The sequence below is a fragment of the Arachis ipaensis genome, chromosome B3 (assembly GCF_059453495.1).
Source record: "Arachis ipaensis isolate K30076 ecotype BB chromosome B3, ASM5945349v1, whole genome shotgun sequence".
In the NCBI taxonomy this organism is placed as follows: Eukaryota; Viridiplantae; Streptophyta; class Magnoliopsida; order Fabales; family Fabaceae; genus Arachis; species Arachis ipaensis.
In genome coordinates, this window is record NC_142438.1 from 61940835 (window position 1) to 62012923 (window position 72089).

The 72089-nt window shown below is 38.7% G+C and overlaps 3 non-coding genes across 3 annotated transcripts; all 3 read right to left on the bottom strand.

Annotated features, from left to right (window-relative positions):
• Window positions 1-19843: 19843 nt before the first annotated feature.
• On the bottom strand, window positions 19844-19951 carry LOC148570848 (small nucleolar RNA R71). The gene has a single exon (XR_015908492.1). It is a non-coding gene; the product is annotated as a small nucleolar RNA R71 (small nucleolar RNA).
• A 25472-nt stretch (window positions 19952-45423) lies between these two features.
• Window positions 45424-45531, bottom strand: LOC148570849 (small nucleolar RNA R71). Its single transcript, XR_015908621.1, has one exon. It is a non-coding gene; the product is annotated as a small nucleolar RNA R71 (small nucleolar RNA).
• A 9258-nt stretch (window positions 45532-54789) lies between these two features.
• LOC148570850 (small nucleolar RNA R71) lies at window positions 54790-54897 on the bottom strand. The gene has a single exon (XR_015908262.1). It is a non-coding gene; the product is annotated as a small nucleolar RNA R71 (small nucleolar RNA).
• Between the last annotated feature and the right edge of the window lie 17192 nt (window positions 54898-72089).

Here is a 72089-nt window from a genome sequence, read left to right on the forward strand (position 1 = left end):
GATATAGATACAGAAGAAAGAGTAATCAGAAAAAATTAAATAGATACAAAGAGAAAAGAGTAATATGATAAAGAGAAATGGTTTGAGCCAAGCTTTTGTAAAAGTGAAAGATGTAAAGTTTGTATAGTATGATTGAACAGAGAAAGAAAGAGGTACCGCATAAGAATGTGAAAGTGATGATGAATAATGAGAATAATAATGAATGATGGTAATGAGACTGATTATGTAATGATCTGCTGCGTGAAGGCAGTCAGATAGATAGTGGTACGACCACAGAGCGTTTTCCAGTGCTACACAGCTATTGAGAGCTATACCTGCAATTGATAACCTGGGATCACTTGCAGAGGATATTAATTCATACACGGCTAGAATGCCGCACCTGTAAGGCAAGGATTGCTTACAGAGAATATAATTTCATACACGGTTGGAATGCCGTCACCTGTAAGGCAGAGTCTGCTTACAGAGGATATGACGCATACGTCAGTTAGTGCGAACTGTACCTATGCTGACTGGAAAACCATACCCGTTTCAGCTGCTTCGGGTTACGTCGGGAGCGGGTAGAAACCGACAAATGAGCTCATTACCTACATTAAGGCTAGACATGCATCATACTTGGTTGTGCATTTCTTCCATTATGTTTGTTGTATGAATGTATGTTTTCTTTGTGTGTGTATTCTATTTTTTGTGTTTGTGTTATTTTCCTGTATTCTTCTATTTGTGTTCTGCTATCTGTTTTCTCTATCTTCTCTATTTATCTGTGTTTTCTAGTTACTGCTTCTCTGTATTCTGCTATTAGTCTGCTAAACAACATAGAATTAATGAACTTAACTAATAACCCCGGCCCTACTAAGAACTCCCCAGTTCTTACCCCTTCTCTCTCCTTTCCCCCTTCAGATGGAAGTAAGAGTACCTTACCGTAGTTCTTTGATGATGGTTCTGCAAAGAGGATTCCGCTCTAGATAGTCTTCTGAGTCTAGGGTGAATATCGTTCTCTGTTTATATGTATATACTGTGAGACCAGCCAATGTTTACACCTCGTTTGTACTTGAACTTTAACTTAAATCCTGGGTATGAGACTCTTGCTGTGTGGCTACTTCATGAGGTACCAGAGAGACGTCCTGTGGAAAAGTCTGATCGTGCAGAGGAGTAGCAGATGATGTTCTACCTTTTGATGACGTTCCACCTGACTTGAGTTTTAAAGACTTAGAACATATTTTCCCTCGCTTTAGAAGTTTAGAGGGACTAGGTGAGTATAGAGTCTAGGCTAGCCTAGGTGCCAGCTTAGGGACCTCTTGAACAGGTTAGGACCTGGGATGTTGTATGTATGTATATGTATATAGTTATTATCTAGCTATATCTAGGGGTGTTCTAACTAAAAGTCTATACTCTAATAAAGGCTGGATCACTGAATGTTGCTAGCTTTTTGTGATGTATTTATGTGTGGTTATTTATAACTGTTTTATCTGTTGTCAGTTGTGAGTTGATTATGAATGATTCCATCTATTAATCCAAACATTTTAAAAAAAAATATACCTCGCAAATTAACCATGCTTTTAACAACGAATCAGGCTCATATGATAAATAATAGACAATAATTAGGAAGACAAATTGGTAGCACTCGATTTCTGGTATGATCTAGACATATTGAAAATTGGGTCGTTACAGACATTCTCTCCGAGCCAGACATGCCATCAGAGCCATCTGAGGAGGAGGCGGATGACCAGGAGTAGGATGTACAGGGAGAAGCTAAGCAGGCAGGACTCGAGCAGGCTGCGTCACATCATGAGGAGCACCAGTAGATACAGCCAGCCGATCCACAGGTCCCTTTACAGACAGAGCCTCCGCTTCAGTAGGCAGATCCTCAGGCATCCACACAGACTGCAGCACCTCAGGCCACCACAGAGACACCAGCAGCATACCCTTCTGGAGATGACGCATCGGGGACGATGCTATTGTATAAGTGTGGGGAGGTCGCCATCTCTAGCAAACTTTATTTTGGTGAACTACTTTCAGACTCTTTATCCTATTTTATTTCCTTTTCTCTATTTTTATTTTATTTTATTTTATTTTATCTTATTTTTCCTTTCAGTACTTGCACATTTTCTTTTGCTGTATTTCTACTTTATTTCTATATTTTGCACTTTGGGCTGTATATATATATATCTTAGATATTTAGCTTAATTTGCACTTTTAGCTTATTAGTTGTGATATAGAAAATATGGATTATTTAGTTTAGTTTACCCTTTTAGCATATGAGAATTTGGTTTAATTGAAAATAAAGAGTAAACTAGAAATTTTAGTTTTTCAGAATCACAACAATCCACCCACTATATATATATATATATATATATATATATATATATATATATATATATATATATATAGTAATAAATGTTGGTAAATTGACAACATTTTTCATGGAATATACTTATTTTGATATGAGCCATTCAAAGATTCACATTGAGTTGAATGGAAACTCTTAATTCCTACTTGCATGATATACATAACTGATATATGGTTTTGAGCCAAAGAACACACAACCCATGAGTTTTTGAGCTTAATTGCATGGTTACATTATTTAACCATAGTTTTCATTCCTGTGTGTTTCTCCCTTCTTCACTATAATTGCAGACTTTACTTTGTTTCATTCTATATGTCCAATATTCAATGTATTTACATTCTTGCATATGATTGAGGGCATTACTTGTTTTTGCTCACTTATCCCAAATAAGCCTACCCTTTTATGTCACCCTTGTTAAGCCACTTTGAGCCTTTTAATCCCCTTCCGTTCTATAACCACATCACTAACCTTAAGCGGAAAAACAAATTAAATATCCCAAATTGAATCTTTGGTTAGCTTAAGAAAGAGATTGTGTATCCACTAAGTGTGGAGAAACTATGGGAACTTGGGTTGGTAGGAAGATATTAAATTGATAAATTATTTGAAATATTGGGTGCATGCTCATGTGAGACTTAAATAATTAAAATACCATGTGCATTGATATAAAAAAAATCCCTTTAAATAAGTAAATAAATAAGGGGACAAAATTACCCCAGTATTAAGTTTAGTAGAAAAATCAATGCACATGTAATAAAAAAATCAAAAATAATTTGGTGCATGAGTATGTGATACAAAAGTGGAAAAATTGGATAAGTAGGCATAATTTTAAAGTTGTATAAAGTATGTATATGTTAGGTGTGATTTTAGACTAATCAAGGATTCAATTTATAGCTCACTTAGCCTTATATATATGCCCTCACCTTTACCTTAGCTCCATTACAACCTTGAAAAGACCTCATAATGTTTGCATGTGTACATTAAATATTTGTTGATTGCTTAGATGAAGAACAAAGTTTTAGAAAGCATGACTAGAGAAGAATAGAGTGATTAACCCCAAACACTGAGTGACTAGAGTGTATATACAAATCCAGTGAGGGTTCAATAGCTCAATTACATATATCCATGTTTGATCACTGATTGTCTTGCAAGTTTGTGAAATCTTTTGATTAACTCAACTCAATTGTGAATGTGTTTTAACATGATTTAGCCTTGGCTATGCATATATGTTTCCTTGAAGAATTTGACTCAATTTAATCACATGTAAGCTTTATATATATAAGTGGATAGTAATTAGAATTGCATGATTCATTTAGGTAGCTTGCATTTAGAATAGATTGCATTGCATAAGATTCCACCATTCTACCTTCACTCTTTTTCCGTTTCTCTTGAATTTAGCATGAGGACATGCTATTGTTTAAGTGTGGGGAGGTTGATAAACCACTATTTTATGATTTATCTTGTGCTCAATTGAGTGGTTTTTATCAATTCTTCACCCACTTATTTATACAATTTGCATGGTTTTACAATTCCTTCCTTATTTTATGATATATGTGAAAACATGTTTGCTATGCCTTAAAAATATTTATTTTAATTATCCTTTATTACCATTCGATGCCGTGATCTGTGTGTTAAGTAATTTCAGGCTTCATAGGGTAGGAATGGCTTAGAGGACAGAAAGGAAACACGCAAAAATGGAAGGAACGCACAAAATGAAGTTTTGAAGAAAATGGCAGCGATGCGCACGCATGGACGACGCGGACGCATGCCTAGCGAAAAACACAAGCAACGCGTACGCGTGATTAACACGTACGCGTGACAAGGAAAATCTCCAAATGACGCGCACGCGTGACCCTCGCGCATGCGTGACGGACGCTACGTGCCGAAAATTGCAGAAGTCGCCCCCCAGCAATTTCTGGGCCCTTTTTCGTCCCAAATCCAAGCCCAGAAACATAGAATAGAGGATGGAGAATGAGGGAATCAAATCATCCATCAATCATTCATTCAATAGAGAGAATTTTTAGGTTTTACATGTAATTCTCTAGAGAGAGAGGCTCTCTCCTCTCTCTTTGGTTTTAGAATTAGGATTTCTCTTAGTTTATGGTTATATTCTTCATTCCAGGTTCAATGTTCCTTAAATTTAATTTCTCTTCTACTTTTATTTACTTTATCACTTGGTTTATTTACTTTCCCAATTTGATTTATTAACTTTCCCATGTTAGAATTAATATCTTTATTTAATATAATTTGAGGTATTTCAGATTTGTGATTGCTTTCTTTAATTTATGTTATTGATGCTTCCAATTAATCTTCTCCTGGTCAAGGCATTTTTATTCGCGTATATTTTCTTCCCTTTTGGCTTTGGTTGAGTAATTGGTGACACTTGAGTTGTCAAACTCAGCGGTTGATTGAAAATTGGAAATTGCTAATTGATTTGGATCCCTCTAAAGCTAGTCTTTCCATAGGAGTTGACTAGGACTTGAGGAATCAAGTTGATTAGTCCACTTGACTTTCCTTTATTTAGTAAGGGTTAACTAAGTGGGAGCACTAAATAATTCTCATCACACCTGATAAGGATAACTAGGATGGGATTTCCAGTTCTCATACCTTGCCAAGAGTTTTTCTAATTATTAATTTATTTTTCTTGCCATTTAAATTACTTGTTCCCTATTTCAAAAAACTCAAAAATATACCTTTTTCCATAATCAATAATAAACACACCTCCCTACAATTCCTTTAGAGATGACCCGAGGTTTAAATACTTCGGTTATAAATTTTATTGGGTTTTGTTACTTGTGACAACCAAACTTTTGTACGAAAGGATTCTCTGTTGGTTTAGAAACTATACCTACAACGTGATTATTTTTGTGAATTTATTTACTGGCAAGAATCCGTTCGTCAGTGAACTCAAAGCATCAAGGTGAAGAACAGGAGTTAAAGGAAGAAGTGCAACAAGAGGAGGAGGTAGCGATTATTGAACAAACGGAAGTGGTTGAAGATTTAGGAGATGTTGGATGCAAGGAGGAATCTCAAGTTAAAGAGCCCTCTTCCATGGAACTTGATAGTGATTTCAAGGAGGATAGTGCAAAACCTCCGAGGCATATTGAAACTGAAGAATTGGATGAAATGGGGCAAGCACCAAGTTCCCCTATTTATGATGATTCCGCATCAACATATGATCCTTTTGAGTTTGAGGAATCCTTCCCCATTGGCTTTGGAATTGATGATGAGGTAGATTTCACTAAACCTCCTATTTATAACTTGAGTGATGGGGAAGAGCTAGAGGATATTGGTGAAGAAGAATTTGAGCTTGAAGAACCTTGCCAAGTGGTGGAAGCCTCTAAAAGAGGATGGACGGGAGTGGAACATGCTTTATCAAGACCGTTGGGAACTCCTCCACCTAGGTTTCCATTTAATCCTTCATTTGAGTGGGTAAAACTTCTAACTCTTAGCTTTATTATCCCACTTGAATATGGTATTCTTGATACGGATGGCCAACTTGGGGCGCTTTGTGGAATTAAGCATAAGAGGAGAATGTTTAGTGATTGGCGTTGTAAATCTAGGCTCATTATGGTTGGAAGCTTAGAATTGAGGAGCGTGGATTGGTGTAGTGCTCAATTGGATGGGTCTAGGAGGGTAGTTTGGTGCCCTCATGAGAATTCGGCTTGCTTACCACCCGGAGGGAATTACCATGATCAATTTGAAGACGGGTGTCAAAACAAAGTGTGAGATCCCGGATTACTAGAGGAGGATCAATTTTGGGAGCCCATGGTTTGTGAAGAACTCCATCAAAGCTTGGAGATATTGACTTTGAATGAGGGAGATTATTGGAAGTCCAAGCATTGGTGGATGTTCAAGGATGGATTCAAGCACAAGCCACCTTGATGAGAGCTTACCGTAAGTCCAACTTAAGGACAATAAACAAAAGTGCTAGGTGGGAGACACCCCACCATGGTAACATCTTTTCCTTTTCTTTTTTTGTAAATATTAGTAAAAATTAGTTTAATTTCATGTTTTGTTTAGTTAGTTGAGTTTATTTAGGAGTCTAGTATGTTAAATAAGGTTTTATGGTGTTTTGGTAGCTATGTGGAGATTCGGAATGCTTGGTTTGGTGCAAGAACTTGGAAATTTTGAAAAACAGAGCACCATGCCACGCGTATGCATCACCCACGCGTACGCGTGACCCCAACCTTTTCACACATCCACGCGTACACATCGCCCACACATACGCGTGGATCCAAAATTTTCACCTCCCATACAAATTCCAGAGAGTTGTGCGAGTTTTGGGCTGGGATTGTGCATTTAGCACAAAATCCACCACGCGTACGAGTGACCCACGTGTACACGTCGCCTCTCTGAATAACCCATCATGCGTACACGTGACCCACGCGTACGCGTCGAACCCATTTCACCAATCCACGCTTACGCGTTACTCCACGCGTGCGCGTGGGTTGCCCTGCATCACCCATCTTCTTTTCTTCTCTTCTTTCCATTTCTTTCTTTCTTATCTCTTCTCATCTCTTCTTTCCACCCTTCAATCATCATCCAACACTACCAATCACCATCTATTACCATTTATTTTAGTTAGTTTTTTAGTTAGTTGATTTTTGTTTAATTTTTATTTTTCCTTATGAGTGTTGGAATTATTAATCTTGTTTACTGTTTATTGCTGCTGATTACTGATAAGATGTTATTTTAACATCATTGTTGAAACTATTCATTGTTGGATTCTTTGTTGAGGTCACAATTTGTACTTGGTTTTGAATTTTTCATGCTTGACCTTTGCATACCAAGTACCCACACATTGCCTTCAGGCTTTCTATTTCTTTTGAATTGCATGTTTTGGCCACCATGCATTTGTCATCCATTGTTTATTGCAAGATTTGCCATTGCCGCCATGAACTCGGCATGGTTATCGGCCGGTTGCTCATTCTTACTCTCTCCTCATGAACGTGTAAAACCTCATCCGCGAGTGGCCATTAGGGTTCCTGTCTACACCAATCAACTGATATCAAGGTGTTCAGTCTCAATATCAAAAGCCTAGTGTTTCAATTACCCCTAAACGGCACTCATAAATAAGCATGCTATGCATATATCAAACAGATAACCTAAATAGCATGAAAGAAAAGACACAGAGTATGCAATGAAGCACAATGGTCCATCCTTTAGGCTCACGAGGACGAACTGCTCTGATACCTCTAAATGTAACACCCTAATTACCCTAAGCCTTACCTCATGCCGTAAAGCAAAGGATAATCAAAGGTTACGACAAATCTATGACTTATATATATATATATATATATATATATATATATATATATATATATATAAGGAGTAATAATTCTAGAAGCCCGATGAAGAAAATAAGCTCAAATATGGAATTACAAAGCGCAAACGTTCACACGAAGCTACAAGCGTAAAAGACAAGATCCAATATATGAGATAGCAAGATATATGTAGTTATATAATAGTATAATACTCATAAGATACTAGTCTAAGCTTGCAGAGTTTAGGCCGACTAATTAAATACAGACATACAGAGTTTTAAAAGTAAAACTGCTTATACAGTATCTTTCTCTCAAAGTAAGCCTCTAAGGCAAAATAAATACAAAAGTGTGAGTACTAATGAAAATAAATCAAAGGACTCCAAAAACATGATAAAGATCCTCTGCTCTGTCACCGTCAAGCAACTCACGGAGGTGGGTTGCGACCTACATCTGAAAAATAACAACAGAATATAGTATGAAAATTGTAGGTTCTCATTATGGTAACAGTGCACAATAATTTAAGATATAAGGTTCCGGGATGCCGAAGGCAATCCTAGAACTTCACGTCGATACAGAATATCCAAGCCTCAACAAAATAAATAACTTAAACCATAAACTGTGAACAGGGTTATCTAAACTTAGGAAGTTTCTAACTAATACTAATCACACCGCTGTATCCCACAATCTTTGGCAACCTAATCTCCGTGCGATCCCATCGCTACTGCCTACCTAACCTCCTCAGCACCAGACAATCACAGATAATGGAAGCAAGTGAAACACAGGTAGTAATCATATATGATAAGTAATTCAAGAAGCAAGTAGGAATATTACAAAATTAGGCAAGCTCAAGTAATCAAAACAAACAAGCACATAAGAGATGCATATGATGAATGAATGTCCTATTGGCTCGTGATATCACTTGTCGGTCTATAAATGCCAATCTGACACATCCTTTCAGATGTAGCTTTTCTGCCACGCCCACGGATATAGTGTCGGACACACTCTATTCACCCACGGATATAGTGCCGGCACACTCGCATCCACAACCCAAGGGTATAGTGCCTGACACACTCTTGCAGTAGAAAAGATTATCAATCAAAATTCAATCCCAGGGACATAATACCCTGCACACTATCATACTTAACCCAAGGATATAGTGCATGGCACACTCTCAACATTCATCAAGATCATCATTCCTCTTTGAGTTACCACCACACTTAACCCAAGGATATAGTGCCTGGCACACTCTCAACATGCAACAAGTCCATCAACCTCAAATCATTGCCAGTTCTCATCTCAATCAACTTTTAATTGTCATTTTTCAACATTCCAAGGATATAGTGCCTGGCACACTTTCCACATCCAACACCCATCAGGCTCATAATAACCATCATCAGTTTCTCAATTCATTGTCAGTAATCACCAAGTTCTCTACTCTTCCTTCTCTCTCAACCAAACTCATCCCTAATACACCAGAAAGCTAAACCTCCGTTTTCTAGATTTTCAATATAGTACCCAATTAAATCTCCTAGGACATTTTCCCATGTTTTGATACCAAAAAAAAAAGTCAAAGAGTCTTAAATAGGTGTCACAGAAGGTTACAAGCTTGTTGGGAAGGTGAAATAGTTAAAAACAAAATTTTAATTGGAATATAGGGAATGTGCGTACGCACAAGGGTGTGCGTGCGCACGCCCAGGAAAGTTTTCAAATGTGTGCGTACGGATAGAGGTGTACGTACGCACAGGTAGTAAAATTTTCAACTCTTTTCATCCGCACAAGACGTGTGAACGCCCTCAACAGAGTGCACATTCCAAAGTGTGTGCGCACAGGGTTGTGCATGCGCATAGCTTGCAGAACTTCGTTGGTTATGTGTGTGCACATGGCGTGCTAGCGCTCCCATCAGTAAGCCTTCCCCTGTGTGTGCGTACACACAAGGCTGTGTGTGCGCACAGGTTCAAAAACTCACAGGGGTGTGCGTGCGCACAAGGCATCAAAATTTTAGTTTTACCAAAAGTTCCCAAATTCTCAATTTTACCAAAACTCCCAATCCAAAACCAAACCAATCACAACCCAAGCAATACCAAATAAACATAAAATTCCATACCATTCTTCTCCCAACTCAACCATCCACAATATCCTAATTACACCATCCAACACCATCAAAATCCTTAGTCATCAACATCCAAAACCATCATAAACACTCATAATCATCATCAACCAACAACAACATCAACAACCACTACAAATCCTCACCAATTTCAATAATCATCACCAAAAAATATCTAACATTACCCAAATTAATAAAAGTGTTTACTCCTCACATTATTCTCATAAAACTCACCTCCTTCACCAATTATCATCAACATTAATATTCATACTCCTTCTCAACTAATCTCAACATTAGTAACCATTATCAACATTCACTTTTCCACAATCCTCATAAACAATAATAAATCACAACATTCATCATCAATCTTCATAATCATTAATTATCAACAATCAACATCAAAATTCATATATTTCACATCCCAAAACTCTATATCCATGAACTAGCATACAACTTATCTTCGAATCACCAAAATCACATACAATTAAACATACACCCAAGCATCCAATGCTATCTTAAGGTCAACTAGCCTAAGGTTCACGAAACATTACATATTACATAAAGGAAATCGAAATTATACCTTGGCCGATTATCCTCCACGCACGAAACCACCAAAAAGCCAAGACAACTCTAAAAACTACCAAAGCTCAAACTAACAACCCATATATCACCAAAATCAAAACCTAGAAACCACAACATACAACACTACAAGGGTTTACAAGCAACTTTACCTTATCCAAAAAGGATTGGAGCCATTCCCAACAATTACCCGTGACTAGAGATCACCTAAACAACCAAAACCACAAAATCTCCTTAAATCTTATCTAAAATTCAAATTAAATCTTAATAACATTTCAAATCTAATCTAGAATTAAATCCTAATAACCAAATCTTTATCTTTTTAGAAGAAATTAATGCTAACTAATCTCTTGAAACTTGAATCTTCAGATGGAATTAATGCTTCTCATTATTGCATTTTGAAATTAAGCCTTGGCAAGTGTTGTATCCTGGGAGTTGGCCTGTTTGTGCCTCCAGGGCCAAGGAACACCGGGGGTTAGTGAGGGGCCGCTGGGCACCGGTGTTTAGGAGCCGGGTGGCAGTGATTGGACGTTGGGCACCCGTTGTGATGTTTTGGGCACCCAGTTTTGATATTTTGGGCCTGGTTGGGTCTCTATTGGACTGTATTTGTGTGTTCTTGCTAAAAAAGCTTTAATTCTTGATTATTTTGAGAACAAGAACTTCTGAAAATACAATAATACTAAAACAACTCCAAAAGACTTGATTAGTTTTGAAAAACATTGAAAAAGATATTGAAAAAGATCTAAGAAAAATGTTGAAAAAGAAACCTGAAAACTACTAAAGATGCCTAGACATCATAATACCAAACTTAAAACTTTACTTGTCCTTAAGCAAAAAAAAAAATGTAAACAGAGTTTATCTTGGTGAAAAGAATAAGAGTTTATAATTTCAAGTTCAAAAATAGAAGTGAGATTTATAAAAATCTTTGTGATTACATTCGGGCTTCTTTTATCTTTAATGAATCTTGCATAATTAGAATTTTAGAATTTTCAAAAACTTATATTCGAATTTTGTTATGAGAATTCTCTTGGACTTGTATGACTTGAAGGTAGTTTACTAATGACTTGCATCATTTACCCTTTTTTCTTGCCTAAAAAGGACCATAAAAGAGCATAATCTCATTTGATCATTGCAATTCATGAACTAATTGATGAATATTATGGTACATTGCTTTGAAATGGGTTTATGCTGAATTTCAGGTGAAAAGAGCATCAAAAAGGGGGAGAAAACAACAAAACAAAGCTGGGCATGTGAAACTGGCGTGCCACTTAGAATGAACGCCATGAAAGTGTGTGGGTGTGGCACGCCAGGAGCTGGGCGTGGACGCCAGTAATGATTTCCAGAGAAGCATGATTGAGTCTTTTACATGGACGTGGCACGTTAGGAGCTGGGCATGGCACACCAGTATAGTTTTCCAGAGAGCAATGCTGAAGGCCACAAAAGGGGCGTGGCATGCTAAGATGGGCGTGGCACGCCAAGTCCATCACACACTATGGGCGTGCCACTTGAACCATTGGGCGTGGCATGCCAGTTCATCAATCCAGAATGGACAACCACTTGGGCGTGCCACTTGGTATCGAAGGCGTAGCAAGCCAGCTCCAAACCATAACTTGGGTGTGCCCCCTTGAAGACCCAGGCGTGGCACGCTAGTACAAATTTCCAGAGAAGAGGTTGAAGGTCCAAGCACTTGGGTGTGCCACTTGGTGTCGAAGGCGTGGCACGCCAGCTCTCATCGTCACTTGGGCGTGCCACTTGAAGACCCAGGTGTGGCATGCCAACACAAGAGAAGGCCAAAGCAAAGCTAGGCATGCCACTTGGTGTTGAAGGCGTGGCACGCCAGCTCTCATCCTCATTTGGGCATGCCACTTGAAGACCCATGCATGGTAGGCCAACACTAGAGAGGGCCAAGCAAAGCTGGGCGTGCCACTTGTGGTCGAAGGCGTGGCACGCCAACTCTCATTATTCACCTAGGCGTGCCACTTGAATGCTAGGCATGGCACGCCAGTTCTATTTTCTAGAGAAGTAAAGAAGGTTCTCAATGGGCATGGCATGCCACACACTGGTCATGGCACGCCACTTCTATTTTCCAAAGAAGAGAGTGAAATATACAAGGGGCGTGGCACGCCAGACCCTGGGCATGCCATGCTAGTTCAACTTTCTAGAGAGGAGAAGAAGAAGGAAAAGGCCTGGGCGTGCCACTTGGGCTCGAAGGCATGGCACGCCAGGCCATCTAAAGCTTAAGAAGACCCTGGGCGTGCCACTTGGGTTCGAAGGCGTGGCACGCCAGGGACACCAATACATGGGGCGTGCTACTTGAAGAGCTGGGTGTGGCACGCCACTTAAACGCTAATCGCACGCCAAGTTGGAAGGTCCCATTTATTGAGTTTTCTTTTCCCTCCAAATGTAATTTTCTTTTCTCTTTTTTATTTTCTTTATTCTAGTGCTAGGAGTAGTATAAATAACCCCTGAAAGTACTGAGAAGGGGTTGTTGAGTAGTAGTTTTTGTTGAAGTATAGTTAGATTTACTTTTCATATCATCTCTTCTATCTCTTGGTACTTTTCTCTAAGCTATGAGTAGCTAAATTCCCTCTCATTGAGAGAGGGAGCTCTGTTGTACTTAATGGATTAATGATAGTGAATTTCTTCTTCTCTTCATCTTCTCTTTGATTTGCTAGAAGGAATTTTGTTTTAATGCTAGTGTTCAATCATCTTGGGAAAGAGGTTGAATGCAAAATGGGTTTCATGGGAACCTTGGAAAAGGAAACATGAAACCATGCTTGAAATCCCTTTTCACATGTGAGTAGATCTGGGTTTTGGTGATTGGATATGGTGACATATAATCCACCTTCTATTCTGGATCTACAAGGATGTGTGGTATAATCAGGGACCAAGCATATCTCTCTTCATGAGCAATTGGACCAAGGAATTGGCTGATTATCAAGATTTGAGAGATTGAGCCACCAAGGGATTGGGGCTCAATCAATCATGACTGCCAAGAGGTCAATGAGTTGCATGATTGAAGAGGAGATGAGCTGGATTTAATCCAAAGAGAACAACATCTCCTGATCTCAATGAATTCCCTCTATTCTTATCTTCCACATTCTTTATAGCTTTCTTTACATTCTATCAATCCCATTCCCATTTACAATTAAGTCATTTATGTTTCTGAACTTTACATTCTTGCCATTTCCTCTTCTGTACTTTACTGCTTCTCTTTACTTTTGAATCATTTACATTCCTGCTTATTTATAATTCTGCAATCACACTCTATATTGCTCAGCTTGACTAATTCACCCATTGATTAAAATTACTCAAATCTACCAATCTCTGTGGATACGATCCCAATCCACTGTGGGTTATTACTTGACGACAATTTTGGTGCGCTTGCCAAAAGAAAAAATTTATGATTTTATATGGGGAGTGAATTCCGGTTATCAAGTTTTATGGCGCCGTTACCGGGGATTGGTTTGAGTTTGACAATGACTAAATTGATGGGGAGCTAGATTAAGCATTTTAATTACCTTATTATTTCTTTTTTTTAGTTCTTTAATTTTTTATTTTCTATTTTGTTTTATTTTTACTTTGATAATTTTAGTTATTCATTATTCATGTTTCCATTCTTCTTACTGTTCTATTAACTGTTTGATCAATTGTATCAACCAAGCTAACTACTAATCTTAACAAGAGTGCTTCCTTTACTCGTCTCTGCTTGCTGTTGTTGAATGTATGACAGGTAGAAGGGAAAAAACTTCATCCTCTTTCGATAGTGAACCTGAAAGGACCTTCCTTAGATTAAGGAGGGAAGCAAGAGGCTAAGGCATAGTTCGAGAGGAAGTAGTGGAGGAAGATTTGAGAACCACTATGGAGGAAGAGGTGCATAACCATGTTGGAGAGGATGCTGGCAATCATGTTGGGCAAGAGAGGAGAGTCTTAGGCTCCTACATCAACCCAAATCTAGGAAACTGTGGCAGTAGTATCCTGAAGCTAACAATTCATGCTAACAACTTTGAGTTAAAACCTCAACTCATCACACTTATCCAGAATAATTGTTCATATGGAGGGGGTTGATGAGTCCATATTTGATGGTATATTTTGACTCAATTTGGATGGATTCTAGCACATGAACTCACACTTAAGCACCAAAATAGCATACTTTTGTGTTTGATCCCTAATGTGAACCTAAATGTGAAAACATGCAATTTTGTACTTTAATAGAGAAATTTAATTCCACTTTTATGTCATTCGATGTCATGATGTGGGTTGTGAGTGATTTTAGGCCTTGGAGGCAAGAATGGATGGGAAAAAGTTGAAGAAAGCATGTACAAGGGATAAGACATGAAGAAAACAAGGAAAAGCACACACAGCGAAGTGTGTGTGCACACAGCCCTGCGTGCGCGCGCACAGACAAGAATTTCCATGTGTGCGTACGCACGGACCTGTGCGTACGCACAGGTCCATTTTCAGCCGTGTGTGCGGACACACGCGTCTGTGCGTCCGCACAGGTCCCTGCATGTGAATTCATTAATGAAGCACGTGCTGCACGAATTTGGAGGCCCTTGGCTCATTTTTGGAAGGCTGAATTGCTATTTTGGAGTGCTATATAAAGGAGACTTCAACACTTATCAAAGGGGTGAAGCATTGGAGCATTTTGGAGTGCTATATAGGATTCCTTAGATCCTCATTCCCAAGTCAAGGCCCTTTATTGCATTTTCACTAGTTTTGATCTCATTCCTTTTTTTTTTACTTGCATGAATTAACAATTTCGCTCATTCCTTAGTTATTTCATTTCTTAGTTCTTTTAATCTTTGGTTCTTTAATTCAAAACCCTCTTTTCCTCACAACCGAAAGAGAAAACACTTCGTTTGCATTCCTAGGGAGAACGACCTGAGATTTAAATACTCTCGGTTTATGTTTTGTATTGAATTTATTATTTGATCTTGAGAGTTCATGATTGGTTTGGACTATACTACTAACGCATTGATTCTTAATTATGAACCAAGCAAAACTCTCTCTGTCAAATTTGGCGCCGTTGCCGAGGATGCAATTGAGTGCTATCTTTTGGTTGTTGTGAATATGTTAATAGTGTAAATATCTTACTTTTTGGTTATTTGGTTGTTTTTGTTAATATTTAGGTGTTTGCTTTTCTTGTTTACTTATGTCTTTTGCTTTTAGTCCTTACTTTCTCTATGAGCTATCACCCTTGTTGCTTGGAGCTTGGTTGAGATTGTTTTGTAGGGTACGATGAATTCAAGTTGGGATTACTTCATGGAGTGGGAGAATCAACTGAGGGAGGAACCAATTGTGTATGAGTGATGAGCGGATAATTTATACCCTTTTTGGCATTGTTTTTACATAGTTTTTAGTATGTTTTAGCTACTTTTTATTATATTTTTATTAGTTTTTATTCAAAAATCATATTTCTGGACTTTACTATGAGTTTTTGTGTTTTTCTATGATTTTAGGTATTTTTTGGCTGAAATTGAGGGACCTGAGCAAAAATTTGATTCAGAGGCTGAAAAAAGACTGCAGATGCTGTTGGATTTCAACCCTCCTGCACTCGAAGTGGATTTGCTGGAGCTACAGAAGCCCAATTGGAGCGCTCTCAATTGATTTGAAAATTAGACATCTTGGACTTTCCAGCAATATATAATAGTCCATACTTTGTCTGAGATTTGATGGCCCAAACTGGCGTTCAAAGCCAGCCAACAACTTTCTGGCGTAAAACGCCCAAACTGGCACTAGAACTGGAGTTAAACGCCCAAACTGGCATCCAAGCGGGCGTTTAACTCCAAGAACAGCATATGCACGTGAAAGCTTCGATGCTCAGCCCAAGAACACACCAAGTGGGCCCCGGGAGTGGATTTCTGCACCATCAGCACTTAGTTACTCATTTTCTGTAAAACTAGGTTACTAATTTAGTATAAAAACTACTTTTAGAGATTTATTTTATATCTTTTGATCATCTTATGTAACTTTTACATCTTGGAACCTTCTTTGGAGGCTGGCCTCATGGCCATGCCTAGACTATTTTCACTTATGTATTTTCTACGGTGGAGTTTCTACACCTCATAGATTAAGGTGTGGAGCTCTGCTGTTCTTCATGAATTAATGCAAGTACTATTGTTTTTCCTTCAATTCACGCCTACTTCTTCTCCAAGATATACTCTTGTACTTAATTCAGTTAAGTCAGAATGAAGGGGTGACCCGTGACAATCACCCACTATCTTCGTTACTCGCTTAGCGAAGATCCGCGTGCCTAACAACCACAAGCGGTCTACATGATGTTTAACGTAGTCATTGGACGACAATCGGAGTATATTCTCTTGGGTTTCTAATCAATGATTCACATCGTCTCTCCTGACAACAGAGCATCTGAATCTGAGATTAGAACCTTCGTGGTATAGGCTAGAACCATTGGCAGCATTCCTGAGATCCGGAAAGTCTAAACCTTGTCTGTGGTATTCCGAGTAGGATCTAGGAAGGGATGACTATGACGAGCTTTAAACCTGCGAATGTTGGGCACAGTGACAGTGTGCAAAAGGATAGAGAGATCTTATTCCGACGCTAGCAGGAACCGACAGATGATTAGCTGTGCAGTAGCTGTACATGGTATTTTTCATCCGAGACGAGAAATCTGACAGTTGATTAGCCGTACAGAGATTGTACCTGGTATTTTTCATCCAAGAGGATGATACAGCCTGCCATGGAAGGGATCACGCATGATTGGAAGAAGGCAATAGGAAAGCAGAGGTTCAGAAGCAACAAAACATCTCCAAACGCTTATCTGAAAGTCCCACCAATGAATTACATAAGTATCTTTATCTTATATTATGTTTTATTTATCTTTTAATTATCAAAACCTCATAACCAATTTAATCCACCTGACTAAGATTTACAAGATGACCATAGCTTGCTTCAGGCCGACAATCTCCGTGGGATCGACCCTTACTCACGTAAGGTATTACTTGGATATCCCAGTGCACTTGCTGGTTAGTTGTGCGGAGTTGTGAAAAGTGTGAATCACAATTTCGTCCACCAAGTTTTTGGCGCCGTTGCCGGGGATTGTTCGAGTTTGGACAACTGACGGTTCATCTTGTTGCTTAGATTAGGTAATTTTAATTTATGTTTATACTTTTTATTTTTAATTTCGAAAAATTCAAAAAAAAAAAATTAGTTTTCGAAAAAAAATAAAATACAAAAAAAAATTTCGTTCTTCAGAATTTTTAAGAATGAATTCTTGAGCTTCATGAGATATGTTGAAACCTGGTTGTAAGCCATGTCTAATCTTTTGGATCGAGATTTCCACTTTTTATTGCAAAAAGGACATGCTTGTATGTGTTATGTTAAAGCTTGGCTAGCCATTTGGCCTTGTCTAATTCTTTTGGACCGGATCTTTAGAGTAATATTGCATGAGTCTTTGGATTCTCATTTATAATTCTAAGCTGAAGCTTGGCTGGCCGTTAGCCATGTCTAATCTTTTGGACCGAAGCTTTAGACTAACATTACAAGAATCCTGGAATTCTCATTAAAAAATGTTGAATTTCTTTATTTTCTTTTTCAAAATAATTTCGAAAAATATACAAAAAAAATTAATAAAACCATAAAAACAAAAAAAAATTTGTTTCTTGTTTGAGTTTTGTGTCAAATTTCAAGTTTGGTGTCAATTGCATTCTTTTAATTTTCTTAAAAATTTTTGAAAACTCATGCATTATGTTTTTCATGATCTTCAAGTTGTTCTTGATGATTTTCCTTATTTGATCTGTGCATTTTCTTGTTTTGTGTCTTTTGTTATTTTTCATATGCATTTTCGAATCATTAGTGTCTAAAGTTTAAAAATTTTTAAGTTTGGTGTCTTGCATGTTTTCCTTTTCTTAAAAATTTTCAAAAACATGTGCTTGATGTTCATCATAATCTTCAAAGTGTTCTTGGTGTTCATCTTGACATTCAAAGTGTTCTTGCATGTATTATTTGTTTTGATCTTAAATTTTTATGTCATGTGTCATTTTGTTATTTTTCTCTCTCCTTATTAAAAATTCAAAAATAAAAAATAATATCTTTCCCTTATTTTACTCATAAATTTGAAATTTTGGGTTGATTTAGTCAAAAGTTTTAAATTTTAGTTGTTTCTTGTTAGTCAAGTCAAAATTTCAATTTAAAAATTCTATCTTTTCAAATCTTTTTCAAAATCAAATCTTTTTCATTTCTCTTTCATGTTTTTCGAAAATTCTCCAAAATTAATTTTCAAAATCTTTTTCTTATTTTTATTTCATATTTTCGAATTTATTGCTCACATTTAATATTTTGAGTCAAATATTTCAAGTTGTTACTTGCCTATTAAGAAAGGTTCAATCTTAAAATTCTAGAATTATATATTTTAGTTTCTTGTTAGTCAAGTCATCAACTTTAATTTCAAAAATCAAATCTTTTTAATTTCCTTTTCAATCCTTTTCAAAATAAATTTCAATCATATTTTTTTCAAAATTCAATTTCAAAATCTTTTCTAACTTCTTATCTTTTCAAAAATTGATTTTCAAATCTTTTTCAATTAACTACTTTACTTGTTTGTTTTAATGTTAAAAAGTTTACTATTTCTTATCTTTTCCAAAACCACCTAACTACTTTTCTCTCTCATCATTTTTGAAAATCACTAAGCTCTTTTTCAAAATTCTTTTTTAATTAACTAATTGTTTTAAATTCTAATTTTATTTTATTTCTTTTCTTAAATTTCAAATTCTAACTTATAATTAAAATAAAAACAAAAATATTTTTCTTTTCTTATAATTAATATTCGAATTCTCTCCCTCTTTCATCTCTTTTTATTTATTTTATTTAATTACTAACACTTCTCTTCTTCTTAAAATTCAAACCCCCTCCCTCTCTCTGTGTTCGAATTCTTCTCATTCTCTCTCTACCTCATTTTTCTATTCTTCCACTCTTCTACTCACATAAAGGAATCTCTATATTGTGACATAGAGGATTTCTCTTCTTTTCTGTTCTCTTCTTTTTCATATGAGCAGGAACAATGATAAGGACATTCTTGTTGAAGCTAATCCTAAACCTGAAAGGACTCTGAAAAGGAAGCTAAGAGAAGCTAAAGCACAACACTCTGGAGAGGACCTTACAGAAATTTTCGAAAAAGAAGAAGACATGGCAACCGAAAACAACAACAATGGTGGAGATGCAAGGAAGATGCTTGGTGACTTTACTGCACCAACTTCTGACTTCTATGGAAGAAGCATCTTAATTCCTGTAATTGGAGCAAACAATTTTGAGCTTAAGCCTCAATTAGTTTCTCTAATACAACAGAATTGCAAGTTTCATGGACTTCCATTGGAAGATCCTCATCAGTTTTTAGCTGAATTCTTGCAAATCTATGACATTGTTAAGACCAATGGGGTTAATCCTGAGGTCTACAGACTTATGCTTTTCCCTTTTGCTGTAAGAGACAGAGCTAGGACATGGTTGGACTCACAACCTAAAGAAATCCTGAACTCTTGGGGAAAGTTGGTCAATGCTTTCTTGGCCAAGTTCTTTCCACCTCAAAAGTTGAGCAAGCTTAGAGTGGAAGTCCAAACCTTCAGACAGAAGGAAGGTGAATCCCTCTATGAAGCTTGGGAAAGATACAAGCAATTGATCAGAAGGTGTCCTTCTGACATGCTTTCAGAATGGAGCATCTTATGTATATTCTATGATGGTCTGTCTGAATTGTCCAAGATGTCATTTGTCCACTCTGCTGGTGGATCTCTTCATCTAAAGAAAATGCCTACAGAAGCCCAGGAACTCATTAAGATGGTTGCAAATAACCAGTTCATGTATACTTCTGAAAGAAATCCTCTGAATAATGGGATGACTCAGAAGAAAGGAGTTCTTGAGATTGATACTCTGAAAACCATATTGGCTCAAAATAAAATATTGACTCAGCAAGTCAACATGATTTCTTAGAATCTGATTGGAATGCAAGCTGCATCCGGCAGTACTAAAGAAGCTTCATCCGAAGGAGAAGCTTATGACCCTGAGAATCCTGGAATGGAAGAGGTGAATTACATGGGAGAATCCTATGGAAACACCTATAACCCTTCATGGAGAAATCATCCAAATTTCTCATGGAAGGATCAGTAGAAGCCTAATCAAGGCTTCAATAATAATAATGGTGGGAGAAATAGGTTTGGCAATAGCAAGCCTTTTCTATCATCTTCTCAGCAACAGATAGAGAATTCTAAGCAGAGTCTCTCAGACTTAGCAACCATAGTCTTTGATCTATCTAAGACCACTCTCAGTTTCATGACTGAAACAAGGTCCTCCATTAGAAATTTGGAGGCACAAGTGGGTCAGCTGAGTAAAAGAGTTACTGAACTCCCTCCTAGTACTCTCCCAAGCAATACCGAAGAGAATCCAAAGAGAGAGTGCAAGGCCATCAATATACCCAACATGGCCGAACCTGTAGAGGAGGGAAAGGCAGTGATTTCCAGTGAGGAAGACCTCAATGGACGTCCACTGACCACTAAGGAGTTTCCTAATGAGGAACCAAAGGAATCTGAGGCTCATACAGAGACCATAGAGATTCCACTGAACTTATTGTGGCCATTCATGAGCTCTGATGAGTATTCTTCCTCTGAAGAGGATGATGATATTGTTGAAGGGCAAGTTGCTCAGTATCTAGGAGTAATCATGAAGCTGAATGCCAAGTTATTTGGTAATGAGACTTGGAAGGATGAACCTCCACTGCTCATCAATGAACTGAATGCTTTGGTTCAACTAAAATTACCTCAGAAGAAACCAGATCCCGGAAAGTTCTTAATACCTTGTACCATAGGCACCACGACCTTTGAAAAGGCTCTATGTGACCTGGGGTCAGGAATAAACCTCATGCCACTCTCGGTAATGGAAAAACTAGGGATCTTTGTGGTACAAGCTGTAAGAATCTCACTAGATATGGCAGACAGATCAATGAAACAGGCTTATGGACTTGTAGAGGATGTCTTAGTGAAGGTTGAAGGCCTGTACATCCCTGCTGATTTCATAATCCTAGACACTGAGAAGGATGAGGATGAATCTATTATCCTTGGAAGACTCTTCCTAGCCATAGCAAAAGTTGTGATTGATGTGGATAGAGGAGAGTTGGTCCTTCAAGTGAATAAGGACTACCTTGTGTTTAAGGCTCAAGGATCTTCTTCTGTAACCATGGAGAGGAAGCATGAAAAGCTTCTCTCAATACAGAGTCAAACAGAGCTCCCTCACTCAACCTCTAAGTTTAGTGTTGGGAGGCCACCATTAAGCTCTGAGTCTCTGTGAAGCTCTCTAAGAGCTCACTGTCAAGCTATTGACATTAAAGAAGCGCTTATTGGGAGGCAACCTAATGTTATTTAATTATATTTATTTTGTTCTCCATTGTCATGTTATGTTTTCTTTACGTAGATGATCATGTGAAGACATAAAAATAGCTGCAGAATTAAAGCAGAATAAAAAATAGCATCAAAAACAGCACACCCTGGAGGACAAGCTTACTGGCGTTTAAACGCTAGCAAGGAAAGCAGAATGGGCATTTAACGCCCAGTCTTGCAGCATTCTGGGTGTTAAACACTAGAATTGGCAGCCAGACTGGCGTTAAACGCCAGAAAAAGGTGTCTGGTGTCTGGCTGGCGTTAAATGCCAGAATTGGCAGACAGACTGGCGTTTAACACCAGAAAAGGGTGTCTGATGGGCGTTAAATGCCAGAAAGGGGGCATCAGCCCGTCGTTTTACACCAGAAAAGGTAGCAGAGCTAGCGTTAAATGCCAGAATTGGCACACAAAGGGTGTTTAAATGCCATAATGGTACAGGGACTCGAATTTCTTGACACCTCAGGATTTGTGGACCCCACAGGATCCCCACCTATCCCACCTCTTCTTCTCTCCTCTTCACATCTTTCCATAACACTCTTCTCCAAACACCATTCACCTATCAAATCCTACCCTCCTCCCCATAATCTCTTCACCACTCACATCCATCCATCATAAAACCCCACCTACCTCACCATTCAAATTCAAACCATTTCCCTCCCAAACCCAACCCCTCATACACGAATTCCCTCTCTCTCTTACCCTATAAATACCCCTCCTTACCACCTTTATTTTCACACATCTTACACACTTAAACCCCCTTGGCCGAATCCACTCCTCCCCCTATCTCCTCCATTTCTTCCTCTTCTCCTTATTTCTCTCTTCTTTTGCTCGAGGATGAGCAAAACTTTTAAGTTTGGTGTGGAAAAAGCTCTGCTTTTTTTTCCACAACCATTAATGGCACCTAAGGCCAGAGAAACCTCTAGAAAGAGGAAAGGGAAGGCAATTACTTCCACCTCTGAGTCATGGGAGATGGAGAGATTCATCTCAAAAGTGCATCAAGACCACTTTTATGAAGTTGTGCCCAAGAAAAAGGTGATCCCCGAGGTCCCCTTCATGCTCAAAAAGAGTGAATATCCAGAGATCCGACGTGGGATTCGAAGAAGAGGTTGGAAACTCTCACCAACCCCATCCAACAAGTCAGAATCTTAATGGTTCAAGAGTTCTATGCTAATGCATGGATCACTAAGAACCATGATCACAGTGTGAACCCGAACCCAAAGAATTGGCTCACAATGGTTCGGGGAAAATACCTGGATTTCAGTCCAGAAACTGTAAGGTTGGCATTCAACTTGCCAATAATGAGAGAAGATCCTCATCCTTTCACTAGAAGAGTCAACTTTGATCAAAGGTTAGACCAAGTTCTAATAGACATCTGTGTGGAAGGAGCTCAATAGAAGAGAGACTCAAGAGGCAAGCCGGTTCAATTGAGAAGGCCTGACCTCAAACCCGTGGCTAGGGGATAGCTGGAGTTCATAAAATGCTCTATCATTCCTACTAGCAACCGGTCTGAAGTTACTGTAGACCGGGCTATCATGATCCATAGTATCATGATTGGAGAGAAAGTAGAAGTTCATGAGATCATATCTCTAGAACTATACAAGGTGGCTAACAAGCCTTCCACTTTGGCAAGGTTAGCCTTTCCTCATCTCATCTGTCACCTATGCAATTTAGCTGGAGTTGTCATAGAGGAAGACATCCTTATTGAAGAGGACTAGCCCATTACTAAAAAGAGGATGGAGCAAACAAGAGAGCTCACTTATGGACGTCAACAAGAGCATGAAGAAATTTCTCATCATGAATTCCCTGAAATGCCTCAAGGGATGCACTTTCCTCCACATAACTATTGGGAGCAACTCAACACCTCTTTAGGAGAATTGAGTTCTAACATGGAGCAACTAAGAGTGGAGCACCAAGAGCACTCCATCATCCTTCATGAAATAAGAGAGGACCAAAAGTCCATGAGAGAGGAGCAACAAAGGCAAGGAAGAGACATAGAGGAGCTCAAGCACTCCATAGGATCTTCAAGAAGAAGAACTAGCCGCCCTCACTAAGGTGGACCCGTTCTTTAATTTCCTTGTTCTTATTTTTCTTTTTTCGATTTCTATGCTTTATGTTTTATCTATGTTTGTGTCTTTATTACATGATCATTAGTGTCTAGTGTCTATGTCTTAAAGTTATGAATGTCCTATGAATCCTTCACCTTTCTTAAATGAAAAATGTTTTCTGAAAATGAAAAAGAAGTACATGAATTTTGAATTATATCTTGAAAATAATCTAATTATTTTGATGTGGTGGCAATACTTTTTGTTTTCTGAATGAATGCTTGAACAGTGCATATTTTTTATATTGTTGTTTATGAATGTTAAAATTGTTGGCTCTTGAAAGAATAATGAAAAACGAGAAATGTTATTGATGATCTGAAAAATCAAAAACGGATTCTTGAAGCAAGAAAAAGCAGTGAAAAACACAAAGCTTGCGAAAAAAATGGCGAAAAAAAATAAAATAAAGTAAAAGAAAGAAAAAAGAAAAAGCAAGCAGAAAAAGCTAATAGCCCTTTAAACCAAAAGGCAAGGGTAAAAAGGATCCAAGGCTTTGAGCATTAATGGATAGGATGGCCCAAAGGAATAAAATCATGGCCTAAGCGGCTAAATCAAGCTGTCCCTAACCATGTGCTTGTGGCGTGAAGGTGTGGTGCACAAATTGTGAATCACACTTTTCACAACTCGTACCACTAACCAGCAAGTGCACTGGGTCGTCCAAGTAATACCTTACGTGAGTAAGGGTCGAATCCCACGGAGATTGTTGGTTTGAAGCAATCTATGGTTATCCTGTAAATCTTAGTTAGGAAGTCAATTATGTTTATCAGTTGAATTACAAATAAACAAGAGAGCATGGATTAAAGGTTACTTGTTTGTAGTAATGGAGAATATGTTGGAGTTTTGGAGATGCTTTGTCTTCTGAATCTCTGCTTTCCTCTGTCTTCTTGTTCACGCACGCACGTCCTCCTATGGCAAGCTGTGTGTTGGTGGATCACCGTTGTCAATGGCTACCTTCCATCCTTCCAGTGAAAACTACGCTCACGCGCTCTGTCAAAGCACGGCTAATCACCGGTTGGTTCTCGATCCGGTTGGAATAGGATTTACTATCCTTTTGCGTCTGTCACCAACGCCCAGCCTTCAGGAGTTTGAAGCTCATCACAGTCATTCAATCCTTGAATCCTACTCGGAATACCACAGACAAGGTTTAGACTTTCCGGATTCTCATGAATGCCGCCATCAGTTCTAGCTTATACCACGGAGATTCTGATTAAGGAATCTAAGAGATACTCATTCAATCGGATATAGAACGGAGGTGGTTGTCAGGCACATGTTCATGGTTTGAGGAAGGTGATGAATGTCACGGATCATCACCTTCATCACAGTTAAGCGCGAATGAACATCTTAGATAGGAACAAGCGTGTTTGAATGGAAAACAGAAATACTTGCATTAATTCATCGAGACACAGCAGAGCTCCTCACCCCCAACAATGGGGTTTAGAGACTCATGCCGTCAGAGAATACAAAGTTTTGATCTAAAATGTCATGAGGTCCAAAATAAGTCTCTAAAAGTTGTTTAAATACTAAACTAGTAGCCTAGGTTTACAAAAAATGAGTAAACTATGATGGATGATGCAGAGATCCACTTCTGGGGCCCACTTGGTGTGTTGGGCTGAGACTTAAGTAATTCACGTGCAGAGGCCATTTGTGGAGTTGAACGCCAGTTTTTATGCCATTTTGGGCGTTCAACTCCAGCTTTTGATCCTTTTCTGGCGCTGGACGCCAGAATTGGGCAGAGGACCGGCGTTGAACGCCAGTTTACGTTGTCTATTCTTGTGCAAAGTATGGACTATTATATATTTCTGGAAAGCCGTGGATGTCGACTTTCCAACGCAATTGGAAGCATGCCATTTCGAGTTCTGTAGCTCCAGAAAATCCACTTTGAGTGCAGGGAGGTCAGAATCCAACAGCATCAGCAGTCCTTTTTCAGCCTGAATCAGATTTTTGCTCAGCTCCTTCAATTTCAGTCAGAAAAATACCTGAAATTACAGAAAAACACACAACTCATAGTAAAGTCCAGAAATATGAATTTTTCCTAAAAACTAATGAAAATAGACTAAAAACTAACTAGAACATACTCAAAACTATATGAAATTAACCCCAAAAAGCGTATAAAATATCCGCTCATCACAACACCAAACTTAAACTGTTGCTTGTCCTCAAGCAACTAGACAAATAAAATAGAAGACTAATAGGTTGAGAAGCAATAATATCTCAGAGTTTTTGATTGAAGCTCAGATTCTAATTAGATGAGCGGGACTAGTAGCTTTTTGCTTCTGAACAGTTTTGGCATCTCACTTTATCCATTGAAGCTCAGAGTGATTGGCATCTATAGGAACTCAGAATTCAGATAGTGTTATTGATTCTCTTAGTTCAGCGTGATGATTCTTGAACACAGCTTCTTTATGAGTCTTGGCCGTGGCCCTAAGCACTTTGTTTTCCAGTATTACCACCGGATACATAAATGCCACAGACACATAATTGGGTGAACCTTTTCAGATTGTGACTCAGCTTTGCTCAAGTCCCCAGTTAGAGGTGTCCAGGGTTCTTAAGCACACTCTTCTTTTTGCTGGGACCTTGACTTTAACCGCTCAGTCTCAAGTTTTCACTTGACACCTTCACGCCACAAGCACATGGTTAGGGACAGCTTGGTTTAGCCGCTTAGGCCAGGATTTTATTCCTTCGTGGCCCTCCTATCCACTGATGCTCAAAGCCTTGGGATCCTTTTCATTACCCTTGCCTTTTGGTTTTAAGGGCTATTGGCTCTTTCTGCTTGCTTTTTCTTTTTCTTTCTATATTTTTTTCGCTTTTTTTTTTCTGCAAGCTTTGTTCTTTGCTGCTTTTTCTTGCTTCAAGAATCATTTTTATGATTTTTCAGATTATCAATAACATGTCTCATGTTCATCATTCTTTCAAGAGCCAACATATTTAACAGTCTTAAGCAACAAATTCAAAAGACATATGCACTGTTCAAGCATTCATTCAGAAGACAGAAAGCATTGCCACCACATTTAACTAATTAGAATTTCTCTTATTAAAACTCAAAATTTTATTGCCTCTTATTCAAAAGATCTACTACTTTATTCATGTTTGCTGATGATGAGAAAAATAAACTATAGCTTAATTGGAGATAAAATCAAATAGATACTAATTACTACTATGTGACTCCTAAGGTAAACTTCTATAAGGACACTGTCACAGAGTTAAGGCGGAAATTGGAAATTAACAACCTTTATTCTGAGGGAACGGGGGTTCCTCTGATCATTGGGGTGCTTGGTCCTACAAGAGAAGACTTTTGGCGCTTCAATTCCCTTAAGTCACGCCCTTGCTCCTCTTGTTCTTTAAACATATAGGTCAGCATTTGACTGTGTTTCTTCTGTTCTTTTATTATTTGCTCCATAGCTTTCCGTATCTTGGTAACGGACATCTCAAGATACTCCCAGTATTCAGCTTGAGGGATCTCTGGGAGGAATTCCTGTGCTCTCTTCTTGATGGGATCCTCATGTGCTTGTTGTTTTTCCATTGATGCTTTGGTGATTGGCTTTTCAATTAGGATATACTCAGTTATTCCCATCCTTACTCCAGCGTCCTTGCAGAGTAGAGAAATCACGTTTGGATAAGCCAACCTGGCCTCTTTTGAATTTTTGTTAGCAATCTTGTAGAGTTCAGTTGAAATCAACTGATGAACCTCCACTTCCTTTCCCATCATGATGCAATGGATCATCACTGCTCTTTTAACTGTGACTTCAGAACGGTTGCTAGTAGGCAACAGAGAACGCCCAATGAAGTCCAGCCATCCTCTGGCGACTGGTTTGAGATCCTCTCTCTTGAGTTGATTTGGGACACCCTTTGTGTTGGTGGTCCACCTGGCTCCAGGGATACATATGTCCTCTAGAATCTTATCCAAGTCAATGTCTGCTCTCATCATCTTCCTGTTGAAGGAGTCTGGATCATCCTTTAGCTGAGGTAGCTTTAAGATCTCTCTGATCTTGTCAGGGGTGGTATGAACAATCTTCCCTCTGACCATGGTCCGAAATTCATAGAAGGCAGTTCCAGATAGTTTTTGCTTGTCAGTCTGCCACATATTAGCATAGAACTCCTGGACCATGTTCCGTCCCACTTTCATTTCAGGATTAGCTAGGACTTCCCAGTTCCTGATTCGAATTTGCTCCTGGATCTCCAGATATTCATCTTCTTTCAGATCGAATCTAACTTCCGGGATCACTGATCTCAGACCCATTACTTTAAGATAATGGTCTGAATGTTCTTTAGATAAGAACTTCCCTTGATTCCAAAGTGGTTTTGGAACGCTCTCTTTCTTGCCTCTTGGAGTGGGTTGTTTTCCTTTAGGAGCCATGATCTTAGTGATCTCGGATAAACACACCAAACTTAAACTGTTGCTTGTCCTCAAGCAAAAGAAAAGAAAGGAGAGGGATAGAAGGAGAGCTAGGTGCAATTGTTGATGAAGGAGGGGGGAGGCCGAACCCAAATTTAAAGGGATGGGGGGTGGGTTTTTTTGAGAATTTGGAAAAGATAAGATAAGAAGATTAAGTTGAAAAAGATAAGATAGAAGATATAGTTTAATTTTGAAAAGATATGATAGATTTTTGAAAAAGATAAATCTGAATTTTGAAAAAGATAATATGGAGATTTGAAAAAGATATGGATTAGTTGAAAAGATTTTTGAGTGAAAAAGATAGATTTGTTTTCAGAAAAGTTTTGAAAAGAGTTTGGATTGAATTTGGAAAGAGGGATTTTTAGAAATTAAGGATTTTAGAAATCAGGGTTCTTAACATGTTCATGTAAAAATCATGCATTGAAACATAAAATTTGAAATTAAAATGGAAATACGTGTGGAAAAATGAATTTGGCTCCTCCCTGCTGTCCTGGCGTTTGAACGCCCAAACACTGCCTGTTTTGGGCGTTCAGCACCCAAATGCTGCTCTCCTGGGCGTTCAACGCCCAGCTGCTGCCATTACTGGCGCTCAACGCCCAGTGGGTGCCCCTTTCTGGTGTTGAACGCCCAGCTGCTACCATCACTGGCGTTCAGCGCCCAGTGGATGCCCATTTTGGGCGTTGAACGCCCAAAATGCACTTTTACTGGCGTTTTCTTGCTAGTGAGATCTTTTTCTCTGTTTTGTGTGCCGAGGTCTTCTGTAAATGATTATTTACCTTGCTATCAATGAACTCTATATAAACAAATAAAAAATAAAAATAGAAATAGGGCAAAAATGCTTAGAGGATTGTTGCCCCATGGCTGGGTTGCCTCCCAACAACCGCTTCTTTATTGTCTTTAGCTGGACCTTGCTGAGCTTTTAATCTAGCTTCAGCCTTGAGCATTCTTGCTCAATGTTGCCTTCAAGATAATGCTTGATTCTCTGTCCATTGACAATGAACTTCTTATCAGAATCAATATCTTAAAGCTCCACATAACCATATGGTGACACACTTGAAATCACGTATGGTCCCCTCCATCAGGATTTCAGTTTCCCGGGGAATAGCCTGAGTCTAGAGTTAAACAACAGGACCTTCTGTCCTGGTTCAAAGATTCTAGATGACAGCTTTCTGTCATGCCACTTTTTTTATTTTTCTTTATAAAACTTGGCATTTTCGAAAGCTGTGAATCTGAATTCCTCTAGCTCATTTAGCTGGAGCAATCGTTTTTCTCCTGCTAATTTGGCATCAAAGTTTAGGAATCTGGTTGCCCAGTAGGCCTTATGTTCCAGTTCCACGGGCAGGTGACATGCCTTACCATACACGAGTTGGTATGGAAATATCCCTATGGGGGTCTTGAATGCTGTCCTGTAAGCCCACAGAGCATCATCCAGGCTCCGTGCCCAATCCTTTCTACGGGTATTTACTGTCCGTTCCAGGATTCTCTTTAATTCTCTGTTAGAGATTTCAGCTTGCCCATTGGTTTGTGGTTGATATGGAGTGGCCACCTTGTGGCGAATTCCATACAAAACCATGGCAGAGTAAAGCTGTTTATTGCAGAAGTGAGTGCCCCCATCACTGATTAGTACTCTAGGGACACCAAACCTGCTAAAGATATGTTTCTGGAGGAACTTCAGCACTGTTTTAGTATCATTGGTGGGTGTGGCAATAGCCTCAACCCATTTTGATACATAGTCAACTGCCACCAGAATATAAGTGTTTGAGTATGATGGTGGGAAAGGTCCCATGAAGTCAATTCCCCATACATCAAACAACTCAATTTCCAAGATTCCTTGTTGAGGCATGGCGTAACCATGAGGCAGGTTACCAGCTCTTTGGCAACTGTCACAATTACGTACAAACTCTCGGAAATCTTTATAGAGTGTGGGCCAATAGAAGCCACATTGGAGGACCTTGGTGGCTGTTTGCTCACCTCCGAAATGGCCTCCATATTGAGATCCGTGGTAATGCCACAGGATCCTCTGTGCTTCTTCTCTAGGCACACACCTACGGATAATTCCGTCTGTACATCTCTTAAAGAGATAAGGTTCATCCCACAAGTAGTACTTTGCATTAGTAATTAATTTCTTCTTTTGTATCCTGTTGTACTCCTTGGGTATGAACCTTGCAGCTTTATAGTTTGCAATATCGGCAAACCATGGTGCTTCCTGAATGGCGAATAAATGCTCATCAGGAAACGTCTCAGAGATCTCAAGAGAAGGGAGGGACGTCCCTTCCACTGGCTCTATCCGGGACAGATGATCAGCCACTTGGTTCTCTGTCCCTTTTCTGTCTCTTATTTCTATATCAAACTCTTGCAGAAGCAATACCCATCTGATGAGCCTGGGTTTTGAATCCTGCTTTGTGAGTAGATATTTAAGAGCAGCAAGGTCAGTATACACAATCACTTTTGATCCTACTAAGTATGATCTGAACTTGTCAATGGCGTAAACCACTGCAAGTAGTTCTTTTTCTGTGGTTGTGTAATTTTTCTGGGCATCATTTAGAACGCGACTGGCATAATAAATGACATGCAGAAGCTTGTCATGCCTCTGTCCCAATACTGCACCAATGGCATGATCACTGGCATCACACATTAGCTCAAATGGTAATGTCCAGTCTGGTGCAAAAATGACTGGTGCTGTGACCAGCTTAGCTTTCAGCATTTCAAACGCCTGCAGGCACTTTGTGTCAAACACAAATGGCGTGTCAGCAGCTAGCAGATTGCTTAGAGGTTTTGCGATTTTTGAAAAATCCTTTATAAACCTCCTATAGAATCCTGCATGCCCCAGAAAGCTTCTGATTGCCTTAACATTGGCAGGTGGTGGTAATTTTTCAATTACCTCTATTTTTGCTTGATCCACCTCTATTCCCTTGTTTGAGATTTTATGCCCAAGAACAATTCCTTCAGTCACCATGAAGTGACACTTTTCCCAGTTTAAAACTAGGTTGGTTTATTGGCATCTTTTCAGAACAAGTTTCAGGTGCTCAAGACAGGAGCTGAATGAGTCTCCATATACTGAGAAGTCATCCATGAAGACTTCCATAAAATTTTCCACCATGTCAGAGAAAATAGAGAGCATGCATCTCTGGAAGGTTGCAGGCGTATTACATAGCCCAAATGGCATCCTTCTATAAGCAAACACTCCGGATGGACATGTGAATGCTGTTTTCTCTTGATCCTGGGGATCTACTACAATCTGGTTATAACCTGAGTAGCCATCCAAAAAGCAGTAATAATCATGACCTGCTAGTCTTTCTAGCATCTGGTCTATGAATGGTAAAGGAAAATGATCCTTTCTGGTGGCTGTATTGAGCCTTCTGTAGTCAATACACATGCGCCACCCCGTAACTGTTCTTGTAGGAACCAGTTCATTTTTTTCATTATGAATCACTGTCATGCCTCCCTTTTTTGGGACGACTTGAACAGGGCTCACCCAGGGGCTATCAGAAATAGGATAAATAATCCCAGCCTTTAGTAACTTGGTGACCTCTTTCTGCACCACTTCCTTCATGGCTGGATTTAGCCGCCTCTGTGGTTGAACCACTGGTTTGGCATTATCCTCCAAGAGAATTTTGTGCATGCATCTAGCTGGGCTTATGCCCTTAAGGTCACCTATGGACCACCCAAGAGCTGTCTTGTGTGTCCTTAGCACTTGAATAAGTGCTTCCTCTTCCTGTGAATTTAAAGCAGAGCTTATGATCACTGGAAGAGTGTCACCTTCTCCCAGAAATGCATATTTCAAGGATGGTGGTAGTGGCTTGAGCTCGGGTTTAGGAGGTTTTTCCTCTTTCAGAAGAAAGTTCAGAGGCTCTTTCATGTCCCCTGAATCCTCCAAATCAGGCTGAACATCTTTAAAGATGTCTTCCAACTCTGATTCGAGACTCTCAGCCATGTTGATCTCTTCTACCAAAGAGTCAATAAGATCAACTTTCATGCAGTCTGTTGATGTGTCTGGATGCTGCATGGCTTTGACAGCGTTCAACTTGAACTCATCATCGTTGACTCTCAGGGTTATTTCCCCCTGTTGGACGTCAATGAGGGATCATCCAGTTGCTAGGAAGGGTCTTCCTAGAATGAGAGTAGCACTCTTGTGCTCCTCCATTTCCAGCACAACAAAGTCAGTGGGAAAGGCGAATGGCCCAACTCTGACAATCATGTCCTCAATCATGCCTGATGGGTATTTAGTGGAACCATCAGCAAGTTGGAGACATATCCGGGTTGGTTTAACTTCTTCAGTTAGGCCAAGCTTCCTGATAGTGGATGCAGGTATTAGGTTGATGCTTGCCCCAAGATCGCATAAAGCTGTCTTGGTGCAATTATCTTCTAATATGCATGGTATCAGAAAGCTCCCAGGGTCTTTAAGCTTTTCAGGAAAGCTCTTCAGAATGACTGCACTGCATTCTTCAGTGAGGAGAATTCTTTCTGTTTCTCTCCAATCCTTCTTATGACTCAAGATCTCTTTCATGAACTTGGCATAAGAAGGTATTTGCTCAAGTGCTTCTGCAAATGGAATCTTTATTTCAAGAGTCCTGAGGTAATCTGCAAAGCGAGAAAATTGCTTATCCTGCTCCTCTTTTCGGAGTTTTTGAGGATAAGGTATCTTGGCTTTATATTCTTCAACCTTAGTTGCTGCAGGTTTATTGCCTACAGAAGTGGTTGAAGAAGCCTTTTTAGAGGGGTTGTTATCAGCATTTGTGTGTGTCTGATCCCTCACTGGGCACTTGAGTGCATGAGTTAGAAGCTGGAGTGAAACTGGACGCCAGCTCCTTGTCTGCTCCTGGCGTCTGAACGCCAGAACTGTGCTCTTTCTGGGCGTTCAGCGCCAGATCCTGCCCATTTTGGGCGTTCAACGCCAGATCCTTGCCCATTTCTGGTGTTGAACGCCAGTCCTGCTGTATTTCTGGCGTTGAACGCCAGTTTTGGCCATGGTCTGGGCGTTCAGCGCCAGCCTTCCACCAATTTTCTGGCGTTTTAGCGCCAAAATTATTTTTCCCTAGGGTCTTACTGTCCTCAGGTGAATTTTGGGTGGTTTGCTCATTTCTTAGCTTTTTGCTGCCTTGAGGTGGGGTATTTAATGTTTTCCCACTTCTTAGTTGAACTGCTTGGCATTCCTCTGCTATTTGCTTTGACAGCTGCTGCTTTGTTTGCTTGAACTGTTCGTCCATATGTATATTAGCCATCCTTGTCTCTTGTAACCTATCTTTAAATTCGGCTAGCTGCTTTGTTAGAAAGTCCAATTGGTGATTGAATTCAGCAGCTTGTTTTACAAGACTGAGTTCAGCAGTTACTGTTTTAACCTCTTCATTCATGGAAGGGTTGCTGCTTAGGTACAGATGCTGATTCCTGGCAACTGTATCAATGAGCTCTTGAGCCTCTTCAATTGTCTTTCTCATTTGGATAGATCCACCAGCCGAGTAATCAAGAGACATCTGAGCTCCTTCTGCAAGCCCATAATAGAAGATGTCTAACTGAACCCACTCTGAAAACATTTCAGAGGGGCATTTTCGTAGCATCTCTCTGTATCTCTCCCAGGCATCATAAAGAGATTTATTATCTCCTTGTTTAAAGCCTTGGATGTCCATCCTTAGCTGTGTCATCCGTTTTGGGGGAAAGTACTGATTCAGGAATTTTTCTGTCAACTGTTTCCATGTATTTAACCACCTCTTAGCTTGATCTTTTACAGCAAATGGAAACAGTAATAGTCCGTAGACATTCTGATCTATTTCTTTATCATGTACTGTGTCAGCAATTTGTAAAAATTGTGCCAGAAACTCTGTAGGTTCTTCCTGTGGAAGACTGGAATACTGGCAGCTTTGCTGCACCATGATAATGAGCTGAGGATTCAACTCAAACCTACTGACTCCAATAGAGGGTATGCAGATACTACTCCCATATGAAGCAGTAGAGGGGTTTGAATATGACCCCAGAGTCCTCCTGGACTGTTCATTTCCACTTAGATCCATGATGGAGAAAGGGAGATGATGTAAAATAGGAAAAATATTTTTATTTATTTATTTATATATTTATTTCGAAAATGAAATAAATTAAAATAGAATAAATAAAAATTGAGTGAAGATTTTCGAAAAACTGAGGAAAGAGAAAGTGGTTAGGAAGTTTTGAAAAGGATATGATGATTTTGAAAAAAAAAAGTTTTAAATTTTGAAATAAAAAATCTGAATTTTAGAAATATATTTCGAAAATTTGTTTTTAAAAAAAAGAGAGAAAAGATATTTTTGATTTTTAAGAGGAAAGAGAAAAACAATAAGATAGCACAAGATTTAAAATTTTTAGATCTAATGCTCCCTATTTTCGAAAATTTTGGAGGGAAAACACCAAGGAACACCAAACTTAAAAATTTTAAGATCAAGTCACAAGGAAAACTCAAGAACACGAAGAAAGAACACCAAACTTAAAGTTTGGCACAGGATCTAATAGAGAAATTATTTTTGAAAACTATTTTTAAAAAGAAAATAAGGATTCTAAAATTTTAACACGACAATAATAAGAGACTCTAAACAAAAAAAAAAGAAATTTTTCCTAATCTAAGCAACAAAATAATCCGTCAGTTGTTCAAACACGAACAATCCCCGGCAACGGCGCCAAAAACTTGGTGCACAAATTGTGAATCACACTTTTCACAACTCGTACCACTAACCAGCAAGTGCACTGGGTCGTCCAAGTAATACCTTACGTGAGTAAGGGTCGAATCCCACGGAGATTGTTGGTTTGAAGCAATCTATGGTTATCCTGTAAATCTTAGTTAGGAAGTCAATTATGTTTATCAGTTGAATTACAAATAAACAAGAGAGCATGGATTAAAGGTTACTTGTTTGCAGTAATGGAGAATATGTTGGAGTTTTGGAGATGCTTTGTCTTCTGAATCTCTGCTTTCCTCTGTCTTGTTGTTCACGCACGCACGTCCTCCTATGGCAAGCTGTGTGTTGGTGGATCACCGTTGTCAATGGCTACCTTCCATCCTTCCAGTGAAAACTACGCTCACGCGCTCTGTCACAGCACGGCTAATCACCGGTTGGTTCTCGATCCGGTTGGAATAGGATTTACTATCTTTTTGCGTCTGTCACCAACGCCCAGCCTTCAGGAGTTTGAAGCTCATCACAGTCATTCAATCCTTGAATCCTACTCGGAATACCACAGACAAGGTTTAGACTTTCCGGATTCTCATGAATGCCGCCATCAGTTCTAGCTTATACCACGGAGATTCTGATTAAAGAATCTAAGAGATACTCATTCAATCGGATATAGAACGGAGGTGGTTGTCAGGCTCATGTTCATGGTTTGAGGAAGGTGATGAATGTCACGGATCATCACCTTCATCACAGTTAAGCGCGAATGAACATCTTAGATAGGAACAAGCGTGTTTGAATGGAAAACAGAAATACTTGCATTAATTCATCGAGACACAGCAGAGCTCCTCACCCCCAACAATGGGGTTTAGAAACTCATGCCGTCAGAGAATACAAAGTTTTGATCTAAAATGTCATGAGGTCCAAAATAAGTCTCTAAAAGTTGTTTAAATACTAAACTAGTAGCCTAGGTTTACAAAAAATGAGTAAACTATGATGGATGATGCAGAGATCCACTTCTGGGGCCCACTTGGTGTGTGTTGGGCTGAGACTTAAGTAATTCAGGTGCAGAGGCCATTTGTGGAGTTGAACGCCAGTTTTTATGCCATTTTGGGCGTTCAACTCTAGCTTTTGATCCTTTTCTGGCGCTGGACGCCAAAATTGGGCAGAGGACTGGCGTTGAACGCCAGTTTACGTTGTCCATTCTTGTGCAAAGTATGGACTATTATATATTTCTGGAAAGCCCTAGATGTCGACTTTCCAACGCAATTGGAAGCATGCCATTTCGAGTTCTGTAGCTCCAGAAAATCCACTTTGAGTGCAGGGAGGTCAGAATCCAACAGCATCAGCAGTCCTTTTTCAGCCTGAATCAGATTTTTGCTCAGCTCCTTCAATTTCAGTCAGAAAAATACCTGAAATTACAGAAAAACACACAACTCATAGTAAAGTCCAGAAATATGAATTTTTCCTAAAAACTAATGAAAATAGACTAAAAACTAACTAGAACATACTCAAAACTATATGAAATTAACCCCAAAAAGCGTATAACATATCCGCTCATCAAGGTGTCAAGTGAAAAACTTGAGACTGAGCGGTTAAAGTCGTGGTCCAAAGTAAAAAGAGTGTGCTTAAGAGCTCTGGGCACCTCTAACTGGGGACTTTAGCAAAGCTAAGTTACAATCTGAAAAAGTTCACCCAGTTATGTGTCTGTGGCATTTATGTATCCGGTGGTAATACTGGAAAACAAAATGCTTAGGGTCACGGCCAAGACTCATAAAGTAGCTGTGTTCAAGAATCAACATACTAAACTAGGAGAATCAATAACACTATCTGAATTCTGAGTTCCTATGGATGCCAATCATTCTGAACTTCAAAGGATAAAGTGAGATGCCAAAACTATTCAGAAGCAAAAAGCCACTAGCCCCGCTCATCTAATTGTAACTGAGATTCATTGATATTTGAGATTTATTGTATTTTATCTTCTTTTTTATCCTATTTTGATTTTAGTTGCTTGGGGACAAGCAACAATTTAAGTTTGGTGTTGTGATGAGCGGATAATTTATACCCTTTTTGGCATTGTTTTTACATAGTTTTTAGTATGTTTTAGCTACTTTTTATTATATTTTTATTAGTTTTTATTCAAAAATTATATTTCTGGACTTTACTATGAATTTGTGTGTTTTTCTGTGATTTTAGGTATTTTCTGGCTGAAATTGAGGGACCTGAGCAAAAATTTGATTCAGAGGCTGAAAAAGGACTGCAGATGTTGTTAGATCTGACCCTTCTCCAGTCGAAGTGGATTTTCTGGGGCGACAGAAGCCCAATTGGCACGATCTCAATTGCATTGGAAAGTAGACATCTTGGGCTTTCCAGAAATATCTAATAGTCTATACTTTGCCTGGAATTTGATAGCCCAAACTGGCGTTCAAAGCCAGACAACAACTTTCTGGTGTAAAACGCCCAAACTGGCACCAGAACTGGAGTTAAATGCCCAAACTGGCACCCAAGCTGGCGTTTAACTCCAAGAACAGCCTATGCACGTGAAAGCTTCAATGCTCAGCCCAAGCACACACCAAGTGGGTCTCGGAAGTGGATTTTTGCATCATCTGCACTTAGTTACTCATTTTCTGTAAACCTAGGTTACTAGTTTAGTATGAAAACTACTTTTAGAGATTTATTTTATATCTTTTGATCATCTAATGTAACTTTTAAATCTTGGAACCTCCTTTGGAGGCTGGCTTCACGGCCATGCCTAGACTATTTTCACTTATGTATTTTTTACGGTGGAGTTTCTACACCTCATAGATTAAGGTGTGGAGCTCTACTGTTCTTCATGAATTAATGCAAGTACTATTGTTTTTCCTTCAATTCACGCCTACTTCTTCTCCAAGATATACTCTTGTACTTAATTTAGTTAAGTCAGAATGAAGGGGTGACCCGTGACAATCACCCACTATCTTCGTTACTCGCTTAGCCAAGACCCGTGTGCCTGACAACCACAAGCGGTCTACATGATGTTCAACGTAGTCCTTGGACGACAGCCAGAGTATATTCTCTTGGGTTTCTAATCAACGATTCACATCGTCTCTCCTGACAACATAGCATCTGAATCTGAGATTAGAACCTTCGTGGTATAGGCTAGAACCATTGGCAGCATTCCTGAGATCCGAAAAGTCTAAACCTTGTCTGTGGTATTCCGAGTAGGATCTGGGAAGGGATGACTGTGATGAGCTTCAAACCTGTGAATGTTGGGCACAGTGACAGTGTGCAAAAGGATAGAGAGATCCTATTCCGACGCTAACGGGAACCAACAGATGATTAGCCGTGCGGTAGCTGTACATGGTATTTCTCTTCCGAGATGAGAAATCTGACAGTTGATTAGCCGTACAGAGATCGTACCTGGTATTTTTCATCCGAGAGGATCATACATCTTGCCATGGAAGGGAGCACGCATGATTGGAAGAAGGCAATAGGAAAGCAGAGGTTCAGAAGTAACAAAGCATCTCCAAACGCTTATTTGAAATTCCCACCAATGAATTACATAAGTATCTTTATCTTATTTTATGTTTTATTTATCTTTTAATTATCAAAACCTTATAACCAATTGAATCTGCCTGACTAAGATTTACAAGATGACCATAGCTTGCTTCAAGCCGACAATCTCCATGGGATCGACCCTTACTTACGTAAGATATTACTTGGATGACCCAGTGTACTTGCTGGTTAGTTGTGCAGAGTTGTGAAAAGTGTGAATCACAATTTCGTCCACCAATGAGCCACACTCATCGCAAACACTCTCTTATACTACAACAACCCACACCCTCCCCTATACGAATATCAAGTCCAAGGATATGAGAGATACCCCATACCCAACCCTCAACCACCAAACCCTCAAGCACCACCCTATACACCTCCACGGAACCAAAATGTCTATACACCTTGTTACCAACCATATGAACCATACCCTTATACACCACCTCAATACCCTCATCCACATGACACACCTCCCACATATACAACCTTCCTCCCAACTTTTGAACATTCTCTTCCACCTCAATATGAAGTTTTCTAACCCTTGCCCCAAGAACAACAAGACCTTCAAGCATTCTTTCAAGAGCAAGAAGGGTTCCGAAGGACACAATGGGAGTTCGTTGCTACCATAGCCGAAGTGGTGAACCGCTTGGCCTCACTACACTCAACCATTCAAGACATCCCCCTTGAAGAAGGTGGAGGAGCAACAAAGGAGTGTAGTGAGGAGGAGAACATAGAGCCTCAAGGGAAAGAAGAAAAGCTAGAACAAGAGTTGCAACATGAGGAAGAAGGTAGGGTAGTGAACCGGAAGAGGTAAATGGAGAGTTAAGGGAGTTTGATCAAGAAGTGGATTGCATCATCAATGATTTTTTGTCTACCTTGGTCAACCCCCTCAATGATCTTGAGGAGCCTCCCACTCTTGAGTTTGAGAGGGATATGGGAGAGCTTGAAAAGGGTGGTGAGGAAGAGGTGATCATCCAAGAAGTGGAGGCATACATGCAAGAGCTTAATAGGATAACTCCAACCCAAGGACAAATTGAGTGGGTGACAATTTCTTCAATGAGCTTCATAGGCCCACATCAATTTGCTCTCTTGAAAACGGATTATCAACTCAAGGTGCTTCTTGGAGTGTTAAATAGTGAAGGATTGGATGTTGGTTGGCAATGGAGTTCAAGGAACAAGTGGTGCAAGGTCCAATTTGGAGGAGTCTAACATTCAAGTGGGTGCTTGGAGAGGTTGTTCATCCAAGGAGACAAGTGAAGGTCAACAAGAGGATGATAGAGAAACCAAAGTGTAGGATCCGGGCATACAACTCTACAACAATCAATTATGGACCCCAATCGTTTGCTTGAGGATGCTTTGGAGCTTAATGAACTTCGTTTGGGATCCCGGAGGATTCTTGAAGAACAAACATGGGTGGCAACTCAAGGATGAGTGGAAGCATAAGCCACCATGACACTAGCTTCACTCAAAAGTCCAACTTGAGGACTTAAAACCAAAGTGCTAGGTGGGAGACACCCCACCATGGTAATATCCTTCTAACTTTCTCTCTTTTAGCTTTTATTTCATGAATAAATTGGTTATGTTGGTGGGTTGGTTAGTTTATTTTTGATGTTTGTTAGTTAATTTTGGGTGAAATAATGTGTTTGTGGAGTTTTATGATGTTTTGGGGCTTGAAAACCTATTTTGGACATCAAGTTTAGTGCCTTAGAGCCAAAATTTTCGTTGCAGGAATAGAGTCCTATGCGTCCACACAGACCCGTGCGTGCACACCGCTCCCCTGTTTTCCAGTTCCTGTGCGTCCGCTAGCAATGTGCGCCCGCACGCACCTAAAAACTCTATCTGTCCGCAGCACGCGCATGGCTTGTGTGTGTGCACACCACCATCTTTTTTCCTTCTGTGCGACCGCACACCATGCCTGCGGCCGCACACGTCATCTTTCTTACAAAAAAAAACCTCACGTGCGAGCGCACGCACCTTGTGCGCCCGCGCAGCGTGAACAAACTCCTCTGGTTGCAGCGGCCGCACCTCTTGTGCGATCGAACGCCCCCACCTTTCTCTTCTATGCGCGCGCACACCTTCTTCTGCGCCCGCACAGGACGCGTTACAAGTTCTGCTCTCAGTGCTCACACGCTGCGGTGCGCACGCATACCCCCTCTCTTCGTCCCGTGCGTCCGCACAGGTCTTTTCTCTATTCTCTATTTCTTTCTTTCTTTTATTTTTTATTTCTTCTTTCTTCTCTTCTCTTCTCCGGCGAAGCCCCGTCGCGGTGAGCCTCGCAGTGGCTATTACAAGTGCCACTGTTCCCTATCTTTTTCTTTTCCATACTTTAACTTCTCACTTTTCTTGTTTTAATCTTATTTGTTATGTTTAGTTGCTTGCTCTCTATTTTCTTTATTTGACTTTGGTAATTTAGCTTAGATTTGTTTAATTGTCTATTTGTTACATGCAAGTGTTCAACTTTTAACTTATGGGTTGTTGATGCTTGAAATTTTGACTTGAATTGATGAATATGTGCACTGTACTCCATGTGTTTGACATAATGCCTGAATGAACTTTTTGTTTAATGCATGTGTTGTCGCGACCATGTGTGTTGAACTATATCCTTGTTTAGTATTCTAATTAAGAATCGTGCACCGTTGAATGGTTATAATTTCAACAATGTACTTGTTTAATGCTTTGAGTTGCTAGCACCAAATTGACTTAGAATTGAGTTTTTGTCTCTTATTTGGTGCAACTTTTAACAAGTACACATTGAATTTAGTGAATTGAATTGGATTGCTTGTTCATCATGATTTTTAAGTCAATATAATCAAATCACAAGGTATTTGCTCCTTATTAATGCTTTGCATTTGTTTGAGCTGACTTGACTTGATTCTTATCAAGACTTGTCACTTTTTGTAGCAAGCACCTTCCCATGTGATTAGTTGATTATTCTTAAGGATGAATAGGTAGTTCTCTTCATCATTGCATTAGTTATTGTTTGTTGTGCTATTTTGTATCAATCTTGATCTTTCACTTCACAACCTCAACATCCAATGGTCCTACATTCAATTCAATCTTATTATAGTTGCCTAAGTTTGCATGTGCTTAAATATTGCTTATCTCTTACTTGCATCTTAGGCCATTTAATTGAGGAACTCATTCTTACTTTTTGATTGTGTGGATGCCACTTTAACCGGCCGTTGTGTGTATTCCAAACCACTATGTACACTTCCTCAATTAGATGCTTATTTGCTCCCTCCCTTACCCTTTTATGTTACTTCCCCTATGATTCTAATTATACCTACTCTATTCTTTTTTAGGATGAGATGTCAAGGCAAGGAGCCATGAAAGGAGGAGGACACTGAAGGAGCCATGAGCGGATAATTTATACGCTTTTTGGCATTGTTTTTACATAGTTTTCAGTATAATTTAGTTAGTTTTTAGTATATTTTTATTAGTTTTTAAATAAAAATCACATTTCTGGACTTTACTATGAGTTTGTGTGTTTTTCTGTGATTTTAGGTATTTTCTGGCTGAAATTAAGGGACTTGAGCAAAAATCAGATTCAGAGGTTGAAGAAAGACTGCAGATGCTGTTGGATTCTGACCTCCCTGCACTCAAAGTGGATTTTTTGGAGCTACAGAACTCCAAATGGTGCGCTCTCAATTGTGTTGGAAAGTAGACATCCAGGGCTTTCTAGCACTATATAATAGTCCATACTTTGCCCAAGTTTAGATGACGCAAACTGGCATTCAACGCCAGTTCCATGCTGAATTCTGGAGTTAAATGCTAGAAACAGGTTGCAAAGTGGAGTTAAACACCAGGAACAGGTTACAAACTGGCGTTCAACTCCGAGAGAAGCCTCTACACGTGTAAAGCTCAATGCTCAGCCCAAGCACACACCAAGTGGGCCCCGGAAGTGGATTTCTGCATCAATTACCAATTTCTATAAACCCTAGTAACTAGTTTAGTATAAATAGGACTTTTTACTATGTATTTATATCTTTGGATCATCTTTGGATTATCTTTTGATCCTTTGATCATGTTAAGGGGGCTGGCCTCTCGGCCATGCCTGGACCTTCATCACTTATGTATTTTCAACGGTAGAGTTTCTACACACCATAGATTAAGGTGTGGAGCTCTACTGTTCCTCATGAATTAATACAAAGTACTATTGTTTTTCTATTTAATTCAAGCTTATTCCGATTCTAAGATATTCATTCGCACCTCAATATGAATGTGATGATCGTGACAGTCATCATCATTCCCAACCTATGAACGCGTGCCTGACAACCACTTCCGTTCTACCTTAGATTGAATGAGAATCTCTGGGATTCCTTAATCAGAATCTTTGTGGTATAAGTTAGAATCCATGGACTGCCATTCTTGAGATCCGGAAAGTCTAAACCTTGTCTGTGGTATTCCGAGTAGGATCTGGGAAGGGATGGTTGTGACGAGCTTCAAACTCGCGAGTGCTGGGCGTAGTGACAGAGGCAAAAGGATCAATGGATCCTATTCCAGTATGATCGAGAACCGACAGATGATTAGCCATGCAGTGACAGCGCATTGGACCATTTTCACTGAGAGGACAGGATGTAGCCATTGACAACGGTGATGCCTAACATACAGCTTGCCATAGAAAGGAATATGAATGATTGGATGAAGACAACAGGAAAGCAAAGATTCAGGAGGAACGAAAGCATCTTCATACGCTTATCTGAAATTCTCACCAATGAATTACATAAGTATCTCTATCTTTAAATTTACGTGTTATTTATATTTTAATTATTAAATCTCCATAACCATATGAATCTGCCTGACTGAGATTTGCAAGATGACCATAGCTTACTTCAATCCGACAATCTCCGTGGGATCGACCCTTACTCACGTAAGGTTTATTACTTGGACGACCCAGTGCACTTGCTGGTTAGTTGTGCGAAGTTGTGACAAAGAACTAAGATTATGAACGTGTGTATTGAGTTTTTAGCGCCGTTACCGAGGGATGGAACCGTCACGATTTCTGCGCACCAAGTTTTTGGCGCCGTTGCCGGGGATTGTTCGAGTTTGGACAACTGACGGTTCATCTTGTTGCTCAGATTAGGTAATTTTATTTTATTTTTAAGCTTTTTATTTCTTATTTTCGAAAATAATACAAAAAAAAAATTCTTTTTCATTTTTCCCAAAATAATTTTCGAAAAAACAAAAAATTTTTTTACAAAATCATAAAATCAAAAATAATTTGATGTTTCTTGTTTGAGTCTAATGTCTAATTGTAAGTTTGGTGTCAATTGCATGCTTTTAACTTTTCTTAAATTTTAGAAGAACACATGCATTGAGTTTCTTTCTTGTTCTTCATGATCTTCAAGTTATTCTTAACAAGTCTTCTTGTTTGATCTTCATATTTTCTTGTTTTGTGTCTTTTGTTATTTTTCATATGCATTTTTGCATTCATAGTGTCTAAACATGAAAAATCTCTAAGTTTGGTATCTTGCATGTTTTTCGTTTCTTAAAAAAATTTTCAAAAATAAGTTCTTGGTGTTCATCTTGACATTCAAAGTGTTCTTGGTGTTCATCTTGACATTCATAGTGTTCTTGCATGCATCATGTGTTTTGATTCATAATCTTCATGTTTTGCGTCTTTTTGTTGTTTTTCTCTTTCATCATTAAAAATTCAAAAATAAAAAAATATCTTTCCCTTTTTCTTCTCATCAAATTCAAAATTTGAGTTGACTTTTTCAAAAATTTTTTAAAATCTTGTCATTTCTTATGAGTCAAATCAAATTTTCAATTTAAAAATCCTATCTTTTTCAAAAAATCAAATCTTTTTCATTTTTCTTTTATGATTTTCGAAAACTTCAAATTGATTTTCAAAATCTTTTTCTTTCATATTTTCAAAAATTAATGCTAACAATTAATGTGATTGATTCAAAATTTTTAAGTTTGTTACTTGCCTAGTAAGAAAGGTTCAATCTTTAAACTCTAGACTCATCTTTTTAGTTTCTTGTTAGTCAAGTAATCAACTTTAATTTCAAAATCAAATCTTTTTAAATTTCTTTTTCAAATCTTTTTCAAAATAAGTTTCAATCACATCTTTTCAAAATCAATTTCAAAATCCTTTCTAACTTCTTTTCTAACCTCTTATCTTTTCAAAAATTGATTTTCAAATCCTTTTCAAACTAATCCTATCTTTTTGTTTGATTCTTATCTTTTTTCAAAACTACCTAACTAATTCTATCTCTAATTTTCGAAAATCACCTTCATCTTTTTCAAAATTCCTTTTTAAATTATTGTTTTAAATTTAATTTAATTTGATTTAATTTTTCCTTTCTTAATTTTTGAATTTTTAATTTTAATTCTAATTTAAAAACAAAAATACTTTTATTTTATTTTATCTAATTTTCAAAAATTCTTCTCTCTCACCCCTTCTAATTATTTATTTATCTACTAACACTACTCTTCTTCTTAAAAATTCGAACCCTCTCCCTCTTTCTGTGTTCGAATTTCTTTTCTTCGTCTACTCACATAAAGGAATCTCTGTACTGTGACATAGAGGATTCCTCTTCTTTTCTGTTTTCTTCTTTTTCATATGAGCAGGAACAAGGATAAGAACATTCTTGTTGAAGCTGATCCTGAACCTGAAAGAACTCTGAAGAGGAAGCTAAGAGAAGCTAAAGCACAACTCTCTAGAGAAAATCTGACAGAAATTTTCGAAAAAGAAGGAGACATGGCCGAAAATAATAACAATGCAAGGAAGATGCTTGGTGACTTTACTGCACCAAATTCCAATTTACATGGAAGAAGCATCTCGATCCCTGCCATTGGAGCAAACAATTTTGAGCTGAAACCTCAATTAGTTTCTTTGATGCAACAAAACTACAAGTTTCATGAACTTCCATCAGAAGATCCTTTTCAGTTTTTAACTGAATTCTTGCAAATCTGTGATACTGTTAAGACCAATGGGGTTGATCCCGAGGTCTACAGGCTTATGCTTTTCCCGTTTGCTATAAGAGACAGAGCTAGAATATGGTTGGACTCCCAACCTAAAGACAGCCTGAACTCTTGGGATAAGCTGGTCACGGCTTTCTTAGCCAAGTTCTTTCCTCCTCAAAAGCTTAGTAAGCTTAGAGTGGATGTTCAAACCTTCAAACAGAAGGAAGGTGAATCCCTCTATGAAGCTTGGGAGAGATACAAGGAACTGACCAAAAAGTGTCCTTCTGACATGCTTTCAGAATGGACCATCCTGGATATATTCTATGATGGTCTGTCTGAATTATCAAAGATGTCATTGGACCATTCTGCAGGTGGATCCATTCACCTAAAGAAAACGCCTGCAGAAGCTCAAGAACTTATTGACATGGTTGCAAATAACCAGTTCATGTAAACTTCTGAAAGGAATCCTGTGAGTAATGGGACGCCTCAGAGGAAGGGAATTCTTGAAATTGATACTCTGAATGCCATATTGGCTCAGAATAAATTATTGACTCAGCAAGTCAATATGATCTCTCAGAGTCTGAATGGATTGAAGGAATCATCCAATAGTACTAAAGAGGCATCTTCTGAAGAAGAAGCTTATGATCCTGAGAACCCTGCAATAGCAGAGGTGAATTACATGGGTAAACCCTATGGAAATACCTATAATCTCTCATGGAGAAATCATCCAAATTTCTCATGGAAGGATCAACAAAAGCCTCAACAAGGCTTTAATAATGGTGGAAGAAACAGGTTTAGCAATAGCAAGCCTTTTCCATCATCCACTCAACAACAGACAGAGAATTCTGAGCAGAATTCATCTAGCTTAGCAAATATAGTCTCTGATCTATCTAAGGCCACTGTAAGTTTCATGAATGAAACAGGGTCCTCCATTAGAAATTTGGAGGCACAAGTGGACCAGCTGAGTAAAAGAGTCACTGAAACTCCTCCTAGTACTCTCCCAAGCAATACAGAAGAAAATCCAAAGAGAGAGTGCAAGGCCATTGATTTGACCATCATGGCTGAACCTACAAGGGAAGAGGAGGACGTGAATCCTAGTGAGAAAGACCTCCTGGGACGTCCAGTGACCAATAAAGAGTTTCCCTTTGAGGAACCAAAGGAATCTGAGGCTTATCTAGAGACCATAGAGATTCTATTGAACCTCCTTCTGCCCTTCATGAGCTTTGATGAGTATTCTTCCTCTGAAAAGGATGAAGAAATTACTGAAGAGCAAGTTGCTAAGTACCTTGGTGCAATCATGAAGCTGAATGCCAAATTATTTGGTAATGAGACTTGGGAAGATGAACCTCCCTTGCTCACCAATGAACTGAATGCATTGGATAGGCAGAAATTACCTCAAAAGAAATAGGATCCTGGCAAATTCTTAATACCCTGTACTATAGGCACCATGACCTTTGAGAAGGCTCTGTGTGACCTGGGGTCAGGAATAAACTTAATGCCACTCTCTATAATGGAGAAACTTGGGATCTTTGAGGTGCAAGCTGCCAGAATCTCATTAGAGATGGCAGACAACCCAAGAAAACAGGCTTATGGACAAGTAGAGGACGTGTTAGTAAAGGTTAAAGGCCTTTACATCCCTGCTGATTTCATAATCCTAGACACTAGGAAGGAAGAGGATGAATCCATCATCCTTGGAAGACCCTTCCTAGCCACAGCAAGAGCTGTGATTGATGTGGACAGAGGAGAGTTAGTCCTTCAACTGAATGAGGACAACCTTGTGTTTAAAACTCAAGGTTCTCCCTCTGTAACCATGGAGAGGAAGCATGAAAAGCTTCTCTCACTGCAGAGTCAACCAAAGCCCCCACAGTCAAACTCTAAGTTTGGTGTTGGGAGGCCACAACCAAACTCTAAGTTTGGTGTTGAACCCCCACATTCAAACTCTAAGTTTGGTATTGGGAGGATCCAACCTTGCTCTGAACATCTGTGAGGCTCCATGAGAGCTCACTGTCAAGCTATTGACATTAAAGAAGCGCTTATTGGGAGGCAACCCAATGTTATCTAATTATATTTATTTATTTTCTATTGTTATTTTATGTTTTCTTTAGGTTGATGATCATGTGGAGTCACAAAAACTACTGAAAAATCAAAAACAGAATGAAAAACAGCATTAAAAATAGCACACCCTGGAGGAGAGCAGTCTGGCGTTTAACGCCAGAAACAAGCACCAAGCTGGCGTTTAACGCCAGAAACAAGCATCTGCCTGGCATTAAACACCATAAATAGGCTACATTTGGGCATTTTAACGCCAGAAATAAGCAGCAGTCTGGCGTTAAACGCCAGGATTGCACAGCAAGGGCGTTTTACACGCCTAATTGGAGCAGGGATGTTAAGTCCTTGACCCCACAGGATCCCCACATTTTCTTCTCTCCTCTTCACACCTTTTCATAACTTTTTCCCCAAATACCCTTCACCAATCACCTCAATCACTTTTTCCCATCACTTCTTCACCACTCACATCCATCCTCTCTTCCCCATAAACCCCACCTACCTTCAAATTTCAAACTAATTTCCCTCCCAAACCCAACCCTAATGGCCGAACCCTACACCCCCCTCACTCCTATATAAACCCCTCATTCCTTCTTCATTTTCACACAACAAAACTCTCTCTTCTTCCCCTTGGCCGAATACACCCCTCTCTCCCTCTCCTCCATTTCTCTTCTTCTTCTCCTTCTTTCTTTCTTCTTTTGCTCGGGGACGAGCAAACATTTTAAGTTTGGTGTGGTAAAAGCATAGCTTTTTGTTTTTCCATAACCATTAGTGGCACCTAAGGCCAGAGAAACCTCAAGAAAGAGGAAAGGGATGGCAATTGCTTCCACCTCTGAGTCATGGGAATTGGAGAGATTCATCTCAAAGGTCCATCAAGACAACTTCTATGAAGTTGTGGCCAAGAAGAAAGTGATCCCTGAGGTTCCTTTCAAGCTCAAAAAGAATGAGTATCCGGAGATCCGACTTGAGATCCAAAGAAGAGGTTGGGAAGGTCTCACCAACCCCATTCAACAAGTCGGGATCCTAATGGTTCAAGAGTTCTATGCAAATGCATGGATCACTAGGAACCATGATCAAAGTGTGAACCCGAATCCAAAGCATTGGCTTACCATGGTTCGGGGGAAATACTTAGATTTCAGTCCGAAAAATATAAGGCTGGCGTTCAACTTGCCAATGATGGAAGAGAATGCACGCCCCTACACAAGAAGGGTTAACTTTGATCAAAGGTTGGACCAAGTCCTCATAGACATATGTGAGGAAGGAGCTCAATGAAAAATTGACTCAAGAGGCAAGCCGGTTCAACTAAGACGGCATGACCTCAAACCAGTGGCTAGGGGATGGTTAGAGTTCATTCAACGCTCAATCATTCCTACTAGTAACCGGTCTGAAGTTACTATAGACCGAGCCATCATGATCCATAGTATCATAATTGGAGAGGAGGTGGAAGTTCATGAGATTATACCTCAAGAACTTTACAAGGTGGCTGACAAGTCCTCCACTCGGGCAAGGTTAGCCTTTCCTCACCTCATATGCCACTTCTACAATTCGGCTGGAATTGACATAGAGGGAGACATCCTCATTGAAGAGGACAAGCCCATCACTAAGAAAAGGATGGAGCAAATAAGAGATCATGGACCTCAGCAAGAGCATGAGGAAATTTCCCACCATGAAATCCCTGAGATGCCTCAGGGGATGCACTTTCCTCCACAAAACTATTGGGACTAAATCAATACTTCCCTAGGAGAATTAAGCTCCAACATGGGACAACTAAGGATGGAGCACCAAGAGCATTCCATCATCCTCCATGAAATTAGAGAAGATCAAAGAGCTATGAGGGAGGAGCAACAAAGACAAGGAAGAGACATAGAGGAGCTCAAAAGCACCATTGGTTCTTCAAGAAGAGGAAAACGCCACCCTCACTAAGGTGGACTCATTCCTTAATCTCTTTGTGTATTTATTTTCTATTTTCGGTTTCCATGCTTCATGTTTAATTATGTTTGTGTCTTTACTATATGATCATTAGTGTTTAAGTGTCTATGTGTTAAAGTTATAAATGTCCTATGAATCCATCACCTCTCTTAAATGAAAAATGTTTTAATTACAAAAGAACAAGAAGTACATGGTTTCGAATTCATCCTTGAAACTAGTTTAATTATTTTGATGTGGTGACAATACTTCTTTTTTTCTAAATGAATGCTTGAACAGTGCATATGTCTTTTGAAGTTGATGTTTATGAATGTTAAATATGTTGGCTCTTGAAAGAATGATGAAAGGGAGAAATGTTATTTGATAATCTGAAAAATCATAAAAATGATTCTTGAAGCAAGAAAAAGTAGTGAATACAAAAGCTTTCAGAAAAAAAAGAGAGAAAAGAAAAAAATGGCAAAAAAAAAAGAAAGAAAAAGCAAGCAGAAAAAGCCAAAAGCTCTTTAAACCAAAAGGCAAGAGCAAAAAGCCAATAGCCCTTAAAACCAAAAGGCAAGGGTAAATAAAAAGGATCCAAGGCTTTGAGAATTAGTGGATAGGAGGGCCTAAAGGAATAAAATCCTGGCCTAAGTGGCTAAACCAAGCTGTCCCTAACCACATGCTTGTGGCGTGAAGGTGTCAAGTGAAAACTTGAGACTGAGCGGTTAAAGTCAAGGTCCAAAGCAAAAAAAAAAGAGTGTGCTTAAGAACCCTGGACACCTCTAATTGGGGAATTTAGCAAAGCTGAGTCACAATCTAAAAAGGTTCACCCAGTTATGTGTCTATGGCATTTATGTATCCGGTGGTAATACTGGAAAATAAAGTGCTTAGGGCCACGGCCAAGACTCATAAAGTAGCTGTGTTCAAGAATCAACATACTGAACTAGGAGAATTAATAACACTATCTGAACTCTGAGTTCCTATAGATGCCAATCATTCTGAACTTCAATGGGTAAAGTGAAATGCCAAAACTATTCAAGAGGCAAAAAGCTACAAGTCCCGCTCATCTGATTGGAGCTAAGTTTCATTGATATTTTGGAATTTATAGTATATTCTCTTCTTTTTATCCTATTTGATTTTCAGTTGCTTGGGGACAAGCAACAATTTAAGTTTGGTGTTGTGATGAGCGGATAATTTATACGCTTTTTGGCATTATTTTTACATAGTTTTCAGTATAATTTAGTTAGTTTTTAGTATATTTTTATTAGTTTTTAAATAAAAATCACATTTCTGGACTTTACTATGAGTTTGTGTGTTTTTCTGTGATTTCAGGTATTTTCTGGCTGAAATTGAGGGACTTGAGCAAAAATCAGATTCAGAGGTTGAAGAAGGACTACAGATGCTGCTGGATTCTGACCTCCCTGCACTCTAATGAGCGGATAATTTATACGCTTTTTGGCATTATTTTTAGTATACTTTTAGTAGGATCTAGTTACTTTTAGGGTTGTTTTTATTAGTTTTTATGTTAAATTCACATTTCTGGACTTTACTATGAGTTTGTGTGTTTTTCTGTGATTTCAGGTATTTTCTGGCTAAAATTGAGGGACTTGAGCAGAAATCAGATTCAGAGGTTGAAAAAGGACTGCTGATGTTGTTGGATTCTGACCTCCCTGCACTCAAAGTGGATTTTCTGGAGCTACAGAACTTAAAATGGCGCGCTTCCAATTGCTTTGGAAAGTAGACATCCAGGGCTTTCCAGAAATGTATAATAGTCCATACTTTGGCCAAGAATAGACGACGTAAACTGGCGTTCACTGCCAGCTTTCTACCCAAATCTGGCGTCCAGCGCCAGATAAGGAGCCAAAAACCAGAGCTGAACGCCCAAACTGGCACAAATACTGGCGTTCAACTCCAAGAAGAACCTCTACACGTGCAACACTCAGGCTCAACCCAAACACACACCAAGTGGGCCCAGGAAGTGGATTTATGCATCAATTACTTACTCATGTAAACCCTAGTAGCTAGTTTATTATAAATAGGACCTTTTACTATTGTATTAGGCATCTTTGGATTACCTTATGATCCTTTGATCACGTTTTAGGGGGCTGGCCATCTCGGCCATGCCTGGACCTTTACTTATGTATTTTCAACGGTAGAGTTTCTACACTCCATAGATTAAGGTGTGGAGCTCTGCTGTTCCTCAAAGATTAATGCAAAGTACTACTGTTTTCTATTCAATTCATCTTATTTCGCTTCTAAGATATCCATTCGCACCCAAGAACATGATGAAGGTGATGATTATGTGTGACGCTCATCATCCTTCTCCTTTATGAACGCGTGCCTGACAAACACTTCTGTTCTACATGAAATAAGCTAGAATGAGTATCTCTTAGATCTCCTAACCAGAATCTTCGTGGCGTAAGCTAGAATGATGGCGGCATTCAAGAGAATCCGGAAGGTCTAAACCTTGTCTGTGGTATTCCGAGTAGGATTCAATGATTGAATGACTGTGACGAGCTCCTAACTCGCGATTGCAGGGCGTTAGTGACAGACACAAAAGGATAGTAAATCCTATTCCAGCATGATCGAGAACCGACAGATGAATAGCCGTGCCGTGACAGGGTGCGTGAGCATATTATTCACTGAGAGGATAAGATGAAGCCATTGGCAAGGGTGATGCCTCCAGACGATTAGCCGTGCCGTGATAGGGCATTGGATCATTTTCCCGAGAGATGACCGAAAGTAGCCATTGACAGTGGTGATGTATCACATAAAGCCAGCCATGAAAAGGAGTAAGACTGATTGGATGAAGATAGCAGGAAAGCAGAGGTTCAGAGGAACGAAAAGCATCTCCATTCGCTTATCTGAAATTCCTACCAATGATTTACATAAGTACCTCTATCCCTATTCTATTATTTATTATTCGAAAACATCATTATCAATTTATATCTGCCTGACTGAGATTTGCAAGGTGACCATAGCTTGCTTCATACCGACAATCTCCGTGGGATTCGACCCTTACTCACGTAAGGTATTACTTGGACGACCCAGTGCACTTGCTGGTTAGTTGTATCGAAGTTGTGACAAATTATGAATGTGTAATCACGATTACGCGTACCAAGTTGCTCACGTGCCAGGAATAGTTTGAGCCTGGACATCACAATTTCGTGCACCAAGTTTTTGGCGCCGTTGCCGGGGATTGTTCGAGTTTGGACAACTGACGGTTCATCTTGTTGCTCAGATTAGGTAATTTTCTTTTTGTTTTCTTTTCAAAAAAAAATTTTTTATTCAGAATTTTTAAGAATGAATTCCAGTGTTTCATGAAGCATGTGAAGCCTGGCTGGCTGTAAAGCCATGTCTAAATTCTTTTGGACTGAGGCTTCCGAACCATCAGAGGTAAGTTACATACTTGATAAATGATGAGCAGCAATTTGTTATCAAGAGCAATATACTCTGGTGTTAAATGCTGAAGCTTGGCTGGCCATTGGCCATGTCTAGTGTTTTGGACTGGAGTTTTCATTGAAAGCTTGGCTGGCTAGTGAGCCATGTCTAATTCCTGGACTGAAGCTTTAGACTAACATGGCAAGATTCCTGGAATTCATATTAAAAATTTTGGAATCCTTATTTCCCTTTTTCAAATTAATTTTCGAAAAAAAAAATCCAAAAAACATTTAGAAAATCAAAAAAATCAAAAATATTTTTGTGTTTCTTGTTTGAGTCTTGAGTCATGTTATAAGTTTGGTGTCAATTGCATATGCATCTTGCATTTTTTCGAAAATATCATGCATTCATAGTGTTCTTCATGATCTTCAAGTTGTTCTTGGTAAGTCTTCTTGTTTGATCTTGATGATTTTTTGTTTTGTGTCTTTTCATGTTTATCATATGCATTCTTGAATTCTTAGTGCGTAAGCATTAAAGAATTCTAAGTTTAGTGTCTTGCATGTTTTCTTTGCATTAAAAATTTTTCAAAATTGTGTCTATGATGTTCATCTTGACATTCAAAGTGTTCTTGGTGTTCATCTTGACATTCATAGCATTATTGCATGCATTCATTGTTTTGATCTAAAAATTTCATGCATTGCATATTTTTCATGTTTTTCATAAAAATTTCAAAAATCAAAAAATATCTTTCCTTTTTTTTCTCTCATCAAATTCGAAAATTTGGATTGACTTTTTCAAAAATTTTTAAAATCAAATTGTTTCTCATAAGTCAAATCAAATTTTCAATTTGAAAATCTTATCTTTTTTTTTTAAAAATCTTTTTCAAAAATCAAATCTTTTTCAAAATTCTTAGTTATTTTCGAAAATTCCAAAAATATTTTTCAAAAATCTTTTTCTTATTTTTATATAAAATTTTCGAAAATAACATAATCAATTAATGTTTTGATTCAAAAATTTCAAGTTTGTTACTTACTTGTTAAGAAAGATTCAAACTTTAAGTTCTAGAATCATATCTTGTGATTTCTTGTGAATCAAGTCATTAATTGTGATTTTAAAACTCAAATCTTTTTCAAAAACTAATTTCTATCAAATCTTTTCAAAAATATCTTCTTATCTTTTTCAAAAAAAATTTGATTTCAAAATATCTTCTCTAACTTCCTAACTTCTTATCTTTTCAAAATTGGTTTTCAAAATTTGTTTCAACTAACTAACTAACTTTTTGTTTGTTTCTTAACTTTTTCAAAACTACCTAACTAACTCTCTCTCTCTCATTTTCGAAAATATCTTCCCCCTTTTTTTCAAAATTTCTTTTTAATTTATTAATTATTTTAATTTTTAAATCTTAATTTTCGAAAATTACTAACATTTTTCAAAAACTATTTTCGAAAATCACTAACTCTTTTTCAAAAATTATTTTCGAAAATTCTCCCTCTCCCATCTTATTCTATTTATTTATTCATCTACTAACATCTCATCTCACATCTCAACCCTCCTCACAGTTGTGTTTCTTCCATTACATTACATTCTTTGTCTCCCCCTCTTCTTCTACTCACACAGGGATCCCTATACTGTGGTATAAAGGATCTCTATTATTATTATTATTTTTCTGTGCCCTCTTCTTTGTCATATGAGCAGGAGCAAGGATAAGAACATTCTTGTGGAAGCAGATCCAGAACCTGAAAGGACTCTGAAGAGAAAATTAAGAGAAGCTAAAATGCAACAATCCAGAGATAACCTTTCAGAAATTTTCGAACAGGAAAAGGAGATGGCAGCCGAAAATAATAATAATGTAAGGAAGATGCTTGGTGACTTTACTGCACCTAATTCCAATTTACATGGAAGAAGCATCTCCATTCCGGCCATTGGAGCAAACAACTTTGAGCTGAAACCTCAATTAGTTTCTCTGATGCAGCAGAACTGCAAGTTTCATAGACTTCCATCTGAAGATCCTTTTCAGTTCTTAACTGAATTCTTGCAGATATGTGATACTGTTAAGACTAATGGAGTAGATCCTGAAGTCTACAGGCTCATGCTTTTCCCTTTTGCTGTAAGAGACAGAGCTAGATTATGGTTGGATTCTCAACCCAAAGACAGCCTGAACTCTTGGGATAAGCTGGTCACGGCTTTCTTAGCCAAGTACTTTCCTCCTCAAAAGCTGAGCAAGCTTAGAGCTGATGTTTAAACCTTCAGACAGAAAGAAGGTGAATCCCTCTATGAAGATTGGGAAAGATACAAACAGTTGATCAAAAAGTGTCCTTCTGACATGCTTTCAGAATGGACCATCCTGGATATATTCTATGATGGTTTATCTGAGCTATCAAAGATGTCACTGGACACTTCTGCAGGTGGATCCATTCACCTAAAGAAAACGCCTGCAGAAGCTCAAGAACTCATTGACATGGTTGCTAATAACCAGCTCATGTACACTTCTGAAAGGAATCTTGTGAGCAATGGGACGCCTATGAAGAAGGGAGTTCTTGAAGTTGATACTCTGAATGCCATATTGGCTCAGAATAAAATATTGACTCAGCAAGTCAATATGATCTCTCAGAGTCTGCATGGAATGCAAGCTGCATCCAACAGTACTCAAGAGGCATCTTCTGAAGAAGAAGCCTATGATCCTGAGAACCCTGCAATAGCAGAGGTAAATTACTTAGGTGAACCTTATGGAAACACCTATAACTCAACATGGAGAAATCATCCAAATTTCTCATGGAAGGATCAAAAGCCTCAACAAGGCTTTAATAATGGTGGAAGAAACAGGTCTAACAATATTAAACCTTTTCCATCATCCACTCAGCAACAGACAGAGAACTCTGAACAAAATGCTTCTAATTTAGCAAATTTAGTCTCTGATCTATCTAAGGCCACTGTGAGTTTCATGAATGAAACAAGGTCTTCCATTAGAAATCTGGAAGCACAAGTGGGCCAGCTGAGTAAAAGGATCACTGAAATCCCTCCCAGTACTCTCCCAAGCAATACAGAAGAGAATCCAAAAGGAGAGTGCAAGGCCATTGACATAAGCGCCATGGCCGAACCTGTGAGGAGAGGAGAGGACGTGAATCCCAAGGAGGAAGACCTCCTGGGACGTCCAGTGATCAATAAGGAGCTTCCCTCTGAGGAACCAAAGGACTCTGAGGCTCATCTAGAGACCATAGAGATCCCATTGAACCTCCTTATGCCCTTCATGAGCTCTGATGAGTATTCCTCCTCTGAAGAGAATGAGGATGTTACTAAAGAGCAAACTGCCAAGTTTCTTGGTGCAATCATGAAGCTGAATGCCAAATTATTTGGCATTGATACTTGGGAAGTTGAACCTCCCTTGTTCATCAATGAACTAAGTGATCTGGATCAACTGACATTGCCTCAGAAAAGACAGGATCCTGGAAAGTTCATAATACCCTGTACCATAGGCACCATGATCTTTAAGGCCCTGTGTGACCTTGGTTCAGGGATAAACCTCATGCCCCTCTCTGTAATAGAGAAACTGGGAATCTATAGGGTGCAAGCTGCTAGAATCTCATTTGAAATGGCAGACAACTCAAGAAAACAGGCTTATGGACAAGTAGAGGATGTGCTAGTAAAGGTTGAGGGCCTTTACATCCCTACTGATTTCATAGTCCTGGATACTGGAAAGGAAGAGGATGAATCCATCATCCTAGGAAGACCTTTCCTGGCCACAGCAAGAGCTGTGATTGATGTTGACAGAGGTGAAATAGTCCTTCAATGGAATGAGGACTCCCTTGTGTTTAAAACTCAAGGATCTCCCTCTACAACCATGGAGAGGAAGCAGAAAAAGCTTCTCTCAAAGCAGAGTCAACCAGAGCCCCCACAGTCAAACTCTATGTTTGGTGTTGGGAGGCCACAACCAAACTCTAAGTTTGGTGTTGAACTCCCATATCCAAACTCTAAGTTTGGTGTTGGAGAGTCTCAACAAAGCTCTGCACATCTGTGAGGCTCCATGAGAGCCCACTGTCAAGCTATTGACATTAAAGAAGCGCTTGTTGGGAGGCAACCCAATGTTTATCTAATTCTTATTTTTATTGTTTTTCGTGTTTTCTTAGGTTCATGATCATGTGGAGTCACAAAATAAATATAAAAATTGAAAACGGAATCAAAAACAGCAGAAGAAAAATCACACCCTGGAGGAGCATCTGCCTGGCGTTCAAACGCCAGAACAGAGCATGGTTCTGGCGCTGAACGCCCAGAATGGGCAACATCCTGGCGCTGAACGCCCAGAACAAGCATGGTTCTGGCGTTCAACGCCAGAAATGGCAGCAAATGGGCGTTGAACGCCCAAAATGGGCACCAACCTGGCGCTGAACGCCCAGAGTTGTGTGCAAGGGCATTTTACATGCCTAAATTGGTGCAGGGATGTAAATGCCTTGACACCTCAGGATCTGTGGACCCCACAAGATCCCCACCTACCTCATCATCTCTCTTTCCATTCATGATCATCCCTTCTGTTTTCCATTTACCACTCACATCCATACACCCACTACCTTCAAAATTCAACATCTCTCTCCCACCCAACCCCACCCATATGGCTGAATACACACATCCATCCATCTCCTCCATATCTTCTTCTTCTTCTTCTATTCTTTCTTCTTTTTGCTCGAGGGCGTGCAACATTCTAAGTTTGGTGTGGTAAAAGCATAGCTTTTTTGTTTTTTTCCATAACCATTGATGGCACCTAAGGCCAGAGAAACCTCTAGAAAGAGGAAAGGGAAGACAAAAGCTTCCATTAAGGGTCTATAGCTCAGTGGTAGAACATTTGACTGCAAATCAAGAGATCCCTGAGATACCTCAGGGGATACATTTTCTTCCACACAATTATTGGAAGCAACTAAGGGTGGAACATCAAGAGCACTCCATCATCCTTCATGAAATCAGAGAAGATCTAAAAGCAATGAGGGAGGAGCAACAAAGACAAGGAAGAGACATAGAAGAGCTCAAGGACATCATTGGTTCCTCAAGAAGGACACGCCACGATCATTAAGGTGGATTCATTCCTTGTTCTTATTTCTTCTGTTTTTCATTTTCTATGTTATGTGCTTATCTATGTTTGTGTCTTCATTACATGATCATTAGTAGTTAGTAACTTTGTCTTAAAGTTATGAATGTCCTATGAATCCATCACCTCTCTTAAATGAAAAATGTTTTAATTCAAAAGAACAAGAAGTACATGAGTTTCGAATTTATCCTTGAACTTAGCTTAATTATATTGATGTGGTGACAATGCTTCTTGTTTTCTGAATGTATGCTTGAACAGTGCATATGTCTTTTGAAGTTGTTGTTTAAGAATGTTAAATATGTTGGCTCTTGAAAGAATGATGACTAGGAGACATGTTATTTGATAATCTGAAAAATCATAAAAATGATTCTTGAAGCAAGAAAAAGCAGCAAAGAACAAAGCTTGCAGAAAAAAAAAAGAAAAAAAAAGGGGCAAAAAAAATAGAAAAAAAATAGAAAGAAAAAAAAAAGCAAGCAGAAAAAGCCAATAACCCTTAAAACCAAAAGGCAAGGGCAAATAAAAAGGATCCCAAGGCTTTGAGCATCAGTGGATAGGAGGGCCTAAAGGAATAAAATCCTAGTCTAAGCGGCTAAACCAAGCTGTCCCTAACCATGTGCTTGTGGCGTGTAGGTGTCAAGTGAAAACTTGAGACTGAGCGGTTAAAGTCAAGGTCCAAAGCAAAAAAAAAAAAAAGAGTGTGCTTAAGAACCCTGGACACCTCTAATTGGGGACTTTAGCAAAGCTGAGTCACAATCTGAAAAGGTTCACCCAATTATGTGTATGTGGCATTTATGTATCCAGTGGTAATACTGGAAAACAAAGTGCTTAGGGCCACGGCCAAGACTCATAAAGAAGCTGTGTTCAAGAATCATCATACTGAACTAGGAGAATCAATAACACTATTCGAAATCTGAAGTTCCTATAGATGCCAATCATTCTGAACCTCAATGGATAAAGTGAGATGCCAAAACTGTTCAAGAGGCAAAAAGCTATAAGTCCCGCTCATATGATTGAAGCTCTGTTTCATTGATGGTTTGGAATTTATAGTATATTCTCTTCTTTTTATCCTATTTGATTTTTAGTTGCTTGGGGACAAGCAACAATTTAAGTTTGGTGTTGTGATGAGCGGATAATTTATACGCTTTTTGGCATTGTTTTTAGTATGCTTTTAGTAGGATCTAGTTACTTTTAGGGATGTTTTTATTAGTTTTTATGTTAAATTCACATTTCTAGACTTTACTATGAGTTTGTGTGTTTTTCTGTGATTTCAGGTATTTTCTGGCTGAAATTGAGGGACTTGAGCAGAAATCAGATTCAGAGGTTGAAAAAGGACTGCTGATGCTGTTGGATTCTGACCTCCCTGCACTCAAAGTTGATTTTCTGGAGCTACAGAACTTGAAATGGCGCGCTTCCAATTGCTTTGGAAAGTAGACATCTAGGGCTTTCCAATCTCAGCCATGCCTGGACCTTCACTTATGTATTTTCAACGGTAGAGTTTCTACACTCCATAGATTAAGGTGTGGAGCTCTGCTGTTCCTCAAAGATTAATGCAAAGTACTACTGTTTTCTATTCAATTCATCTTATTTCGCTTCTAAGATATCCATTCGCACCCAAGAACGTGATGAAGGTGATGATTATGTGTGACGCTCATCATCCTTCTCCTTTATGAACGCGTGCCTGACAAACACTTCTGTTCTACATGAAATAAGCTAGAATGAGTATCTCTTAGATCTCCTAACCAGAATCTTCGTGGCGTAAGCTAGAATGATGGCGGCATTCAAGAGAATCCAGAAGGTCTAAACCTTGTCTGTGGTATTCCGAGTAGGATTCAATGATTGAATGACTGTGACGAGCTCCTAACTCGCGATTGCAGGGCGTTAGTGACAGACACAAAAGGATAGTAAATCCTATTCCAGCATGATCGAGAACCGACAGATGAATAGCCGTGCCGTGACAGGGTGCGTGAGCATATTATTCACTGAGAGGATAAGATGAAGCCATTGGCAAGGGTGATGCCTCCAGACGATTAGCCGTGCCGTGACAGGGCATTGGATCATTTTCCCGAGAGATGACCGAAAGTAGCCATTGACAGTGGTGATGTATCACATAAAGCTAGCCATGGAAAGGAGTAAGACTGATTGGATGAAGATAGCAGGAAAGCAGAGGTTCAGAGGAACGAAAAGCATCTCCATTCGCTTATCTGAAATTCCTACCAATGATTTACATAAGTACCTCTATCCCTATTCTATTATTTATTATTCGAAAACATCATTATCAATTTATATCTGCCTGACTGAGATTTGCAAGGTGACCATAGCTTGCTTCATACCGACAATCTCCGTGGGATTCGACCCTTACTCACGTAAGGAATTACTTGGACGACCCAGTGCACTTGCTGGTTAGTTGTATCGAAGTTGTGACAAATTATGAATGTGTAATCACGATTACGCGTACCAAGTTGCTCACGTGCCAGGAATAGTTTGAGCCTGGACATCACAATTTCGTGCACCACACTCAAAGTGGATTTTCTGGAGCTACAGAACTCCAAATGGCACGCTCTCAATTGCATTGGAAATTAGACATCCAGGGCTTTCCAACAATATATAATAGTTCATACTTTGCCCGAGTTTAGACAACGCAAACTGGTGTTCAACGCCAGAAATAGGATACAAACTGGCGTTCAACTCCAAGAGAAGCCTCTACATGTGTAAAGCTCAATGCTCAGCCCAAGCACACACCAAGTGGGCCCCAGAAGTAGATTTCTGCATCAATTATCCATTTCTGTAAACCCTAGTAACTAGTTTAGTATAAATAGGACTTTTTACTATTGTATTTACGTCTTTGGATCATCTTTGGATTATCTTTTGATCCTTTGATCATGTTAAGGGGGCTGGCCTCTCGGCCATGCCTGGACCTTCATCACTTATGTATTTTCAACGGTAGAGTTTCTACACACCATAGATTAAGGTGTGGAGCTCTGCTGTTCCTCATGAATTAATACAAAGTACTATTGTTTTTCTATTCAACTCAAGCTTATTCCGATTCTAAGATATTCATTCGCACCTCAATATGAATGTGATGATCATGATAGTCATCATCATTTCCAACCTATGAACGTGTGCCTGACAACCACTTCCGTTCTACCTTAGATTGAATGAGTATCTCTGGGATTCCTTAATCAGAATCTTTGTGGTATAAGTTAGAATCCATGGACGACCATTCTTAAGATCCAAAAAGTCTAAACCTTGTCTGTGGTATTCCAAGTAGGATCTAGGAAGGGATGGCTGCGATGAGCTTCAAACTCGCGAGTGCTGGGCGTAGTGACAGACGCAAAAGGATCAATGGATCCTATTCCAGTTTGATCGAGAACCAACAGATGATTAGCCATGCAGTGACAGCGCATTGGACCATTTTCACTGAGAGGACAGGATGTAGCCATTGACAACGGTGATGCCTAACATATAGCTTTCCATAGAAAGGAATATGAATGATTAGATGAAGCCAACAGGAAAGCAGAGATTTAGGAGGAACGAAAGCATCTTCATACGCTTATCTGAAATTCTCACCAATGAATTACATAAGTATCTCTATCTTTAAATTTATGTTTTATTTATATTTTAATTATTAAATCTCCATAACCATATGAATCTGCCTGACTGAGATTTGCAAGATGAACATAGCTTGCTTCAAGCCGACAATCTCCGTGGGATCGACCCTTACTCACGTAAGGTTTATTACTTGGACGACCCAGTGCACTTGCTGGTTAGTTGTGCGAAGTTGTGACAAAGAACTAAGATTATGAACGTGCGTATTGAGTTTTTAGCACCGTTACCGAGGAATGGAACCGTCACGATTTCTGCGCACCAAGCACCTTAGAGACATTCCCCCCGGATCGTGTTCATGCACGGAGGACCGTGCAACGCTTAAGTGTGGGGGAGAATTCGTCACTCTTGGGGAGTAAATTTTCTCTTCCAAACACCTTGCATTTTAATTTTTGATTTCTTCTTATATTATGTTTCTTGTAGATATTTAGAGTGTTTTTTATTGTTGCATTGCATTTTCTTCATAGTTTATAACTATTGCATTTTGCATCTTTTTCATGGTATATATCTTATAGATAGAAGTTGTGATTGGATGATGTGAATAGCATATACCTAGTTATCTTGATCCTAATTGTTCATGTTAATTTTTTTGCAATGTTGAAAATTAGGAAAAGAGCTAGGAAATTTTGAAAAATTTTGCATCCATCACAACATACATACATATAGAGAATAATTTTGGTGAAAAACAACAAAGATTTCCAAGAATTTTATTTCAAGGGTATTCTATTGAATTGATTGAGAGAATTGTTTCAAACTTGCTTGAATGATTTTTATGGAATATAGAAGAGTAAAGAACAAATACCTTGTGAGTTTTTGGGCTTATATCGAGTGGTTACACCTTTTAACCACTAATTTTGTTCATTGTGTGATATATCTCTTCTATAATTGTAATCTTGGTTTTGCTTGATTCTTTATTTCCAATGATTGATGTTTTGAATTGCATTGAGCATGATTGAGGCCATCTTTGTTTAAAATCTCACTTTACCCATATAGCCTACCCTTTGTAACTACCATTGTTAACTGGTGCGGAATTTCTAACCACAAACTAACCGGCAAGTGCACCGGGTCATACCAAGTAATACCTCAGGTGAGTGAGGGTCGATCCCACGAGGATTGATGGGCTAAGCAACAATGGTTAATTGATTTATTTAGTTAGGCAAAAAGAAAATAGTTTTTAAAAGTTCAAAGACATTAAACAATAGCAAGAATATTAAAGAAAGGCAAGAAAATAAGTTGGGAATAAAGTATTGAGAAAGCAGTTAAGGCTTCAGAGTTATCTATTTTCTGGATTGACTTTTCTTATTAATTTCTTTTAATCATGCAAGATTCAATTTATGGCAACTATATATGACTAGACCCTAATTCCTTAGACCTTTCTAGTCTCCTCTAAAATTCATCAACAGCCAATTCCTTGGTCAATTAATTCCAATTAGGGGGTGAAGTTCAATTCTAGTTATATGCCACAAAAATCCTAATTATCCAAATATAAGAGGATTATATGTCACGTATCCCGTTAAATCCAGATAATTAAAATTTAGGAGAATATGTTTTCAAGTTGTTGTTCAAGTAAAGAGCTTTTCCAAGTTATACAAGAACTCAATTAGAAAGAGGGTCATACTTCCGTTCCACCCAAATTCATAAAATAAAGAACAAAAACAATTCTTGAAATATAAAGCAAGTCATGAATTAAAATAGAAAAACAATAAAATCAATCCATACAATAGACAAAGCTCCTAACCTTAACAGTGGAGGTTTAGTTGCTCATGGTTTAGAGAGAAAAATAAGGATTCTGATAAAATGTATTTTGGTAGTCTGGAATGGAATCCCCTGTGGAATAGTTCCAATCCCCTTTTATATATAATCCTAATTAATTTAAAATCTATCTTCTAAAACTAAAATAATATCTTTTCATCTTCTTAAAATAAAAATTAAAGGTTAAATCAGAATTAATTAAAGTGATCAGCATTTCTTCAATTGATGGATGGGGACCACTTGTTTCGTCCATTCTGTAGCTTCTAATCTGTATTTTCTGGGCTGGAAACTGGGTCAAAACAGCCCAGAAATCGCCCCCATCATTTTTCTGCATTTTCTACACGTGGTGCATGTCACGCGTACGCGTCAGTCACGCGCACGTGTCGCTGTGCAACTTAGCTTTTCACGCGTGCGCGTACCTGTCATCTCCTTTAATTCATGTGCTGCAGAAACTCCATCAAATCCAGCCGAATGCTACCTAAAATAAACAGAATTGCACAAGACTCAAAGTAGCATCCATAGTGGCTAAAATATAATTAATTCTTGATTAAACTCAATAAATTAAATGCAAATTCACTAGGAAAAGATAGGAAAGGTGCTCACGCATCACAACACCAAACTTGAATTGTTGCTTGTCCTTAAGCAACCAAAATAATATAGACTTAGGATTGTGAATTTGCATGAGAATAAGAGTTTAATTAAGCTCATGTCTCTTCTTATAGTGGGGTTTACAACTGTAATCCTGAATAGGTTTGGCATCTCACTCTCCTTTGAATCAGAAGGATGTCACTATCATTCGAAATTAGAATCCGGAAAATATTACGAATTCTCTGATCTTTTGTAACTCAATTTAACCTTTGAACACAGCAATTTCTCTTTTGATTTTCTTTTCCATGGTGCTTTGCACCTTGAGCCTAGCCGTGACTTTAAATGTTTCATCTCAAGGTTTACTTGACACAGAAACACCACAAGCACTTAACTGGGGAACTCTCTTTAAGTTCTAAGATATTTTTTTTTTCAGTTACTCCCAGACAGTGGTGCTCAAAGCCTTTGGCGTACTCTGTTAAATGCAATTGATCTCGACTCTAAATGTTTTGTCTCAAGGATTACTTGACACAAGAACACCACAAGCATGTGACTAGGGAAATAACTCTTTGAGCTTTTAATCTTGTCTGACCTCCCTAGTCATTAATGCTCAAAGCCTTGGACCTTGCTTTTATTTTTCTTTGCTGTTTCTTTTGCTTCAAGGATTAAACTTTCATTAAATTCAAAGAAGTCATAATAGTTCTCTAAATTCCTGTTCCTTATACATTAACATTCTTTGATTTAGATTTAAATATGCACTGTTCATGTCATGCATTCAGAGTTACAGAAAATACCACCACATTTAAGTGAATAAAACTACTCTTCAATATAAACTCAATTTCTCATGAATTACATCCCCTTTTTCTCTTTCTTTTTCATTTCAAGCTTAGTGGGAAATACATGAGACATCTTTCAGAATTAAAGCAACTAACAGAAAACTAAAATAGAATCTAGGAATCTAACTAATAAAGGATCATGCAATAAACAAAGCAAAAATACCAGAAAACCAGAACATAACATAGTAAAAGTGGGAAGGAATATAGAATGAAAGGAACTCAACCACCTTAGTTATCCTAGTGGTCATTTTATTCTTCAGGTTGTGCTCCTCTGTGAAGATGATTCGCCTCCCTTTGGTACCATAAAATTAGACAGCAAAGCTATAAGCGAAGCGTAAACCCCAAACTTAAAGGTTTGCTTGTCCTCAAGCAAAGAAGAACTGAAAACAAAAACAAAGAGTATGAGGAAAGAAGAATAAAAGGATAAAAGAACAAGAGAGAATTAGGATTTGGGAGAGAGAAAGAATTAAAATTAAAACTGAGCGGCGTAGGCGACGCGTACGCGTACAACATGCGTACGCGTGGAGCGCGAAAATTTCATAATGACGCGTGAGCGTCAGGCACGCGTACGCGTGCCCATGATTTGTGCGAATCGCGCGAAGGCAGCCGTGTGCATGCGTAACTCTCTGTTCACGTGGCTGGGGAACTAAAATTCTCATACGACGCATACGCGTCATGCACGCGCACGCGTGGTGGCCGTTTGTGCAAAGGGCGCGCACGCGTCAGTACGCGTGATTAAGTTTTGTGCTTCTAGCGCATTTCCAGCCCCAAGCCAGCACAACTCTCTGCCCAAACACTCATTTACGCCGATTTTTAAGGTCACGCGTATGCGTTAGTGACGCGCACGCGTGGATGGTTAAAAGTGCAAACAACGAGTACGTGTGAGTTACGCGTGCGCATGGGATTGTTTGTGCGAAAGGCATAGTTCCAGCACCACTCCTGCTCAACTCTCTGTTCATAATTTTTTTCACGCACATACATATGACGCGGACGCGTCAGCGACGCTTGCGCGTCGTGTGCACTTTTTTTTCCGAAGTGTTCGGTTCCTATTCTAAAATAGCTGCATGATCAAAACACATGTAAAACGAAGAAAAATAGTAAAAACTCAATAAAAATCAAATAAATAAGAAAATCATTACTACGAAAAATAACTAAGGATACGAAATTATCGGGTTGCCTCCCAACAAGCGCTTCTTTACCGTCATTAGCTTGACGGTCAGCTCCTCTAAGGAGGAGGATCATAGGGGCTCAGCTCTTCACCCCTTACTTTGAACTTCTTTCCTGTGTCTCCATAAATTAGCTCAATATGCTCCAGAGAGAGGATTCTGTTTACTGTATAAATCCACACTGGTTTACTAGTCAACACCACTTTCATTCCTGGGGAGAAACCTTCAGTGGGGATCTGTTTGTTTCTCCATCCCCTGGGTATTTTCTTCTTTTTGGGAACCTCCTCCTTGGTGGATGATGCATTTCCAACACCAAACTTAGGTTTGATGTCAGGAGGAATTTTATTGATTGTCACCAAAGGAGGTTTGAGCTGTAGATTTTGCTGTCCGTCATCAGGGGGTTGTTGAAGGTTTGGATCAATAAGCTCAGTCTGCATGCACCTCTCTTTTTCACCTGCTAAATGTATATCTTTGAAGACATGAAAGACCAGTTGCTCATTATGCACTCTAAGCACTAATTCACCTTCTTCTACATCAATTATAGCTCTTCTAATGGCTAGGAATGGTCTTCCTAGAATTATAGAGGCATTCTCATCCTCCCCTGTGTCAAGAATTACAAAATCTGCTAGGAGGAAGAACTTACCCACTTTGACCAAGATATTCTCCACCAATCTGTATGCAGCCTTCATAGATTTGTCTGCCATCTGTAATGCTATCTTTGTGGGTTGTGCCTCTTAGATTTGCAGCTTCTTCATCACAGATAAGGGCATTAGATTTATGCTTGCCCCCAGATCACACAACGCTTTCTCAAAGGTTATTCTTCCAATGGTGCATGGAATTTGAAAGCTCCTTGGATCTGGCATCTTCCTTAGTAAGTTATTCTGAATGATGGCACTGCATTCTTTAGTCAAGACTATTGTCTCATTTCCCTTTAAAGGCTTCTTCTTTGACAATAGCTCCTTCATGAACTTGACATAAATAGGCATTTGCTCCAAAACCTCATCAAAAGGAATATTAATTTGTAACTTTTTGAAGACTTCCAAGAACTTTGAAAACTGCTTGTCCTTGGTCTCCTTTTGAAGTCTCTAAGGATATGGCATTTTAGGCTTGTATTCAGGAGCCTTTGGCAATGTAGGATAAGTGTCATAAGAGTCTGGAAATGGGTTGTCCACACGCTTTGGAGGGACATGCTCTACTTTTTCCTTCTTCTCCTCTGGAGCTTCTTTTTCCACTAACTCTCCATTGACCTTGGTCTCAGAGCCAGCTACTTTACCACTTCTCAATTGAATAAACTTGCAATCTTTTTTTTCAACTGGCTCCTCAATAACTTGTGCTTTAATACTTTCCACTTGTCCACTTATCAAGGTGATAGCCTTGCATTCCTCTCTTGGATTTGGAATTGTGTTACCAGGAAGGCTATTAGTGGTCCTCTGATCAATTTCATTAACTCTTGTGGCTATTTGACCCATCTGAATCTCCAAATTCTTGATTGATGCTCTGGTTTCCTACACAAAACTTCTCATCATTTCCCAATTAGAATCTTCTTGGGATTTAGAATTTTCCTGTGGAGGTGGTTATTGCTGCTGAGACTGAAATTGGCAGTTATTGTAATTGTTCTGTTGGAAGCCGCCCTGAGAATTATTGTTGAAGTTCTGAGGTCTCTTAGGTTGGTCCCTCCACCCAAAATTTGGGTGATTTTTCCACCCCTGATTGTATGTCTTAGAGGACGGATCATTATTGGTGTTTCTAGGACTATTTCCCATGTAATTTACCTGTTCAGAAGAAGATTGAGCATAATCATAATTATCATTTTGCACAAAATTACCTGTCATGTCATAGGAGGCCTCTTGAGGTGGATTTTGGGTGTTGATAGCTAAAACTTGCATGCCACTCATCTGCTGAGTAAGTAGATTTAATTGCTAAGACATAAGCTTGTTTTGAGCAAGAAGGGCATTAACAGCTTCCACTTCCAACACGCCTCTCTTCTGAGAGGTCTCAGAGTTCACAGGATTACTGTTAGATGAGTATAAATATTGGTTGCTAGCCACCAATTCAATAAGCTCAATAGTCTCCTCTGGTGTCTTCTTCTTGTGCAATGAACCACCTGCAGAAGTATCTAAGCTCATCTTGGACATCTCACCCAAGCCTTCATAAAAGATATCTAATTGGGTCCATTTGGAGAATATGTCCGTAGGGCATTGCCTAGTCAGTAGCTTGTATCTCTCCGAAGCTTCATAAAGAGTTTCACCCTCCTTCTGCCTGAAAGTCTAAACCTCCAACTTAAGCTTAGTCAGCTTCTTTGGTGGCAAAAATTTAGTAACAAACTCAGTAACAACCTTGTCCAAAGTATCCAAACTCTCCTTTGGTTGGAAATCCAGCCATAGCTTTACTTTATCCCTCAGAGCAAACAGGAAGAGCATGAGTTTGTACACCTCAGGATTTACTCCATTTGTCTTCACAATATCACAAATCTGCAGAAAATTAGATATAAATTGATTTGGATCTTCATTAGGAAGTCCATGATATTGGCAGTTTTGTTACACCAGGGTGACCAATTGTGGCTTCAACTCAAAGTTGTTTGCAGCTATAGGAGGCACCACAATGCTTTTTCCATAAAGATCCACAGTAGGGGCAGAATAAGAGCCAAGCACTCTCCTTTGTTACTCATCCCCATTCGGATTTGCCACATTAGCATTAACAGCATTATTAGGATCTATAGTGGATTCTACAGCCTTGTAAAGTCTTGCTTGTTGTAAACGCTGCCTGAAAGTTCTTTCAGGTTCAGGATCAAAGTCTAAGAGATGTTCTTTGTCTCTGTTCCTGTGCACAAACAAACAGAAGACAAGAAAAGATGGGATTTTCTACATCAGAGTGTAGAGAACTCCCAGTGAGATAACCTGTGTAAACTAATAAAATAAAATACTAATAAAATAATTAAATAAATTTTGAAAATTATAGGTAGAATTAAGACAGAAAAATTCAAAATTAACAAGAAAAATAAACGGGAAAAATTAAAATAAAAATAAATAGAGGACATCAAACTTAATTTCAGAAATTAAGGAAAAATATTAGTGCTAATTACTTATTTATTTTTTGAAAATAATAAAACAAAATTTAAATAAAATTAAAATTAAAACGCCTAATCTAAGCAATCAAACAACTGATAGTTGTTAATCACAATCAATCCCCGGCAACGGCGCCAAAAACTTGGTGCGGAATTTCTAACCACAAACTAACCGGCAAGTGCACCGGGTCGTACCAAGTAATACCTCAGGTAAGTGAGGGTCGATCCCACGAGCATTGATGGACTAAGCAACAATGGTTAATTGATTTATTTAGTTAGGCAAATAGAAAATAGTGTTTTAGATTTCAAAGACATTAAACAATAGCAAGAATATTAAAGAAAGGCAAGTAAATAAGTTGGGAATAAAGTATTGAGAAAGTAGTTAAGGCTTCAGAGTTATCTATTTTCTGGATTGACTTTTCTTATTAATTTCTTTTAATCACGCAAGATTCAATTTATGGCAACTATATATGACTAGACCCTAATTCCTTAGGCCTTTCTAGTCTCCTCTAAAATTCATCAACAGCCACTTCCTTGGTCAATTAATTCCAATTAGGGGGTGAAGTTCAATTCTAGTTATATGCCACAAAAATCCTAATTGCCCAAATATAAGAGGATTATATGTCACCTATCCTGTTAAATCCAGATAATTAAAATTTAGAAGAATATGTTTTCAAGCTATTGTTCAAGTAAAGAGATTTTTCAAGTTATACAAGAACTCAATTAGAAAGAAGGTCATACTTCCGTTCCACCCAAATTCATAAAATAAAGAACAAAAACAATTCTTGAAATATAAATCAAGTCATGAATTAAAATAGAAAAACAATAAAATCAACCCATATAATAGATAGAGCTCCTAACCTTAACAGTGGAGGTTTAGTTGCTCATGGTTCAGAGAGAAAAATAAGGATTCTGATAAAATGTATTTTGGTAGTCTGGAATGGAATCCCCTGTGGAATAGTTCCAATCTCCTTTTATATCTAATCCTAATTAATTTAAAATCTATCTTCTAAAACAAAAATAATATCTTTTCCTCTTCTTAAAATAAAAATTAAAGTTTAAATCAGAATTAATTAAAGTGATAAACATGTCTTCAATTGATGGATGGGGACCACTTGTTTCATCTATTCTGCAGCTTCTAATCTATGTTTTCTGGGCTAGAAACTGGGTCAAAACAGCCCAGAAATTGCCCCCAGCATTTTTCTGCTTTTTCTGCACGTGGCGCATGTCACGCGTACGCGTCAGTCACGCGCACGCGTCACTATGCAACTTCGCTTTTCACGCGTACGTGTCAGGTACGCGCACGCGTCGCCATGGAAAGCTCGAAATCACGCACACGCGTCGCTCCTTGCTGTCATCTCCTTTAATTCTTCTGCTCCAGAAACTCTATCAAATACAGCCGAATGCTACCTAAAATAAACAGAATTTCACAAGACTCAAAGTAGCATCCATAGTGGCTAAAATATAATTAATTCTTGATTAAACTCAACAAATTAAATGCAAATTCACTAGGAAAAGATAGGAAAGATGCTCACACATCATTAACCCCTTTGAGCCTTGTTGACCCCATTGTTTGTAATATTGCCACATTACAACCTTAAACGAAAAATCATGATTTACCTTGGATTGCATCCTTGATTAACTTAGGTTGAAAGAGTGTACTATTGTTTAAGTGTGGGGGAATTTTGGGAAACATTTAGTAGTGATTAAAAATATTACTTTTGGGTATTTATTGAAAATTTTGGAAAATGGGTGCATTCATGTATGAGCTACTAAAACCATATGCATCTTACTTTCATAAAAAAAATCATTAAAAAGGGGATGAAAGTATCCCGAAGGAAAGCAAAATGAATGAGGAATGCATATGTGATGTAAATGAAAAAGCATACGTGAATGTGTATAAACAGTGAGAATAGGAAGGTTAGGTTGCATATTCTTGTCATTGGATTGAGAAATGTTAAGATGGATACTTAAACTAATCAAGGATCCAAACCATTTAGTCCACTTGACCATATCTATCCCACCTTGACCCTAACTCCACTACAACCATACAAAGACCTCATGACAATTGCATTCATGCATCAATTACTTGTCTATTGTTAGATGAAAAGCAATTCCTTGAAAGCATGATTAGGAAGAGATTTGAGTGAATTGACCCTAGACACCGAGTGATTATACACACACCGAGTGAGGGTTCGATCACTCAATTCTATGTTTCCACCCTTCTTATCATGCATTCTTGCAAGTTACTTCAATTTGATAAGTTGAATTAATTCTTTAGATTTTGGTTGCAGTGGGGTATTCCCTTACTTTGCCCTATTTGTCCATACTTGCTTGGGAATTCGATTGTTTGTTTTCACCAATTTCATATAGATACTATAGATAGATACATAGGTATAGATCGTATTTACATTCTTGCATGCATATAGATAGTTGCATTTAATAAGTGATTACCCCTCTTAATTGTTTTCATTGTTGGTTTAGCATGAGGACATGCTATTGTTTAAGTGTGGGGGAATTGATGAGTCCATATTTAATGGTATATTTTGACTCAATTTAGATGGATTCTAGCACATGAACTCACACTTAAGCACCAAAATAGCATACTTTTGTGTTTGATCCCTAATGTGAACCTAAATGTGAAGACATGCAATTTTGTACTTTAATAGAGCAATTTAATTTCACTATTATGTCATTCGATGCCGTGATGTGGGTTGTGAGTGATTTCAGGCCTTGGAGGCAAGAATGGATGGGCAAAAATGGAAGAAAGCATGTACAAGGGAGAAGACATGAAGAAAACAAGAAAAAACACACACAGCGAAGTGTGTGTGCGCATAGCCCTGCGTGCGCGCGCACAGACAAGAATTTCCATGTGTGCGTACGCACGGACCTGTGCGTACGCACAGGTCCATTTTCAGCCGTGTGTGCGGACGCACGTGTTTGTGCGTCCGCACAGGTCCCTGCACGTGAATTCATTAATGAAGCATGTGCTGCGCGAATTTGGAGGCCCTTGGCTCATCTTTGGAAGGTTGAATTGCTATTTTGGAGTGCTATATAAAGGAGACTTCAACACTTATCAAAGGGGGGAAGCATTGGAGCATTTTTTACATAGTTTTCATAGTAATTAGGAATATGACTAGTGTAGAGTAGATAGCTCTCCTAGGGTTTATTAATTTCTATTTTTAGCATTTTATAGCATGCTTTGATTTTGGATTTTACTTCCTCAATTTTAAGTACTCTCAACTTCTTCTTTAATTAAAGCACTTTTACTTTCATTTTCTTTTGGTTCAAGTTACTTTGTTCATATTACAATTTTGTGTTTCTTGAAGTTTTGATTGATGAATTTTACATTTCATGCTCCCCTTATGTTTGATTGCTTGTTTATGTTTGATTTTGTTGATAGTTGGTTATAGTTTTACATTTTACTTGCAAATTTTCCAT